Source organism: Gymnoscopelus braueri (genome assembly GCF_963280865.1).
Source record: "Gymnoscopelus braueri genome assembly, chromosome: 23".
In the NCBI taxonomy this organism is placed as follows: domain Eukaryota; kingdom Metazoa; phylum Chordata; class Actinopteri; order Myctophiformes; family Myctophidae; genus Gymnoscopelus; species Gymnoscopelus braueri.
In genome coordinates this window covers 5459619-5531707 of record NC_137625.1, presented here as the reverse complement: position 1 = coordinate 5531707, position 72089 = coordinate 5459619, and the positions used below count along the sequence as shown (strand labels likewise).

The 72089-nt window shown below is 41.7% G+C and overlaps 1 protein-coding gene across 1 annotated transcript; it reads right to left on the bottom strand.

Annotated features, from left to right (window-relative positions):
- Nucleotides 1-18379: 18379 nt before the first annotated feature.
- On the bottom strand, nt 18380-47806 carry fgl2a (fibrinogen-like 2a). The gene is made up of 6 exons (XM_080420738.1): nt 46873-47806; nt 42100-42301; nt 27320-27420; nt 25697-25815; nt 24260-24430; nt 18380-22624 (listed from the first exon to the last, which is right to left on the bottom strand). Exons 1-6 carry the CDS (start codon nt 47533-47535, stop codon nt 22309-22311), a joined length of 1572 nt encoding a protein of 523 aa, XP_080276864.1. The 5' UTR covers nt 47536-47806; the 3' UTR covers nt 18380-22308.
- Between the last annotated feature and the right edge of the window lie 24283 nt (nt 47807-72089).

The following is a 72089-nucleotide window of genomic DNA, read 5'->3' as shown; positions in this document are numbered from 1 at the left end:
TCGAACTGGGAACCTCGCAGTTGCCACCCGGCCGCTGCCACCCCCTGTAGGCCTACTCACACTTTCCAAAAACTGTAGAGGTTTTCCCAAAATAGCAGATCTACAAGCTCACAACGCGTCACATTGTAGATCGGCTATGTGTGGTTACTGTAGGTTTTGTATTAATAATCAAAACTGTAATGTAACTAAAGCTGTCATATGCTGTAATTGTAGTGGAGTAGAGGTAACAAAAATAGAAAGTAAAGTAAAAGTACCTCAAAATTGTGCATTGTAAGCACTTGCATAGTACTTGAGTAAATGTACTTAGTTACTTTGCTGCACCACTGAGCAGCCAATGAATGACAGGCTAGCTTTCACCAGGTGTAATGATTGCTAGAGTGTGAAGAGACATGGGTTGATATTAATGGTCTTATATAAATATATATACATCACACAGCTTAGATCTTTGGATTAAATCAGAGAGCAGACCTGTGTGAACTTGGTGATGTAAAATAAATATTTGTAGTGTAAAATATGTGGCCACAATGACACAGTGAAAACACGGGGCATTTCTCCTCTGTCCTTCTCTCTCCCCACTAGCAAAACCCATTGGAAATGCATTGGGTGCTTAAAGTTAAATATTTCAAAAACTACAAATTATTTCAAAAAGAAAAGTACAAGCACACATGTCCACAGTAAGCTGGATTTTTAAAAGTTTGAATGGAGTTTCTAAGTGAAAGTATGTGGGAGTAGTTAGGTGCCATACTTTTGGGGGAGAATAAATAAATAGTGAAGATATCTATAGTGTGCTCGCTGCTGCTGCAGCGAGCCCACAATAATGTTGGGGGGTAAAAGGTTAAAGGTTAACCCTTATGCCTTGCTAGGGAAATGTGTGTATGTTCTAGGTGAATTTCTGAGGTAATTTTGGCTGCACAGGAAAGTAGTTTGGCACATAGGCTATAAGTTTCATCCATATCCACTGTATTTTGACTGTGTGAGAAGTTATTTTTACTTTGGGAGTGTTAACTACAATATTTGTACCATAGACTTCCATTATAACCACATGTTTTGACCTGCCCCTTTAAATTAAAGTGAAACATTATTTTGTCTGTAATTGTCTGTAAAAAACAAAAGTCAATCACAAAATTGCTCCATTTTAAGGACCATTCACACTGAGCACTATAACTATAACTATAACTGTTGCACTATAACTATAACTGTTGCAGTTATAGTTATAGCTGTTGCAGTTATAGTTATAGTTGCAGTGGCCCTTTAGCCACTGCAACGGCCTCTAAACCGGTTTTGTTGCAAGGAGTTGCGTTGGTGTAGCCTGGCTCCACCCCCTGAATCGTTTGCCTCGCATTCAGGGTCTGGTGACGCTGTCGAAGGCGGGTGTTTCTCGGTTGAAAATCTGTACGACGAATCGGGATCGGGATAATCCAGTATGAACCAATCGCCAAAGAGTCTTTGAAAAAAAAACTTTGGCCACGCCCCCATCTCAGAAATTGGCTGCATTGAGAGGGCTTTCAGACTGTATAATGGAGTGAAACGAAATGAAAATTCAGGCTGAGTGTCAGGCTAGCGTTGGTGTGGACTGGCCTTTAAGAGTAGGATGTGTTCCATTTGGACTCAGGCGAGCAGAGGTGACCTGCCATGCAGAACAGAGCTGACCTGCCATGCACATAATCACACACTTGTGTCTAGATGGCGCCAGGAAGCTGACTGGAAGGAAGGAGACTGATTGGCTGAAATGGGAGAACATGGACGACAGCTTCACCCTGCAGAAACCAATGGACAATTAGGTATTCAGTCACATGACCGTGTTAATTAATTAATGCATAGTGATAATGCATTAACATTAATCTGCTAATGCAGGGGTCTTCGACAGGGGGTCCGGGACCCCTAGGGGGTCCTCAAAGTTACTACAGGGGGGCCGCCAAATCTTTGTGTGATAGGAACTTTTTATTTTATTTTTTACATTAAAGGAGAAATCCGGACATTTTAAGTGTTATCTTTGATGTGTAGTTACTCACTCACCGAGTTAGGAAGTGGCGTTGAGTTTTTCCAGCGATTCCCCTGTCTGTGAGTCTGGTCGACCCCCACCATTGGCATAGTGGGAGGCGCGTGTCTTAGTGAAAATCGTGAATGTTTTCCTCTCGCGTGAAATCTCGCGTCTCGCGAGATTTCACGTCCTCGGCTCACTGCGCTCCTCGGGAAATCTCGCGAGACGCGAGATTTCACGCGAGAGGAAAACATTCACGTCGCTGACCATGAACGCCAGCTCGTGAGTGATAAACAGTGCATGTGAAAGTATCAGGAGACACCATGAGGAGGATTTGTGGGAAAAAAAAGAAGTTTGGAGCTGTGGAATTAGGCGATTTTCACTAAGACACGCGCCTCCCACTATGCCTATGGTGGGGGTCGACCAGACTCACAGACAGGGGGATCGCTGGAAAAACTCAACGCCACTTCATAACTCGGTGAGTGAGTAACTACACATCAAAGATAACACTTAAAATGTCCGGATTTCTCCTTTAAACACTTAATCCTAGGGCGCAGCGTTAAAGTAGCTGCCCACCACAGAGGATGTGGGTTCGAATCCACCGTGGTGCATCTGGCTTAGTCGAGCGTCTACACGAACACAGTTGGGAAGCCGGGCGGGGAGGGTGATAAGTGTCGTCGCATGTAATCCTACGGGCTGGGGCGGCACCTGTCAGCAGGGTGTGTTGGGCGGGAGGAGTACGACGAAGGCTCTACGTCCTCCCGTTGGGGGCTCCTCACTGGTAGGTGAGTCAGTAGGATATGACAGCAGTGACAACACAGAAATGTGTGTGGGGAGGAATCAATTGGCAGAACGACTAAATTGGGGAGAAAAGGGGGTGAAAAGCACAAAAAAGCCCACTTCAACGCTATAGCATCCCTATTCTGAGGGAAACAATGAGACCAAAATGCATTTGCTTTGCTATAGATTCTGTCTAATGTAAAACAACAAGATATTCCAAAGAGATGTTAAATGGGCAAACATGTACTAAGTATAGTTAATAAATGAACTATACAAGATGACTTGTAAGATCTTAAGATGACAGCTCTGTGACTAGTGCCCACCCTGTCTTGCCAAGGCCCGCCCCCTATTCCATTTCTGGCCTCGCCACTGCTGCACGTGCTCCTACAGGCTGGGGCGGAGCCTTTCGGCGGGGAATATCAAGCGGGAAGAGTAGGACGGAATCGCTACGTCCTCCCGCTGGTGACTCCTAACTGGCAGGTGAGCCAGTAGGGCACAACAGCAGTTGCCCAACCCAAACTCAGAAATGAGCGCTTTAGATACCACAATACATGTGTGATATGTCTTCTTCTATTTTCCTGAATGGATTATTTGACAATCAATGGTCACAGTAGTTCATAGACATTGTTAATTCATTCACTCTTATTGACTTAATTCCAAACTTCTCCGGTTTGTGTCCCAGATGTTGAACTATCCACAGCCCTCCTCTGAGACACCATTTTTTACCATATTATAATGAGCTTAGTGAGGACCATTGTAAAGATAGGTTGAAAATGGGTGAAGTCGTCCTTTAACTGTTACACATTTGATCATGTCTTCTTTACAAAGCTGTGCCACAAACCAGGAAGTAAACATATCGTTGTTCTATGATCACGGTTAACAAAAGCCAAACAAGCAGTTACTAACTTTGATAAACTGCTTAACAATTACCACAAGTTTTAAGCAAAGCACCTTGGGTAACAGGGCAACAGCAGAATTAGCTATTTGGCCGAGAAGATTTGTCAAATTATTTTCTTTCCGGTGATAAAATAGCAACGAAAGTAAACAAGAAAGTCAACCAAAGAATATATTTTTTGGGCAGGATCTCCTCGTTGGTCAGTAGGAATGCACTGAGGACACTAGCACTCATCCAATATCATTTTGACTATGCATGCACCTTATACAGTAGCACCTCAAAGGCACTAAAATCAAAACTCCAGACCTTTCAAAACAAACTAGTCAGACTACTAGACCTGACACCTAGGACTCACCTAACCCCTGCTCATTATGCTAGGCTGGGATGGCTCAAGATAGAGGACAGAGTACAGCAACTCGCAATGGGCCTGATTTAGACGTATCCAGCTCCATTGGGATCCCCACTTCTGGGACGAAGAAAACAGAAAAAGAGAAAACCTCCGACGAGCCGGAGGTTTTTCACAGGTGGAAACGGAAAGCTCGTCCTAAAACACACATCAGCCACCACACTACTCCAGTGGCTGATGACTGCTGGTGTAGAGGGAAATGATTGGTAAAACAAAATGTATTTATTGTTTTGTTATGTAAACACAGGGCAAAGTTACATACTATGCCTTTAACCATTATAACCGAGGCCAAGGCCGCCGGATTAGACCCAGGGCGAGGGTGTTTTAGGACGACGGTTCTTGTTATCCATTTCTGAATGGAGAGGTGCGCGATGAGAGACGTTTCCTTTTTGCCACACATCTACACTTCATGGAGTACATTTTTTGTACCGAATTAACCGAATGAAAGTAAGAAAAACCCAAAATAAAAGGGAAAAAAACCCCGCAAAAAACGCACACACGCATGGAACGCATGCACGTGCACGCGTCCCCTTCGGTTGCAAAATGCTCTCTGCGTCCCTGCTTTTACTGCTCCTAGTATTGATGATTTCTTATGTAGTATTGAATGTCGTCATATTTCTTGATTAATTGAATACACAGGACCACACTGGAAACAAGCCCTCAGGGCTTTTTGTGTCATCCTTTTAGCATTATTGTATAACTGTGCCTCTGTGTTTTTTGCAAACTGTCGATAATGGTATGCTATATGTTTGTACGAATGTACAAATCAATCTAACGCAAATCTGTGTTCCTTTCACAGCTGGACAGCGTTAGAGTCAATGAAATAGACAATGAGCGCCTCCTGGTGGTGAATAATGCTCTGAAAGAGAACAGTGAAGAGCTGAATGAAGAGCTGACCTTGGTGCGGCAGACTGCGGCTCAGAAGAACCAGTATATTCTGATGAACAACATGGAAGGAAACAAACAAGATGCGACCCCACATCTGGGGCCAATAAAAAGCCTGCTGCGGCCTGCTGCGGCCAATAAGGAGCCAGAGCAGCAGCCTGCGGCCAATAAGAACAACAACAACATGGAGGAAAACAAACAGGACAAACAGGAGACCATTGCAGAGAAGAATACACTCCAAGGTTACTTTAATTTATTATCATTATTATTATCATTAAGAAGACCCTTCAAGGTTACTTTAACGTGGCAATATGTAACTCTTTTTTTATGAATAACATGTAATTTTGTCCAATCTGTTTTGTAGAGTTTGGGATGGTTGTATTTTGTGTCCCTACTCTTCTGTTGAGACATTTAGATTGTGTCAAAGGTCATGTCTCACATAGACACAGGATCTGACACAAATTTTGGTCAAGCTTCATCCCCTTAGCAGGCAGGCTCTATTAGCTCAATGGTAAAAAATGTCAGCACTTGCGCAGGAAACCGGGTTCAAATCCGGGGTAGAAGTGGAGAGTTGCATAGTGCAGCTTTAATTTTTCAATTTCATTTCATTAAAAAAATAATAATAATTTTCACTTTTTGTTTTCAATTTCAGTTTAGTTTTGATTACTTTTAAAGGCGGGGTTTCTAGTTCAGTTTTAGTATTAGTTGTATTTATTTATTTTTGTTAGGGATTGTGTGCTTGTAGATCTACAATTTTGCTGGTAGACGGGGACGTTTTTGGGGCGTCTGCCAAAACAAAGAGTAAAAACACCAAAATACATAAGTGTGTTTCTGCAGGTAGACACCACCACACTACTCCAGTGGCTGATGACTGCTGGTGTAGAGGGAAATGATTGGTAAAACTAAATGTATTTATTGTTTTTGTTATGTAAACACAGGGCAAAGTCACATACTATGCCTTTAACTATAATAACTCTATTGCAGAGAAGAAGTCTTTGGGTCAGACGTCTAGCTGATTGATTGATTGATTGATGTACTTTTATTTAGTAAGACATGAGAACATCAGCACATGGAAGTACAACATTCACAATACAAGGTCTACTAAACTGGAAGACTCAGTTAAGCACTGAGCTTGTTTAAGATGAGAACCCCATGCACACAAATCATGATGACATATAAGAGACAGACAGATATACACACTACTATACATAATGTCATACAATCAGCTTACAGGTTACTGGTATGAAGAGAGAAATAATATATACAAAAGAGGAAAATGAAAGAGGGGGGGGGTAGGGGGGGGTAGGTTAAGACTTAGACAGGGGCCATTTTCGAATTGCAGCCTCCTGAAGGTGTATCTTTAGGGCAGTTTTGAAAGTGAGTAGGGTTTTACACTCCTTTTACTCCTTTTGGTAGGGCATTCCACATTTTTGATGAATAGCATGAGAACGAGTTCATTCCCTTAGTTGAGCCAAATCTGGGTTGAACATGATTTGTGGAGCTGCCTCTGGTGTTATGATCATGGACTTCATTAACATTTTGGAAGTATTTTGACAAATACAGGGGGATCCCAATGTTGTGGTGTATCTTGAAGACCAGGCCCATAGCAAGTTGCTGTACTCTGTCCTCAACCCTAAGCCATCCACTCCTAGCAAAATGAGCAGGGGTTAGATGGGTTCTGTGATTGAGGCCAAGAAGTAGCCTTACAAGTTTGTTTTGGGATGTTTGGAGCCTTGTTTTTAAGGCCTTGGAGGTGTTATGATACCATGAAGTGCATGCATAATCATAATGACCTTGAATGAGGGCCCCTGCAAGAATCTTCAGAGTATTCTTACGGACTAGACGATCAATCCTCCACAAATAGCGTGTTGTTTGGTTGACATTTTTGATAACTTTTTCGGCGTTTTTGTTACCAGAGAGGTTTGCCTCCAAGATGGAGCCCAGGTAGTAATTTCATCCTTTCTTTTGATGACATCATCACCCACTTTGAATGATCGTGAAACTCTCTGCCTTGCTAAGGTTAGGACTGGACCCAAAGAGGATGGATTCAGTTTTACCCAGGTGTAATGAAAGTTTGTTGTCAGAGAGCCAGATGCAGATCTTGTTGAGTTCAGAGCTGAGAGTTTTCTCAACCTGCAGCCTGTCCCTGTCCGAGACTAGCAGGGCCGAGTCATCTGCGAACAGGAACAGTTTGCAGTCGCAGGCTGATGACATATCATTCACATATATCAGGAACAGTAAAGGTCCTAGTATACTTCCTTGAGGAACACCACAAGTCACAGGGAGGGGGGGACTGGGTGCCGTTTACTTCCACCACTTGCTCCCTCCCTTCCAGGTAGGATCTCATCCAGTTCACTGACGTATCATCAAAACCTATTGCTTTGAGCTTATTGATCATAATTGGGTGATTAACGGTGTCAAAGGCCTTCTGGAGGTCCAGCATGACCATGCCGCAATATTTGCCCTTGTCGACATCTTGTTTGATAGAGTCGTTCAAATAGAGAAGGCATGTGTCAGTGGAGTGGTTTGTTCTGAAACCAGATTGGAATTTGTAGATTAGATTTTTCTCGGCAAGATACTTATCGACCTGTTCATAGACTATTTTTTCCATGACTTTCGAGATGGAGCTAAGAATAGAAATAGGGCGGTAGTTGCCAGGGTCTAATTTGTTTCCTTTTTTGTACAGAGGGGTCACCCTTGCTTTTTTTAAATCGTTAGGGACCCGTCCCTGTATGATGGAGAGGTTTATTATGTGGGTAATGATTGGAGCAATGGAGGCGGCTGAGTCTTTTAGAAATTTGGCGGGGATATTGTCGAGGCCTGTGGCTCCGTGTTGATGAAGAGCACTCAATTTTTTAAACACCTCTTCTGTTTTCACAGGGGAGAGTTTAAAATCATCTTTGCGTACAGTACACCCTGTTTTTCGTAAAATGAGTCAACATACTCTTCACCAGCTCCTCAGGATCCAGAGCAGATGAAGGAGGCCATGTTGAAGATGGAGCAGGAGAACAAGGACCTGGTGGAGCAGAAGGAGACTTTGATGGAGGAGCTGATGTTGGTGCGTCGGGTATGTTAAAGATATCTGAACAGGTTATTTTATCATTTAGAGTACTCTTGTTTAATGTGTCAGACAGGATGTTCTAGATTGCATTTAAATGAAAGTCAGCTCCTATTCGAGACCTAAAAATATCTCATACTTTAAAATCTGAACTGTTGTCTTTGCCTTATTATGTCTTTGTGTTTGCTAAGTACCCAAATACAGAATCTCTTTGACAGGTAGCAGCTCAGATGAACCAGATGATCCTACAGAACATCAAGCTGGAAGAGGAGAAGGCCAAGCTGATGACAGAGAAGAAGTCTTCGAGTGAGAAGGTCAAAGACCCTCCTGAAAAACAACAACCTGCCATGGATGTGAAAAGCTCTATCAGCACCACGTTCCAGGAAGTGAGAGACAGCGTCCTCTTGAAGCAAAAGTTCCTAGAGGAAAAATGCGTAGAAACTGCGAGGAGCGAAGCCCAGGAGGCTCAGGAGAAGCTCCGCCTTCACATAGATGAACTGGAGAAAATGGTCAAGTCCTTGGCAGATGCATAAAGTGGTGAAATGGCTTTTTTTGCTAGCTGGCCGGCTAATTTGCTAAAGGAAAATGGTCCATCAACCATTCACCGATGCAACCAGTAGCAACCGACCGCCCGTCCACTTGGGCTATGGGAACAATAGACACATGTTGAGCACACATGCAGGCAGTGCTGGCTGAGAATTGTTTATTGTCTGTTTTAGGACCCCAGGAAGACTAGAGGCTCATTCATGTGTCTCTAATGGGGATCCTTTAATAAACGTAAACATTCACATCAAATGTTTTCAGATACATATTTGAATGTACTGTTTAAGTTCAAAACAAGTCTGGCCGTCATCTTGAGTTGGATAAAGAGAACATACTGTAGCAGCCCAAGAGTGTCTCCCTAATTACAATTTTAGGTTTGAGCTATGGGAATCACACAACACAAGTGCATGAAATCAAGATACATTTATATTCATAATAAGGGTCTATCTACGCAGTAAGTTTGTGTTGTTTGTGTTTGACAGGAAGTAGTTAAAATTCAACTTTTAGGGACTTTTGGCATACAAATACACAAATATGATTTTTTTTCATTTATTTTGACTTGCTAGGGTTAGGTATTATTAAAAGCTGCAAGACACTTGTTTGTTTGTTTGTTTGATTGAATACTTTATTAACAGTTTGCAAAAAGTACAGAGGTACAGTTATAGCCTACAATAATGCAAAATGGATAACGCAAAAAGCCCTGAGGGCTTGTTTCCATTGTGGTCCTATGTATTCAATTCATCAAGGAATATATATACTGTAGACATACAATAGTAAGAAGAAATCATCAATACTAGGAGCAGCAAAAGTATTTACAGAAGAGCAGTGGAGGGGAATTTCTTTTGGCAAGCAAGAAGACTTGTCTCGGTCCAGTTGCAAATTGCAGGCAGGTGATGTTTTATGGCAGTTTTGGAGGAGGGTAGGGGGCACCACTTTTTCCCCATTTTTTAAAAAGATATTCTTTTTGGGCTTTTCTGACTTAATAGTGGAAAGTGGATATGGACAAGAAACAGGGAGAGAGAGATGTAGTCAGGGGATATTTTCCAATCTTGGAATAAATTCCTTACCAAAAAAAATCTTCGCCAATGTGTTTGTAAAGGTGTCTAGTAACACATCTCACAAAGACTGAAATGCAGTCCCCCTAGGAGAATGTTTGACAGCTCCTTAAAGTTGGGGTACCCACCATAACCTTGGTTTAAAAAAAAAAAAAAAAAAAAATGTAATTCTGTTTTAAGTAGCATGTGAGGTGTCAAACTAGGGTGTTTTTATGATTCTGAATCCATTGCAAGCATTTGTTTTGCACCAAAACGGCCATAGCCATCCTTTTCCAGGTATACTTTTTGTGTAAAAAGCCCATTGAGATTGGGCCGTTTTTAGCCCAAGGAGTGGTTTTGGTGCAAAACAAATGCTTGCAATGGATTCAGAATCATAAAAACACCCTAGTTTGACACCTCACATGCTACTTAAAACAGAATTAAATTTAGATTTTTTTTTAACCAAGGTTATGGTGGGTACCCCAACTTTAAGGAGCTGTAAAAAATTATCCTAGGGGGACTGCATTTCAGTCTTTGTGAGATGTGTTACTAGACACCTTTACAAACACATTGGTGAAGGTTTTTTTTGGTAAGGAATTTATTCCAAGATTTTTTTAATATCCCCTGACTAATGGGGAGAGACATGCAGTAAAGATTGTCAGGAACGGGGCTCAAACCCGCAATGCACTGTCAGGCTACTTTAGAGCCTAGGTCTGAAGTAGCCAAAGGCCACGATCCGGGCCGGAATCGCACCTTTTTGATGGCTGCTGGTGTGGTATTCCACATTTTGGTGGCATAATAGTAGGATGAATTCATCCCCATGATTGTGCCGAAACTAGGGGGAATAAGATCAGTAGAACTCCCTCTGTTGCGACCATGTGCATTTTTCACTCTTTTGAAGTGGTTTGACAGCTACGGGCACTGGTCCCTTGACTTGTTGAACTGTTTTTCTCACTTGTGGTTGCTCACATTGTCTGATTTTAAACCATGTATCATCTGTCCTAGTTAGGTTAGGCATTGGAGGAAATATCAACAATTAATACAGAATGCACATTACTGCTGAGCAATATATCCAATCACTTCTTATTTTCAATGTACTTTTCAACAGTCAGGGGAGACCAATCTGAATTTGATTGTATTGTTCTGAAAGGAGATTGATGACAGAGAATATTACATGTACAAAGACATTAATCGTGGAGGTACATACTGTCGTTGAATGTGTAAATAAAGACATTTCAGAACACCTCCATGTTATCATACATCATATGAATACAGCAATGAATGATATGAATACAAAATTGTGTGATTGATTGATTGATTGATGTACTTTTATTTAGTAAGACATGAGAATCACAGTACATGGAAGTACAAAATTCACAATACAAGGTCTACTAAACACCTTTGAATACTTGCGTATTTTTTTTCAAGTACGTCCTCTAGTATAAATTGTACTTGTAGTAATTTGAACAGAAGTTCAAATATTCGCTTTGACCTCCTCTGTGGGTTTCCCTTCATACGCAGTTCTTTGGCGCCATCTTCTGGAGGTCAACGGCAAGCCTAGATTATCATTCCTTTCCCTCAGTTTTGCATTTCTATTTTTGTTTGAGACATTTCGACGTGCTGCTTATTGGAATTTGAATGGGAAGTTAAATAAGCGAAAACCATTTTTATTTATTTTCACCTTGGTTTTTACTCCACGATGAGGTATCTTCGTTGAATCGTTGCTATGCCAACCAACCAACAACCAGTGAATCAACACAACTGCAGTGATTTGTGTTTGTAGGTCTGTAGCGAAACGAGACCAAAACGCTACGACCACGTTCATTTGACGAAGTAACTGCTTGGAAATAGCTTCACATGCGAATAATTGAAAAGAAAGGGCGATTGTGAGTGTGGGGAGTCTTAGGTAAGAATGAATTAACCACCATTAAGAGACTATCATAGATGTATTGTATCAAGTCTGACTTTTACTTAGCCTTGGCCTGCACCTCCCAGTGCGTCCTGCACTTTCACCAGTAAAGCCCGTACTTCTCAAGTTCTCCGTACTCCGTACATGTACAAAAAGTGCTAAAGTGCTGACCCTGTAGCTACGGGTGTTAACTCGACATTAGCGACCAGTGTTCACTGTATTAACCCGTATTTTTCAATAGATATGTGTTTTAATCCCATCTGTCGGATTCTGTCGGAAGTTCCCTGTATTCTTCATTGGGCGGTAGTGACCGGGCGCATCTGGTGAAAGCCGGTATTACACTCATGTAAACAGTAAGTAAGCGAGGTGAAACAAATGGCGTTCGACCACAGACGGGTTTAAAACACGTCTTTATTGAAAAATACGGACTAATACATTGCACAAAGACTCCGGACCGCTAGGTAACATTTAGAGCAACCGGGTAAGCACCTTATATATTTGTATTGTACATGTATAGAGAAATACGGGCTTTAATGGTGAAAGCGCAGGATGCACTGGGGGGTGCTGGCCATGACTATGGAACACAGCCTTAATTAATTAATATAGCCTATCATTGGTCACACATGTGTTTAATTACTATTTGTTGTCAAAATGGCTGCTGTGAAAAGGGTCTACTTCAGTGATTCTCAAACTTTTTGTCGCAGTCAGAAAATTTTAAATATTTGAAAAATGTAATATATTTTGTGTCAGGGACAGGATTTATGTTGTTAAAATGTTTTTTTGGGGGTTGTTTTTATAGGCTATTCAAAATTATTCAAGAAGTTTCCAATATTTTTTCTAAAATAGCTGCTCTACAAGCTCACAACGCACCACAATGTGACTTGTTGTGAGCTTGTAGATCTGCTATTTTCAAATAGCATGTATAGGTGTTAAAGTGGTTAAACTGATTTTGATGGTATATTAACACATTTCTGGGGACCCCCTCAGCGACCCCTGGGGGTCCCCGGACCCCACTTTGAGCTGGACTATACATAAGTCCTGATGTCACTCTGTTATCCCCTGGGTCAAGTATTTTTTCCATTGAAAATACCATGGCATAGGGTCATCTTAGCATCACGTCATGTAAGAACTGTGTTCCAAAAATAAGTGACTGTGTCATTTATGACATTGAGTTACATTTGATAACGTCTGTGTTTGTAGAAAATGTATTTAATTTCTTATTCTTTGGATACATTTTATTTATTTTCTTATTCTTTGGATAAATGAGTTACTTTTTCACTGTCACTGATGCTTCATATCCTATGAGTAAAATCGCTGGGCTCATTTATTACATTTTTGGAACACAGTTCTTATATGCCACGATGCTATTGAGACCCTATGGTATTTCCAATGGGAAAATTTTTTTAGCCTCTAGTGGCTGATGTCAGACTTCGGTTCTCTTGGAAACAACCTAGGTGGCATTTTTATTGTTTCTCAGTAGAGAGCACAAACACAAACGAACAAAAAACATTGCAACAGTGAATATATATTGTTTTCTTTTTCTTTGTTGTCCCAGGCTAAATATTCTCTAATCATTTAGTCCCCACTGTCTCCTTTTTAGTCCCCACTGTCTCCATTAAAGAAAAAGGTTATTCCAAAATGTACACAAATAAAAAAATGAATTGAATTTTTAAAATGGTCTGAACTGATTTGAACATGCACGGTTAATTATCAGACCTAAATGTACCCCTCAACAATGGGTTTTGTAGAAATTGTGGAAATATTAGGCTTTACATCAAATGTCATATGTTCGAGCATGTTCAAATCATGTATACTTTGCATTACTTCAGACCATTTTCCAAATTATTTCTTTATGATTTGTTTTACATCTTGGAAATAAATAGCCAATGTAACATTGAGGTTCCCACAATAGTTAGGTGCCCACCCTTCCGGTTACCATTTGAACACTCTTGTTTGCATGTGTGCATGGGTGTTAATTTTGACACCAAATTTCAATTTAGTTTTAGTTTTTAGTCATAGTCTTTTGAATAAAATTCCATTTAGCATCTGAAATGTTTTAGTCTATTTTTTGGTGACTTAACATTATAGGATTTTAGTCGACTAAATCTTCAGTTGATTTAGTCGACTAAAATTATATTTTGGCAGGCCTTGATGGCGAACATTTTTCATCAAAGCTTTAGTCGACAAAATTAAAACTGATTTGAACACTCTTTGCATGCGTGTGCGTGCACTTTGTTTCAGTATGAGCCGGTCTGAAGAACAAAGGAGTGGACCTCTGAGAGGAGCAGAGGAGGAGGTGAGGGTGGAACCAGAGGAGGAGCAGGAGGAGGAGGAGGAAGGAATGATGGAGGTATCCTATTGTTTCAATGTACAGATTATTCACTGTCTCTCTGCATTTGATGTGTGTGTTTACCTCACATTGATTGCCAAGAACGAGTTAACTCGTTTTGACTGGTTTTTAAAATCCATCACTTGTTTGCCAAGATCGAGTTAACTCGTTTTTAAGAAAAAAAATAATTAAAAAAATAAGTGTAATAATAATAATAATAATAATAATATATATATTTATTTATTTATTTTTGACCCAAAGACCAAGGAGATATGATTTTTCGAAGATCTAGACTCCTATCCACTTCCTTGTTAACGTAAAACTTAAAAATTCTGTATCTCAGCTCCTGAGTACTTTTTTTTTTTCAATGTAAAAACCCTGGCATGAAACTGCAAAAAATCTGAAATAATTCTGGCAGTCAATGTGTTAAAGCAGCACTATGTAACCTTTTTTTTCAATGAATAAAATGTAATTTTGTCCAATCTGTATGGTAGAGTATGTTCATACGATATGACTTCTGGGGTGGTTGTATTTTGTCTCCCTGCTCTTCTATTGAGACATTTAGATCATGTCAAAGGTCATGTCTCAACCCAGACACAGGATCTGACACAAATTTTGACTTGATGGTCAAGATTCAATTTCTCCCCTGAGCAAGCAGACAGGCTCTAGTAGCTCAATGGTAAAACATTCAGCGCTTGCACAGGAAACCGGGTTCAAATCCGGGGTAGAAGAGGAAAGTTACTGTACATGCAGCTTTAAGAATAATAATAGTAAAATGTGTATAGCACTTTAAAAAAAACTGGTTTACAAAGTGCTTCACAGACATAACCCCCCCCCCCCCCCCCATAAATACAACATGAATGGTCTCAGAATATTTCATAAAAAAAACTAAGGTTAATGCCTCAATCTGTGATATTCCGTGAAATTGTAGGAGGAGGAGGAGGAGGAGGAGGAGGAGGATGCAGCACCACTAACTGCTTTGGCCCCCGATGCGTCCCTGCCAGAGGAGAGACCCTCCTGCAGCAGTACAGCCACCTCTGCCAGCCCTGACATCCAGTGTGTGGATGAGGTAGGATCCAGGATCCTTTTATTATCACATCGGTCGTATTTCCAGCCTTTTCTGGATCAGGGCCCGTCTTGGAAAATCTCAAAAAAAGCGTTTGCCAGCCCAGGTACATTTTCAGAGCCTGTTTTGTTTTAATGAGCAGTCAAACGGCTTGGTTTAGTGGAACTGATGTAGTGTATTTACATTTTGTATTTATCTGTATCACAATGAGAAGACATTTTTGTCAAGGGTTTATAGAACATTTTACATCTTTCATTATCGTCAAAATCCGCTGGCGTAGAGGTCCGGGCACCTAGGCTGTAATGTAGCCTGACAAGCGAATCGCTGGTTCGAGTCCCGTTCCCGACGATCTATGCTGCATGTCTCTCCCCATCATTCTCTCCCTGTTTCCTGTCAATCTCTACTTTCCACTATAAAAAAGAAAGGAAAATAAGCCCGACTTTCCCCGGCCCACATACAGTTTGGGAATCGCTGTATGTTGTAAGTTTGCTATATATCGTTGCTGTCGGGCAGAAACATCTTGGGGGCCCTAACTTGCGCACTGCCTTACCCCTTATCCCTAAACGTTTTTGCCATTTTTCACTATTTCAAAATCACATTTGAAAATAGTTTAAATAGCCGATCTACAAGCTCACAACGTGTCGATGTAGATCGGTTACTTGAACTATTTTAAAATGTTTTTCAAAATAGTAAAACATGGCTAATAAGTTTAGGCATGAGGGGTAAGGTGCTGTGCAAGGTGTAGGGCCCATTATATCCATATTTTGTAAAGTAATGCCTTACTTGATCATACCACAGCGTCACACAAAAGCATCAACAGCTTGCAGATCTGCTACTGTTGCTACTTTTGAATTTGAATCCTGAAAAGTAACAGTTTTGGGGCATATGATTTTTCCACCCCGACAGAGACAATATAATATAGCTGAAATCTATAATGACGCAGTTGGCACGATAACTAGATTACAAGATAAAATATTAAAGAAAAAAAAGAGCAGAGCATGCAGCAGTCTGGATATTACACAAAATAATACCAAAATAAAACTGTTAAAAAAGTTAAGATAAGCAATTCTTTGTCTAAATCCTAGAAGTACTAGAGGTTTGTGTTCACTGTATGAATCAAAAAAATGGGTCCCTACCCACTGTAAACAGTGGTATATAGAGCGTATACATCGGTATACTTTGATATTTATTGACGGCGCCTCTTGCTCTGTCTGTCTGTCTGTCTGTCTGTCTGTCTGTCTGTCTGTCTGTCTGTCTGTCTGTCTGTCTGTCTGTCTAGGCCTACCTACCTACCTACCTAGTACCTACCTAGGCCTACCTACAGTGCCTACCTACCTACACCTATCTATCTGTCTATCTAGGGTAAGGGGGGTTCAGAGCCTGTTTGCGGGTCCTCCTGGTGGCTCCATTGTAACAGGCTCCCTGTCCATGAGCCGAGCCACACCGCTTGTCTACAGCAGGCTGACCACTGCCTGATGAAGGCATGCCGCGGCGACATGCCACTCGTCGAAATCGGCTGGCGGCACGATATTCCGTTTCACTTGCTGTAGCCTCGTGAGCCAGTCTCTGTCTCACTATGCTCCTTATTGGTCAGAATATTTCACAGAATGTTGATGGGAATTTGTATTCGTAGCATTAGATGTATAATTTTATAGCATAAAGACAAGCTTGACCCCTTCCCCCAGGGCCACACTGTGACACAAATTCCCACCCTGGCTCATAATTCAGTGTAGCATTACGTGACTTTATCTATTTTTGGGCGGTGAAACCGCCCCTATAAGTGAGATTTGGAAACATTTACAAATATCTTGGGCAGTGAAACCGCCCCTAAAAGTGAGGTTTGGAAATTTGTACAATTATCCTGCGCTGTGATTGGCCAATCACAGCCTATTCAGGACTGTGATTGGCCAGTGTCACATGACACATGTGCATAGCCCTATATAAGCAACCATAACTTGAAAAAAACCATAAATTGGTTTTTTTCAAGTTATGGTTTTGTCCATCATAAAGAGTGTTTCAATAAATGTATTTATCCTTTGTACATGATTGATCGACTCCATTCAGTATTGTGATTAGCTAGCAAGACACCGCCCACTTCACACAGGGTGTGATTTTTTTTATATATTCAAGATTTGCTATCCCCGCTATTCACCACCTCATGAACCGTTTTATGGGCGTACATCTCCTGCCCCCCATTATTAACAAGCCACCACATAGTTAAACCTTCCAAGCGGATCAGAGGAGCCCTGGCTGTCTTATGCCATATTAGGCCACGTTATCTCTATGGAAAAAAATCATATAATCAGGGAGGAATTTATTGCAGTGGTTAAATGTTTGTTTGTTTCTTTATTTACTATGAGGGATTCAGGACTGGAAGAGCTCTGTTTTTACGAGGATACTCACCCCTGTGTGGACAGTCTCTAAACACTTTGCTCAGTAGAAACTGACCGACACAGACCCGAGCTGCCGAGTCCGGATGGATATTGTCGCTGTTGGGCAGAAACCGCTTAACCCCATATTCTGACTTTGTGTTTTTTTGTGAAATTAACGCCCTACTTGATCATACTACAGCGTCACACAAAAGTATCAAAAGTAGCATATCCACAAGCTCAAAGCGTGGCGCGAAGCGACGCGTTTTGAGCTTGTAGATATGCTACTTTTGCTATTTATTCATTTGGATCCTGAAACATAATAGTTTTGGACATAATGAGGTTTCCAACAGAGACGATATACAGTAGCCGTATCAGGGCCCCCGGCCCTCCTAGAGGGCCCTTTTAGACTGTCTCTACAGGTGCTTTCTTGACCCACAAATGCCTTAGAATCCGAATACTGTTTTTTTGTGCCCACTTGACTGCCCGTTTTGGGTATCATGGTGGTGGTGGGGGGGGGGGGCCTGTGAGTCTTACAGTAATCATTCCCTGAGTGCCAACCGGGGCAGGAATTTCAAAGCCATAGCTGCCATTGCCCCTCAGTTTGGCCTTCCTGCCCCTCACAAATTATATGCCATGAGACCACAGAGGTCTTGATGCCTTGGCTGCCCCTGATTGTACCGTTTTCTCCTCTGTCTATATCTCCCTGTCAATATGTTTTTTTTTTAAACACCATTGTCTTTTGTTGACATTGTGAATTCTTAACTCCTCCCACCACATCCCCATCTTCAAGAGTCCAGTAACTGATGAGGTGATTAGTCCAGGGCTGTGCGTGCATGAACTTTTGTTAGTATACTATTTTGTGCATCTATCACCTATATCTATTTCACTGTTAGTTATACTATCTATTGAAAAATGTATGAACATATTTAAATTAATTATTTATGTGGTTTCCGTGATCATTTTATTTGTATTTGATGGCCTTCCTACCCTGGCATTTGGCCTTTGTGCCCACAAAAAACGTACACCACCAAAAAGGCCAAGTGGCCTTGTCCCTTAAATGATGAAATTCCAGGTCTGGTGCTGACCTACCACTTAGTAAATAACAAAACATGCTCAAGCACAACCATGTAGTTAAGCTTTATTTATGTTTTTGATATAAAAAAGTAAATGCATCTCTCATTTTTGCATGGCAATTGAAGATGAAATGCTAGAAAAGCTTGTAGCTATGTACACACACATATAGCTTCTAGATGTACACACATTGTCCGTATCATCAAAGCATCCCATTTCTATGCATTCTTCATAAGCACTCAATAAATCAATATTAATTAAAGGCTTAGTACTGTATGTAAACTTGCCCTTGTGTTTACATAACAAACCAATACATTCATTTTTACCCATCATTTCCCTCAATACCAGCAGTCATCAGACACTGGAGTAGTGTGGTGTTTACCTGCAGAAACACATTGTCCTCTGGCTGTATTTGGGTGTTTTCACTGTTTGTTTTGGTGGACGGGGATGTTTTTGGTAGCCCAAAAAAAATCCCCCAGAACATCCCAGTCTACCAAAACAAACAGTGAAAACACCAAAATACAGCAAGAGGGCTGCAGGTAAACACACACACTGCTTCAGTCGCTGATAACGGCTGGTATAGAGGGAAATAATTGGTAAAAGAAAAAAGTTTTTTGTTTAACTATAGGCAAAGTTTCATACTATGCCTTTAAAGTTCACTGTATGAATCCAATATATTAATGATATAAAAAGCGATCATAACCTCACAGCAAAAATAAATACTGTACATTATCCGTCTTCAGCTTAAACCCCCAGCCTCGATAACGTGTTGTTCTAACTTATGGAGATAATTACACCCCCCCATACTCCATTAACAACCACTTAAAACCCTATTGTACTTCATTGACTGGAGTCCCCCAGGGGTCTGCACTAGGCACCCTCCTTTTGTCCTTATAGAGATGAGGTGTGGACCAGTGGTTCTCAAAGTGGGGTCCCAGGAACACCCTCAAGGTTCCTTGAGGGGGGGTTTCCAAATGTACCCTTACAGGTCTGTGTAAACTCTGAGAGTGTGCACATGGAACCAAATGGACCCTTTTATGGGTCCATTTGGTTCCATTTGTACACTCTCAGAGTTACGGGGGTCCTTGAAATAAAAGAAAATAAAGTTTGAGAAACAACCAGTGTAGACTACATCAAATCTCTTCACAGAAAATAGCCAATCTACAGGTTCACAATGTTGAGCTTTAGTCAGCGTTGAGCTTGTATTTTTTGGGGAGGCTATATTTTTTTCCCGCAGAATGTTCGGCCCCAGAACAGGGATGCTAGGGTTCATGTGGTTAACTTTTTTGTTATGTTACATTGCTCATCAGAGATACTCGGGTATAAGGACAAGAACAAGGTAGCGTAGGTGATATATATTGTTTAAAAACATTCAAATGATTCCAAAATTGTCTCACGATGTTGACACGTTGTGAGCTTGTAGATTGGCTATTTTCGAAGAGACAAACTGTACAAAATAGGGTTAAAGCGTCTCCTCGTTTTGCTGGGGACCCCCTGAAACCCCCCTCAAGGACCCCTGGGGCTCCCCGGAGCCCACTTTGAAAACCAGTGGCTTACAGTATGTAACCCACCAAGCACCAAAAAAAGGGGAAACATAAAAATCTACTTTTGTATCTAATCGATTATTGCAGCTTGATAGATGTCGGTCGACGTAGACAAAGGGCTTACTGGTCGCAAAATGTCCTATTTCTTTTCCTGAAATAATTGATACTTCTAAACAGATTTCTCTGTGGAGTTTGAGCCCTTATACCTTTTTGTGATGCTATACCATTAAATAACACTGGGTGGCAGTGTTGCACAAGTGATGTGATACACCTGGAAACTGGCGAGTAGCAAGATGTGCAGTTGTTCGTATACCCAGTACACACACACACACACACACACACACACACACACACACACACACACACACACACACACACACACACACACACACACACACACACACACACACACACACACACACAATAGACAGAAAGCGTTTGAGCCGTGCAGTTAGATTGTGTAAGGTCACATAGTCATCCTCTGAGCTTGCTGCTTTTTGGAATGTAGGGCAGCTCAAACAAGCCTAATTCATACTTTGTCGCATGGCGTTTGTTGCTCTTCATAAACAACACAAATTAGGCGTCAATAACCATGGCCCACGTTTTGACAGGTATTGTTGCATAGATGTTCACAAACAATACTTCTTGGATCTAGAGTACTGGTTCTCAAAGTGGGGTCTGGGGACCCCCAGAGGTCATCCTTGAGTGGGTTCCGGGGGGGGGGGTCCCCAGCGAAAATTAGTTAATCAAGTTCACATTGTGAGCTTGTAGATCTACATTCGATGTATAGAGGGTTAAAGAAGTTGTTAAACTGATTGTGATGCTAAATTAACACATTTTTATGAGGACCCCCTGGAACCCCCTCAAGGACCCCCTGGAAACCAACCACGTATTGCGCATTGCATGCCGCCACGCCACCCGTCAGGGGGGTTGGGGGGGGGGGTTTGCCCGAAAAAAGTTTTCCATCTGTCTTCAGACTTCAGAGGTGAACTCCGTGAAGAAGGAAAAAAATCTTTTGAATCGCACCACTCGTCATGATGACTTTTTGTGACAGTTTGTTTTTTAGCTGCAGTTGAAATTGTCACATCAGCCTCTCATAAAACCCACACTTGAGTGGCTGCCATTAATTATGAAAGCGCTTAGAGCAGTGGAAAATGATAGCAGCTCATTAGATTTTAGTGGTACCATGTACTGGCATCGTTCGCTCGGCTGTCTCATGGGCGTGTGAGAGAGAGCGAGAGAGAGCGAGAGAGCGAGAGCGAGCTTATTGTCACTGTCGGACGGAAATCTTGTATGTCCAAAAACCCCGGAATGGGGAAAAAAAAGAACCATCAAGGAGTGTTGAGCGGGAGGAGTCGGACGAAGGCTCTACAACTTCCTCCCGGTGGGGCCTCCTCGCTGGCAGGCGAGTCAGTATGATACAACAGCAGTGACAACACACAGGAATGTGTGTGGGGAGGAATTGGCACAACGACTAAATTTGGGAGAAAAGGGGGTATAAAAAGCTAAAAAAATAAGTATGGAGATGCAAGGTTTCTGCCCGACAGAGACTTTATCTGGTAGCCAATGAGCCAGTGGGATAGCAAGTGCAGAAATAACAGAGAAACGGTAAAAAAAAGCTGTCCTGTGTTTATGTGAAGCCTTTTACATCAGGTTTAGTTCTTGTCCCTCCTGCTGTTCTCCATTCTCCATTGTCCATTATATCACATCACCTCCGCCTCCCACAAGCTTTACTGCTAGTCGGGCTGATGTCTTTTTTTATTCTTTTTTTCGTTACTTCCCGGTTTATTTTTATTACTGCATCAAAATGGTCCTAAAGGTTCATGATTTCTTTCTCTCTATGTGTGTGTGTGTGTGTGTGTGTGTGTGTGTGTGTGTGTGTGTGTGTATTACTACACTTGTGAGGGACAAATATCCCCCCAGAAGTATAGTAGAATTTCAGACCTAGACAGGTTATAAAAATGATAGATTTAGGATAGATTTATACTCTGTTGTGCGATGCTGCCGCACGCCCAAAATAACTGATCTACAATCTCACAATGCCACGCACTGAGACGCGCCGTGAGCTTGTAGATCAGCTATTTTGGGGCGCACGACACCGGCACGCAACTAAACTCCGGCATTGGGGCTATAGGGTTACAAATGGCAAAATGAGGTAAAAATGGCATTTATAAAATTTTGATGCCCTCACAAGTATAGTAATACAAACGTGTGTGTGTGTGTGTGTTTGTTTTGTTTTGTTTGTAGGAGCATTGTTAATACATGCGTGACTGCGTGCATGTGTGGGAGAGTCTTCGTCTGTATGACCATCTCGGCTGTCCATCTCAGTGCACCGTCCGTCCGTCTGTCCGTCCGTCTGTCTGTGTCCGTGATCGTTAGTCCGTCCACGTCATTGGGTTTTGTCGCGTCCTGTCTGTCCGTCCGTCCTACGGTCGCTACGGCGCGTAGTTCTTGGGCCGCATCATCATCTTGACGGTCTTGAAAGCCTGCCGGTAGTTGGTGGGGTAGTACTCCGTGGACATGTTGTGCCAGGTGCCCCAGAAGATGCCGTTCCGCACGCCCTTGTACCTCTTGTGGTAGTACTTGCCGTTGAGGTTGGCCGACATGCAGGCGTCGAACCACCAGCCGGAGCTGTAGTAGGCGCCACAGTTGCCGCTCGGGTACTTGTCGTTGTCGCGGTCCGGCGTGGTGAAGAACTTCTGGTCGTGGTTGAAGTGCTTGTTGAAGCTGATGGCGTTCCCCGCCGTGCCGCTATAGTGGTTTAAATTCAAACACAAATATTTGGTTATGTATATTTTTTAAAGGAATGACATTGATATACAGTAGATTGTTGTTTAATATTGCTGTCGTGGCGGAAAACATCGCATGTGCAAATCTGTTAGATTTCAGGTGTGTCCAGCGGATACAATGTGGTTATTACTTTGCCACTAGCTCTATACTTTTCATCTGTTCAATATTTACAAAACGCACGGACTGACTCAACCACTTTCACCTTCACTTTCAAAATGTTTCATAAATAGCAGATCTACAAGCAGATCTAAATCTACAAATGATATACAAATATAAATATATGTGTGTGTATATATATATATATATATATATATATATATATATATATATATATATATATATATATATATATATATATATATATATATATATATATATATATATATATATATATATATATATATATATATATATATGTACAGCCGTTATTAAGATCTTCATAGCCCCTTACACCAGTGGTACTCAAACCTTTTCGTGTCAAGGACCCCCAAAATGATATGTATTTGGCCGCGGACCCCCATCTGAAAATATTTTGTCCCAGGGACCCCCAGAAGAGAAGATTTGTGTTAAAATATAAAATAAAAAAATTATTCAACATTTTTCAATCATTTTTTAGATCTTTCCAAATTTGTTAAAACATTTCAAATGTACAAGCTCACAGCGTAGCACGAAGTGACCCGCTGTGAGCTTGTAGATCTTGAAGAGCTTGTAGAGCTTGTAGATCTGGATAAAGTGGTTAAAATGATTGTGATGCTATACTGCTTTGAGAAGCGCTGCCCTACACCTTAACAAAGAGCTTTTCAATTACACTAGACATTATCCCACAGTGGTCCCCATGGTGCAACCTTACCGTCTGTATATGATAATAGTTTTATTAAATAGTTGTCATACTCAGACATCCTTTCAAATCGCTCATTTGATTTAAATTGCATAGTTATGCAAATGGAACACTGGTGCTCTTTTAGAAAAGAACGGCTTTCTTATGAAATCGATAAGTCGAGAGCAGTCCAGGGACCTCTGTCACAGAAAACAAATTGCTACTTTAGTCTTGCTTTATTAAACACTCAAGTTACTGTCAGTCAGCGGGAAATGTCGAAGCGTGGAAATGTAGTTATACTTTTTTTTTAATATAATCTGCGGAGGTGCTGCTTGCCTGCAGTGAATGAAACGCCACTGAACCTTAATCTATTCTTTTTTTTTGGAAGGGAGCAGAGCAGCAGACTTGCACATTCCGTGCTGTATGGTTATTTGAAGGTTTTTTTTTTTTTTTGCATTTTCTCCCCTTTTTTTCCCCAATTTAGTTGTTATGCCAATTGATTCCTCCCCACACACATTTCCGTGTTGTCACTGCTGTTGTATCCTATTGGGGAGCCCCCAAACAGCTAAACTAAATGCTCAATACTTCTAAAGAAACGGCTGATAACGTGATGTAAAAATAAGACATTTATGTGTACATCTCCTGCACTCAACTGAACTTGATATTTTGCATGCTAAAGTTCAGTTGGCCTGCAATTTCAGTATGAGCTCCACATAATAGGCTTCACTTGATACAGTTGAGTCAATCAATCAATTGACGCCGAAAAGCTTTGTCTGTACCTGTATCCGCTGACGGACAGGCGGTAGCGGAGGAACTCGTTGGCCACGTAGAACTGGTCGTACTTGGCGTACTCGCGGACGCCCTCGAAGTCCTCCAGCTCGATGCGAAGGATCATGTCTTTGGACTTGGTCAGCAGGTGAATGTGGTCGTTACCCAGCCAAAACTCACCCCTGTGTGGGAGAGAGAGAGAGCGGAGAGAAGAGATGTGTAAACACACAACACAGTTTCAGTCAGTTATCGTTCATTTTTGTGTCGAGCCTAGTTTCTATTTTTATTTCTTTTAACTCGAATGTTTTTTTCAATCGTAGTTTTCGCTATTTCGTTAGTTTTACTTAACTATGATAACCTTGGAGAGAAGAGAGGAGCGAAGGGAAAGAAGAGATTATAAATAAAGGCTTGTATTCTTAGACCTGATCAGCAAGGGGATATCATCATCATTTTGTTAGAGAGCCATAATTCAGCCTAAGAGAGTCGGCGAGAGGGAGAAGGAGGTTATAAAAGAGGGAAGTTATAATCTAATATATCACTGCACTTCGTCGTTTCCCAGATGGAATTCACACCTAGCGTAGAGGAGAGGGTAATTTAAGGAGAGGTGAATGGAGGACAGTGACTTGTTAGCTGCCTCTGAGCTCAAATAAAGTGTGGAGGGAAAGACGTGCTTTTGGAATGCATACGTGCAACCCAACACTAGACTGGGATCAGTGTTCATTTTGACACAGTAGTCCATGCAGTTTTAGTCATGGTCTTTTGAATATAATTCCATTCAGTTTTAGTCATATTTTAGTCATCTGAAACGTTTTAGTTTAGTTTTAGTCGACTAGATCTACAGTTGATTTAGGCAACTAAAATGTATTTTGGCTGGCCTCGATGGTGTCGTAATGCCTGATTTAAACTTAGCACTCAACCGAAAATAGTCTATCTACAAGCTTGCGTGGCAGACGTGTTGTGAGCTTGTAGGTCGACTCTTTTCAGAGCGCAACCAAGCATAAAATGACTTGTGTTAGTGCTACTGGACTGGGCTGAAGGGGATTTCACATCATTCGGCATGGAAACCCTCTGGCCTGCGGCTCACTCGGGCGGTGCCTCTCGCGGCTCAAGTCCGCTTTATATGAATCGACGCGGAAAAAAAATATGAATTTCCTTTTTGTAATCGATTAGCGTGATTAACCAATTAAGCCCTATTTTCTGCTTCGTCGCACAATAACAGCTGATCTACAAGAACTTCTTTTTTTGCTATTTATTTAAATAGAACATTTTTATTTTCACTTTCTTTCACTTGCCCCCCCCCCAAAAAAAAATCATAAAATAATTATTATCGATCGTTTTAGTTTGATTTCCTGTTGTACCCCTATGTACGTAATGGCACCGTAAAAAAAAACACACGTAATGGCACCGTAATGGAACCGTAATGGAACCGTTAACCTTCTCACACAAACCTGAAGTCCCCGAAGCCCTTCTTGTACTCGGCCCAGGTGCGGTTGAAGCTGACCGATCCGTTGAGTCGCTGCTGGACGACGGTCCAGCCGCCGCCGAACGACTCCATGTCGCAGAACACCTGGAAGTATAGGGATAGGAAGATAATCGTTATTAGATAAAAAAAACAAAAAACCCTCTCATCGTGGAGATTTTAATTTATCCTGAAATTGTCCGTCATACACCTCATTGGACCGCTTTTTTTCCATCTACCTAAAATCTCTTTGCCAAAAAAAATGCCGATCTACAAGCTCACAACACGCCACAACGCGTTGTGAGCTTGTAGATCGGCTATTTTTGGCTAATGTTCCCCACAGATTATGGACGCTGTGGTGCAAGTGGGTTAACGGGTTATTTCACTTTCAAAAAAACTTTGGGTCATTTTATCGTCTACTGAGGCTTTTGTGAGCCCCCCAGACCGTTTTTAAGTTGCTTGATTCAGTATTTAGATATTTGATGTTAATTTTATCAGACACGCCCCCTTCCTATACAAACCCACTATAACTTCAAACTCCATTTTTTACATGTTAGATTCATCAAAAACACCCGTCCTTGGTTCTGGTGACTCACCCTGCCCTCCTAATACGTGAGGGGCCGTGTTTTTTCGATTACTTTTTTCATTTATTTTATAGAATTTTTTTATTGTATTCATTTTTGTTCATTTAAAAAAATATATTAACACATTGGGTGCCAAAACCGTATATATACGGTTTTGCGCATACTAACGTTGAGTGCCAAAACCATATATATACGGTTTTGCGCATACTAACGTTGAGTGCCAAAACCATATATATACGTTTTTTTTTTTTTTTTTTTTTTTTTAATTTTTTTTTCCTTCACAGCAACAGGAAATATCACTCCTACAAGATTTAGACTCCAATCCACCTCCTGGTTAACTTATGACTTCAAAAACCTGTATCTCGGCTCCTGTGCACTTTTTTTTTTTACAATGTTAATTTAACTATTTTCAACTGGCTGCAACTATGGAATGGATTTCCGAATGTTTTAAATTTTTTCCCCCCGATTGTACGAGACCTGTATGTGTGTAATGAGGGGATCACCGTGAGGACGGTGATCACTGAAAATATTTTGTGACTACTTGAAAAAGGTTCAAAATGTTTAAAAAGTCCTGGCACTCAAAGTATAATATTTTAATAAACCTCTGGCACCCAATGTGTTAAAAATAAATGAAAAAAGTTATTGAAAAAACACGGCCCCCTCGCGTATAAGGAGGGCAGGGTGGGTCACCAGAACCAAGGACGGTGTTTTCGATGAATCTAACATGTTAAAAATGGAGTTTGAAGTTACAATGGGTTTGTATAGGAAAGGGGCGTGTCTGATAAAATGAATATCAAATATCTAAATACTGAATCAAGCAACAAAAAAACTGTCTGGGGGGCTCACAAAAGCCTGAGCAGATGATAAAATGACCCAAAGTTTTTTTTAAAGTGAAATATCCCTTTAAGTGCAAGTGGAAGAGTTTTAAGCATAATTTTTATTATCGCGATAATAGCGTTTAATCGCAATTATTTTGGCATCAACGTGGTGACCTTGACATTTTCATATTATGGCCCCATCGTCTCTACCTGGAAGGTTCCGTTGCGGTGGTCCGGCGTCACGTTGTACACGCCGTTCTTCCGCTGGTCCAAAACGTTGTAGTCAGAGCAGTCCCTGGGTGCCAGGATGACTGCAGAGAGACAGAGGGAGAGAGAGAAGAATGTAGACTCCTCTCAGTAATTATACAAAAGTCAGTAACGTTCATGACCATCACGCTGCAAGGGGGAGATCCACTAACCTGGTTCTTATCAGATTTAAGACATTTATTGGACAATATACTGTACATTCATGCGCACAGCAACTGTAGCATTTAATGGGCGCCCGCTGGCCTAGCGGTCCACGCGCATACCACATATAGACTCTAATGCAGCCTGTAAAGTGCAGATAATCAAATGAAATAAAAATGCACTTTGTTAGGGGCTGTGTCCACAGAGAACGCCCTTTGAGTTGGCACCCACCGTTAACCCATTAAGACCTGGAACTGTGTCATTTTTAGATTTGAGCTAAAAAGCATTATTTTACACTTTGGGCTATTCAAAAATAGCAGATCTACAAGCTCGTAGCGCGGCACCGAGTGCCGCGCCACGAGCTTGTAGATCTGCTATTTTTGAAAAATCGTGAAAATGTGTGCAAATCTTTGAATATATATATTCTTAAAGCGAACATTTTTAACTCAAATCTTTGCTTCTGGGGGTCCCTGCGGAACAAAATATTTTGATGGGGGTCCGCGGCCAAATACATATAATTTTGGGGGTCCTTGACATGAAAAAGATTGAGCACCACTGATATATAGAAACATATGTTTTTCAGAATACTGTTGAGATTTAGGAGACATGTAGAATCGGCTTCAGGTCTCAATGGGTTAATACTTAGTTTGGTATTTCTATGGTAAAGACCCGCTGGTGCGCTCCTCTTCTCAGTGCTGACCATCGCACTTCAGCGCTCTCGACACCCGGCTTTTTTTTTGTTTCAGCGCCCTGGGCACTTCAGTTCAACTTTTGGAAAGGAGCGCTGATTCTCCTGATTGTATGTAAGTAAGCCTTGCCGAGCCATGAGGCCCATAGGGCAGGAGCCTATCTCCGGTTTCTGTTGAGTGTGTGAGTGCTATGGACATGATATTCACACTGTGTGTGAGTGCTATGGACAAGATATCCACACTGTGTGAACACTATGGACATGATATCTACACTGTGTGTGAGTGCTATGGACATGATATCCACACTGTGTGTGAGTGCTATGGACAAGATATCCACACTGTGTGTGAGTGAATGGACATGACAAGATATCCAAATGACTGTTGGTAGGGCATTCCACATTTTGGTGGCATAGCAGTAGAACAATTGTAACCCCTTGTTTGAACCAAATCTGTGTTGAACGTGATCTATGGAGCTCCCTCTGGTGTTTTGTTTGTGGACGTCTTTAACGTTTTTGAAGTAGTTTGACAGGTACATGGGTGTCTTTGTGTTTGAGGTGTAGTGTATCTTGTAGACCAGGCAACAGAGAGAGAGAGAGAGAGAGAGAGAGTCAATAGTTTGTATGGAATTATATCTCCGCTAGCACTCTGGCCTATTTCCTGTATGTGCCTCAGCAGCATGGCGGAGAGTACAGCGTCTTGAGACAAGAGGGAATCGTACAGTCAGTGTTGAAAGAAGATCACAGAAGAGCTAAAAATAAAATAAAAGTTGTTGTACACCGATGCTATATAAAGATAAACGAGAGGTGGGAAAAGGGGGAGAGGGTTTGAGAGAGGAAGACACTGGAGAATATAGGGGAGAGGTATAAGTATCAAAAAATACAGGAGAGAAAAGTCTTTGCTATACGGGTCCAGAAGTGGACAAAGTACTCACAACAGTACTTGAGTCAAAGTAGAGACCAGTGGTTCTCAAACTTTTTGTAAATGTAAATAACTTTTTCCATCCACGGCACCCCTGACATTTGTACATTTGTGCTACTGTGTGTTTTTTAATAGCACCTTACATTTAGGTCATATCACGGTATGCAATTATGTAAATCTTGCTCCCCAAGATACAGTATGTCACGAGAAAAACTTGGAGAGGATATCCATTTCCATTATAGGACAGATTTAAACTAACTTTATACTTGACGTTTAACCACTTGAACACCAGCATCCTTATTCTGGGGGGAACATTGGGCAAAAAACTGCAGATGTACAAGCTCCAAGCACGTCACTTCGTGCCATGCTGTGAGCTTGTACATCTCTGAAAAATCTGGGGGAAAGGTTTTGCATTTTCTTAACCTTTCATTTTCTTAATCTTCTGTTTTAGGGTTCCCTGGCAGGCTGGCACACAAAAAAAATCAGGTGGGGGTCCGGGGCCAAATACATATAATTTTGGGGGTCCTTGGCACGAACTACTGCCGTAGGGCCACTCACTGCACAACAGCCAGCGTTCCGCTGCCTGTCTTATTAGCTTGCAACCCGGGTCCAAAAGTCCACAACGCTCCCCGTCAGTTAGAGATTGGGAAATGAAAGGGACAGACGTGTCAAAACAGGAGGGGGGTTGAAATGGGATTAAAGAGACATGTAGCACCTCGCTGGGAGTCAGGGACCCCGCTCCGCACGTAAGACATCCTGACACCAGGCGAGAGGAGAGGAGAGTAGAGGAGAGCAGACTAGAATAGAATATTTCATAACACTTTACTTAAAGGTCGTGTCTATAGTGCATTATAAGCGTGTTTATAATACATTATAATGCGCTTCCTAACACTTGTTGTATATATTTATAATTATGCATAACTACTTATAACAAAGACTACTTTATAACTGACTAAGTTATGGTAGTTATGTGCTGGTATAATGCATTATGACCAGCACTTAATAATACTTCATAAACCTTGTTATAAGTTGCATTATAGACCCGACCTTTTAAGTAAAGTGTTACCAAACACTTTGACTGGCATCATTCAAAAGTACACGATAACCATTAAAAGGCGCCAACATGGATAAGATCACACAAAAAAAGCAGAAGCTTGTTTCCGTTGTGGTCCATTTAAAAAAAGATTTAATCTGAAAATTTGTTGTGCCAGGCACACCCATACAAGATGTGTGAATGTTGGAATGTTTAAAAAAGATTCCAAATTTGTAAAAACAAAAAAAAAGATTTATTTGAAAATATCAGATCTACAAGCTTACAAACTTGTTGATCGGCTATTTTTCTCAAAGAGATATGGTGTAGACTGGGAAAAAACTGTCCAAGTACAGAGACAACTCAGGTTTGGTCTAGAGGATTTAACTCTCTCAGTGCCAAGCCCCGAGTTATCCCGAGTTTTCTCTGAATACCCTCCCTGCCAGAACGAGAAGAGTTTTTACTTTTTACTGTGGTCGTGCTATTCTGTTTATTTTTCATGATCACTTTCACTTTCTGATTCCTTCAGACTCATTGGGTTCCGGTTTCATGACGCAGATTCCGTTTCCGGTTCTAATTTTTTTCCCGCGGTCATTTTCGGCCAGAATAGGGAAAGTCACGGTTTTTCACACGGTATAAAAAACGAACGCAGAGCTCCACTTCTATTTTCTATAGTCTGGGTGACGAACAGTCATCGTAGTCGTGTATCACATCGTTTTAAGGCCGATCAGGGATTGTCGAAAATGTCACATCCGGTTAATGACCGGATGTGACGTGAGCCTGTTTGGGAGGGGGCGAGCGAGTCAGCGAGGTGCTCAACGTGTCGATTTGCTGCTGGTACAACTGTCGTATGTGTTTAAAACCGCAATCAGAGAATTTATTTGAATGAAAAATTACAAAATAAAAAAATGTAAAAACACGCAAATCGCTGGCACTGGGGGAGTACTTTATGAAAATACTCTTGGCAGTGAAAGAGTTAAGTGGTCGTATACAGAGTCGAACGGGGTGAAAATACACAGCGATTGCACACTAGGCCAGTACCGATATACAGTAGCAAGGTCAGAGTTAGGTTTGCCTCCCCGGTGTCAAAGCGAGGCGAGAGGCGCTAATGACTATAGAAGACGGTAGTGAAGAAATCGAAACAATCACATTGGCCTGGACTTAAAGGTTTGGCTTGGATAAAAACATGTCTTCGGGGTCGGTCTCACCGATCAATACGGAGGCCATTTTGTGTTCTCAAACAATTAATCTTTAATATGAGGTGTGTGCCGTGCATTAAGGCAGGAGCTGTGGAGGAATGAAGTATGAGACATGTAGTCACTGTCGAGCAGAAACCTTCTTTCTCCATATTTTAATGTTTTTTTTGTAAACGAATCCCCAACTTCATCATTCAAGAATGTCAGACAAAAGTAGTGAAAATAGCAGATCTACAAGCCTGCAACGTGTCGTATCGCGGCATGTTGTGAGATTGTAGATCTGCTATTTTCACAATTTTTAAACGTAGAATAATAATAAAAAAGTAACCGTTTTGGACATACCAAGGTTTCCACCCGACAGCAACGATATTTAAAGGTAAACGATTGACCATGATGGTAGATAAAAAAATAAAAAAAAGGTTCCTCACAACAGATTGAATAAAACATTTCATGACCATTGCTCAAGGTAAGGTAGATTTTGCTTGTTCCAAGTGTTATGTTAATTGCTGTTACACCCCTCCTTAGGCCTGTCAATGCGGTTTGGTCTATGCCAGATGGAAGCAACATCATTAATCCAAGTTTTCCAAAAAGAGCCCTGAGTTTTTGACATAGTGCATAATGATTAATGACCACAGGCATGGATTAGAGTATTCAACATTCTCCCCCTGACGCCCGCCCAGTTCCTTCTGGGGACAAAAGGCTATATGCGCACGCCCCTGGATGATTGGATAAATAACTTATTTTGGATAAATGTTCTTGTCGTACTTTCTAGCTTTACAGCAGTTTTATAGCTTATACAGCAGGAGGATGTGTTTGAATTCTCAGGTGGAAGTCTTAGGAAGAAGTCCAACTGCAACTGCAGACATCCATCTCCATTTTTATTGAGATAAAGAATACTTCTGTTCTTTTTCTTCCCTGGGTGTATTAGAATTAGAATTCAATCCACAGACAGCCGTTGGTTTCAGGGTCTGCTTTGATAAATGAGAGATACGGCACTATGAGTACACTGTAAAAAAAAAATACATTGTTGGAAGCCGCGGGGCTGCTGAATTATATCTCTGTAACATTAACACTTCTGTCAGCACAAAGTGTTATATCTATAAATTCCTCTAACGCCTCTCCCTCATTTAAACTCTCGGAGGCTCTCTCTCCACATTAGTATAACTGTAACTTCTGTTATCACTCTCCCAGCCTGTCCTCATCACTCTCCACCGGGCAACAGTCCTATCATCGCGTTTTAGATAGCCAGGAGCCATCTCACAAGCACGGCTATGCTACATTGGCTGACCCAAATAACTATAAAAGAAGCCTCTTAGTGATTGGCTCGCTGGCCCGCCATGGCCGGCGGCATAACAAAATGTCTGCCTGGATGAGTTATCGACATGCCGGTGGTTGGATTGTTGCATTGTCTGAAGAGCGGGTCTGTCTGTCTGTGATCAATGGCTCTGATCTCTCGGACTGACTGCGGCGCTTTCAAAATGACTGAAATTCGGATCTGTTGTTGACGGAAAAAACTCACCGCCGGCCACGCCCGCCAGACCGAATGACCATCTGTTTGACTGACAGACTTGTACATCACAGTACATAAAACTAAAAATCGTTTCCGACTTGCGTCACTGACTGAACTGAACGGTGCGCTGCATGCCTTCTGCCCTGCATAGTACTTGAAAGAGTGAAGTAGTGAGTGATGAGGCTGCTAATATCTCAGTAGCTGGCTGAGTGACTTTCTGACAGCCACTCAGCCTGATAGGGCTGATTGGCAGGCAGGCAAGGCAGGCCGGTGGGAGCAACCTTCAGCGCTATCGGGGAAGCATGCCCAGTGACAACAAACACTCATCTAACAACCACCACCTGTCAGAGAGGCAAATGTGTTCCGCCGGCGATAGTACGTATGTCTCTTCCCTAAGTGGAATTTAAATGTCCCTTTTTGAAAGTCCACACTCGTCCACACACGCAATCCCTTTCCTGTAGGAAACGCATCACTTCCACATAATGTGTTGTCGTCGTCGCCCCCCCCTCCCCGAAACAGAGGATTACACAAGAGCAAAGGGAAGTACTCTATGGTGTATGGTTGAGATGGTGTTTGGTGTATTGTTGAGTATTGTTTTTGTATTATCTTGTATATTATTTCACATTTGCTGCTGCACGCCTTACTTTTCCTTAATTTGGTGGTTAATTAAAGTATCTCATCTCATCTCTCATCTGACTAAACTCTCAACTTTTTCATGTCAAGGACCCCCAAATTAATATGTATACTGTATGACGGCGGACCCCCATCTGATTATATTTTGTGCCAGAGACCCCCATTACAAGATTTGTGATTTTTTTTGAAAAAAGCAGATCTACAAGCTCACATCACATCGTGACGTACAGTATATAGGTTTTAAAGTGGTTTACAGTGTTTCTTTTTTTATGCTAGGCCCCCAGACCCCACTTTGAGAACAACTGCTCTAAGCAAGTAAATGCACTCTTGTCCATCACCGAGGCAATGCAGATAAACAGTAACACATATCGGTTGTACATCCATCTTAACCCATTAATACCTGGAACGCATCTGTGTCACTTTTAGATTTCTTTAGGCTATTCAAAAATAGCAGATATACAAGCTCATAGCGCGGCACCGAGTGCCGCGCTATGAGCTTGTAGATCTGCTATTTTTGAAAAATCGTGAAAATTATTTTTTTTAATTTTTTTCCGAAAAAACTGTTAGGATTTAGAAAATGTTTAGAAGCGGCCTCAGGTCTTTATGGGTTAAGGCCCAGTGAGACACGGGCAAAGTTTCTCAGCAGCACCCAAAATGGACAGTGATGCCTGCAGCAGTGAAAAGGAATTGGCAACTGGAGCAAAATCGATGGCAACAACAACAAAAGTGAGGTGTACAGAACAAGAGCAACGTGAATCAAATCCTCTTGGCTGTAAGTTTGTGGGCTTAATTGCCAAAGCTCCATCCCCTTCCGAGCGATCGCTCGCACGCACAGGCTCTTGAGTGAATTTAATTGAATGCAAATCGCTGTATTATTTAGCATGTGTAATTATTTGTGCACAAACGCTGGGTTTAAAACGGGAAGCCTGGCCGCAGCTGAGGGGCTAATAGGTAGAAAGAGCCGCGGATGTATTGTTTAGTGAAAGAGAATGTAGATATTATTATTTACCGTATATCCTGTATATATATATAGTTTTGTTGACCTGAAATGCCTTTTCAAAGTTCCGACGTTTAAACTTTAGAAAAATGGGGTGGGGGGGGGGGGGGGGGGGGTTCAGGCTGGTCCGGTGCATCTCAGGATCAGGACTTCTAACAAGGCGAACAGAAAGGAGGCACTGGAACAATCTACACTTTGACAGGGTGCAGGCAGAACTATATGTGACGTTTGTCTGAAGACGTTTGTTTGAACCGTCGACTAAATGTAATGACCCGTGACTGTAACTTCTAAGAGCCTGCACACGTGTGACTGCCTGTTGATGGGTTCCAATGCCAGTGATCCGTCTCTACAACAGCACACCGTTATCTGGATAGAAACCTGGCCAACAACCACAACACAACACAACACACTTTGGGGTTGCTGCTTTTTAACTGATGATTTAAGAGACGTGTCTTGTTTCCACAATATCCTAATTAGAAAAACAACAACTCCTCAACCGAACCGTTGATCTGGTCCCAAGATTTATAGCTTATGCTGAAATAGACACAGTAAAATCCTTCAGTGTTAATTTAACACTAAATTAACACCGGGAGATTTTTTTTTATTGTCTATCTCTCTATTATGTATCACTTTTTTCGTCCAGTAACCATTTAAAATGCAATTACACCGCAATTACAAAAAGCACTTAACACCCACAAAGGCGTTTATCACCTGACTCTGATCTTGGCCGTAGTTCCGTCCACGTCGTAACCGCAGCCCTCCGGCTGTTAACCCATTCAAACCGGGAACGCATCTGTGTAACCACTTTAACCATTTTCTTTAATACTTTGGCAATATTAAGAAATAGCAGATATACCACAGAGTGCCGCGCTATGACCTTGTAGATCTGCTATTTTTAGAAAAATCGCTAAAACTATATATTATATAGTTTTTTTTTTAAGCAATTTTTTTACTCAAATCTTTGCTTCTGGGGGGGTCCCTGGAACAACATATTTTGAGATGGGGGTCCGTGGCCAAATCCATTAGTTACATACATTAGAAAGATGACAGCAACATAAGTTTTTTCCAAAAACTGTTAGGATTTAGAAGACCTTTGTAGAAAGATTTGAGTTAAAAATTAAAAAATACATATTCAAATGATTTTTCATGATTTAGGAAAAAATAGCAGCTCTGCAATATATATATCTGCTATCTTTGAATAGCCAAAAGTATAAAATAACGGTTGTAGCTTAATCTAAAATGGCACAGACGCGTTTCAGGATTGAATGGGTTAATTGTTTATTTCTCTTGGCTTCATAACAGTCACTGCCAGGCACCATTTTTTTTTTGTTTTTTTTTCCTGCTAAACCCGCGCCAGAGTAATTTGCAGATCCGCGAGCTCCAACATGACAGATTGATCTACTGAGACAAGTGTTTTCTGACCCCGGCGTAGCCGGCCGTGACTAATGTTAGGGCGGGGTGGGGCTGCCCTCGTCCGCGGCCGGCGGCAGCGTCTTGGTGCCGAGCCCACAAGACGTAATGAGGGTTAGTCGTTTTCACGCCGGATTGAGCGCTGAGGGTCACGACCTCCAGAGGAAGCGAGAGAGGAGGAGAGGAGAGAGGGAGTGTGTCGGTGGATGGATGGAGAGAGACGGAGAGAATAGGAAACGAGGAGACAACGGATGGGGCGGGGGGGGGTACAGCAGCGGTTCTCAAACAGTGGATCAGGACCCCCTTTATGGGTCACGACTCGAGTAAATATCCCTTTGTTTTTTGTTTCCTACATTTTATTTAAATGTTAAATATTATGAATTCAAAAAATTTACATACGTTTTCAAAAATAAATTCACAATTTTTCAACTTTCTTTGAAGGAATTTCATAGATAACTAAATTGGAAAAAACTTAAGAAGTAGTGAAAATATTTTCACTACTTTGGGTTCTGGGGAGACATCAAATAATTTCTCTTTTGGGTCTCGAGCTAAAACGTTTGGGGAGCACTGCTGTAGAGGACAGTAAAGGCCGATTTATAATACTACGTATGATGGTGTTGCACCCCGTAAATAGCCATAAGCTTCAGAACACATCGAGGCGCATAGCTTGTAGATCTACTGTTTAAATTAAGCATGGCCAATTTCTTAGGTCCAACTTCAGAAATTGGCACATTTCTGGCAAATTTCTCCTGTCACTGCTGTTGTGTGCCCTATACTGGCTCACCTGCCAATGAGGAACCCCCACCGGGAGGACAGGTGCGCCCCAGAAGTACTTGGTAGTGACAAATATCACTCTCCCCACCCCGGCTTCCCTCCCCCAAACACGGGCCAATTGTGTTTTTGTATGGACGCTCGACAAGTCTGATGCCCCACCTTACTGCAACTTAACCCATTCAATGTGGGAACGCTGTCATTGTCATTTTAGATTTCTTTGGCTATTCAAAAATAGCAGATCTACAAGCTCATAACGCGGGACTCGAATGAGCTTGCAGATCTGCTATTTTCGAAAAATCGTGAAAAGTTGCGCATATCTTTGAATATATATATATATTTTTTTAAGCGAACATTTGTAACGCAAATCTTTGCTTCTGGGGGTCCCTGGAACAAAATATTTGACAAATGTTCGCTTTAAAAAATATATATATTCAAAGATTTGTACAAATGTTCACGATTTTTTTTTTTTTGCAGATCTACAAACTCATAGCACGGCACTCAGTGCTACGCTATGAGCTTGTATATCTGCTATTTTTGAATAGCCAAAGAAATCTGAAAATGACACATGAGTGAACGTGGCAGCTGAACGGCTGCCGCGTTAAGTGGTTGTTTGTTAAGTTGTTTTCAATATTATTCAAGTTGGGCCCTGATCCAAAAAAAAGGTTGGTAACCACTGGTATAGATTTGGAAGGCCTCTGCCTGCCCTCTCGTTTTCTCTCTAGCTCCCTCGCTCTCTTGCCCTCTCTTTCCATCAGCCAACTTCCCCAACAACTTCCTCTCTCTCTCTCTCTTCCTGACAATATCTTTGCCTCTATGCTCCACCTTTGAGAGTCACTCCACAGTGGAGTGTATTGGAATGTCAGGGAACCTGACTCCGTTATGTAACAGAATCTGCAATCATTATAATTCAACACCATGGAGCCAGCACATCACTCCACTCAGTAAATGGCGTAAAGGCGAGACAAGGCACGTCTAAGTGCTTAACGTCAGCATGACCTCAACGTGAAGCCATTTTGCTCCTGTAGCTGGACTGTACCTCGCTAGATGGCAGAAAATATCTCTGAGTCATTTTAAGATTTTTTTGGCGGTTCAAAAATTTGCAGATATACAAGATCATACCGCGGCACCAGGTGCCGCGCTACGAGCTTGTACTGTAGATCTACACATTTGTAAAATATTTGGTTCCACTTCCAGGGACCCCCCCCAGAAGCAAAGATTTGAGTTACAAATGCTTGCTTTAAATATATATATATTCAAAGATTTGCACACATTTTCACGATAAAAAAAAAAAAAATAGCAGATCTACGAGCTCATAGCGCAGCACATCGGTGCCACGCTATGAGCTTGTAGATCTGCTATTTTTAAATAGCCAAAATTGAATGGGTTAATCATCATTTTCAGTGAGAAGGAGGCAGTGTTGCATGTAGCTGCAGAGAGCTAGGTTTTTAGTGAGATATTTAAGATATTAAAAGGCTGCTATGTTTCAAACAGTTTTTTAAAGCAGTAGCAGCCAGGACCAGAATTTTCCCCTCATGCATCTTTGAAATAGTCGCTGTCCGGGTGGAAACCTTGCATGTCCGAATACAAGGTTTAACAAAATTGTGAAAATAGCTGATCTACAAGCTCACCACGCATCGCATCGTTGTCGTCCGTTGTTGTTCCGAACCCCCTCAAGACGAGTCCCCAGCTAAATGTGGTCATATATAGCATCAAAATCTGATTTACCACTTTAAACCTATATACATCCCATATTTGAAAATGGCATATCTACAAGCTTGGAGATGGGTCTTGTGGGCCCTCTCAAAGTGGGGTCCGGGGACCCCCTAGGGGTCCTTGGGGGGGAGGGGGGGTACCAGGGGGTCCCCAGCAAGATGTGTTAATAAAGCGTTAATAAAGCAATCATTTTAACCCCTTTATCCATATTTTATACTTTGGCTATTCAAAAATAGCAGATCTACAAGCTCATAGCGCGGCACCGAGTGCCGCGCTATGAGCTTGTAGATCTGCTATTTTTTTTTTTATCGTGAAAATGTGTGCATTGAATATATATATATTTTTTAAAGCGAACATTTGTGACTCAAATCTTTGCTTCTGGGGGTCCCTGGAACAAAATATTTTTAAATGGGGGTCCGGCGGCCAAATACATAACATTTTAGGGGTCCTTGACATGAAAAAGTTCTGAGAAGCACCGTCCTACTGGACTGACTCGGGGGCTAATAGACAGCGGGAACATACTGTAGCTGTAGGTTGAAGGTACAGTACGTGGTGCAGTCAGTCAGAATAAAGGAAAGGCCAATAGAAAGTGAAAGGCCTCCCTCAGGGATGTTGGCTCTATAATGGAGTGTGCTTTCCTGGAATGGCTTTGGCCAACTCGCCCCAGGTAAAGTTAAATAAAATATTGATTCAATTACATTTTATAGGGGGGGCTTCCTCTATTGGTGGTTGAAAGATGCCTTTTCACTTTCCCAACCTCCCGAAATCACTCAGTGTGCTTCCTGCGTTGTGCAATCTGCAGAGGCCTGTCGTACAGAAAAAATCGTGGGCCATATTGTTGCTTTCGGGCAGAAAGCTTGTATGTCCGTGTTTCAACTTTTTTATGTTTTAGTTTTTTATTGTAAATCAGTGGTTCTCAACCGGTGGTCCGGGGACCGCCAGTGGGCCTTGAGAGGGTTCCAGGGGGTCCCCAGCAAAAGGTGTTAGTACCTTTTCACCCCTTTATCCATATTGTATACGTTGGCTATTCAAAAATAGCAGATATACAAGCTCACAGCGCGTCGTCTCGTGCCGCGCTGCGAGCTTGTACATCTGCTATTTTTGAACATTTTCGAAAAATCTCGACAGTGTTTGAAGAACTTCGTAGAACACAAATCTTCTCTTAAGGGGCAAGACCACTTTGGTAGAGGTTTGGGTTGTGTAGTTACCTTCCCATGATGTAACTCCGAAGGTGTGCAAGAAATAAAAAATAATGGCTCCATTGATTAGAAATTGATAATTCAAAATATGCTCCTCATTGACTTACATTGTATGCTGAAACAGCTTTCAAAGTCACTCTTTTAGCCCGTAAACCAACACAAACAAAGTTGATTCAGACTATATAGAGCATCACCAAACCTAGTACTGTTTATTTTTTTTATAAAAATGTTAACTTCCTGCTGATTTTACTATTTGAAGATCCGGATCCGGATCCGCAAATCCAGTCCGGGTTTTCTTCTTAATAAAAATAGCAAAATCAACAGGAAGTTAACATTTTAATATAAAAAACAAACAGTACTGGGTTTGGTGATGTTCTATATTGTCTGAATCATCTTTGTTTGTTTGTTTATGTGCTAAAAGAGTACCTTTGAGAGCTGTTTTACCGTACAATGTAAGTCAATGAGGAGCATATTTTGAATTATCAATTTCTAATCAATGGAGCAATTATTTTTGATTTCTTGTCCACGTTTGGAGTTACACCATGGCAAGGTAACTACACAACCCAAACCTCTACTAAAGTGGTCTTGCCCTTTAAGGGGGTCCCTGGCACAAAACATTTTCAGATGGAACATAGGTTTCCTTTTCCCCCTCATTTCCTGAAAAGTAACAGTTTTGGACATACAAGGTATTCCGCCCCGACAGTGCCGGTGATATGTTGACGTGGATATTGTTATCCTGGAAGACAATGTTCCCATCAAGAAAAGAAGAATTGTATATTCTGGGGAGGTGAGATAGAAGCGTCTCAAGGTTTGTTTTGTGTTTACAGTTCAGCCCCCTAGCCCTCTTACGGATGATTGGATTGATTCCATGCCAGAATGCACCTCACACCAGTTAGGACGGCCAAAAACTCAACGCTGCTGCTGTAGTGGGACTGTGTGTGTGTGTGTGTGTGTGTGTGTGTGTGTGTGTGTGTGTGTGTGTGTGTGTGTGCTGCAGTGTCCTGTCCTCAGCCATGCCTGCCTAACTGTGTACCGTGCCGAACGAAACGGGGAGAGGAATAGAGACCAGAATAGAATGGAATAGGAGTGATATTACTCAGAGAGCCATGAAAACCAGGACTCTGCAACGCTCCACAGAGAATAGACGAGAATAGAAAACAATAGCAGGTAACCAGGGTTCCATTTCTGATTTATAAAAAGCGGGGGGGGGGGGGGGGGTGGCATTTTCGTTACCACTTAAGCTCTATACTTCGTTGATTGGCGTACAACAAATAGTAAAAATAGGGCCGTTCCAAAATGTCACATGTCGCATCGCCATGTGAGTTTGTAGATATGTTTGAACATTTGTAAACATTTGCCCAAAATAGGGATGCCATGGTTAATGATGTTAACATACGATTTTTTAAATTAAATTGTTATTTTGTGATATTCAAACATAAATATCAAACATGTCAGACATCTCCAAAAGGAAATGCATGCATATTATATTCATTCTGACCAGGAGCAGAGACGAAAACATATCCCCCACCGGTGTTAAAATATGAATGACCAGAGAGGAGGATATCAAATTCAGAGGAAAATGGAATCATGTAGGTCACTGGTTCTCAACCTCGGGCCGAGGACCACAAGGGGGTCGGAGTTTAAATGAACACCAGTGGTGGAAAAAGTACTTTTTTGCTCAAGCAAAAGTTTCAATAATGCAATAAAGTCTGGAATTAAAAATGTACTTAAAGTACCAAAAGTAGAAAGTACTCATTATGCAGAATTTTCAAATGTAACATCTTTTGGAAATAGCAGATCCACAAGCTCACAATGCTTCGCATCGCGACGCATTGTGAGCATGTAGATCGGCTATTTTCAAATGGCCGAAATATATATAGGGCTGAAGTGGGTAATGTATGTTTTGTATTAATAATCAAAATCTACAAAATAACTAGTAACCAAAGTTTTCAAATAATTGTAGTGGAGTAAAAGCATAATATTTTCCTCTGAGATGTAGTGGAGTAGAAGCAAAAGTACAGAAAATTGGAAATACTCCAGTAAAGTAAAAATCACACCCTGTGTGAAGTGGGCGGTGTCTTGCTAGCTAATCACAATACTGAATGGAGTCAACCAATCATGTACAAAAAATAAATACATTTATTGAAACACTCTTTATGATGGAAGAAACCATAACTTAAAAAAAACTAATTTATGGTTTTTTTTAAGTTATGGTTTCTTATATAGGGCTATGCACATGTGTCATGTGACACTGGCCAATCACAGCCCTGAATAGACTGTGATTGACCAATCACGGTGCAGGGTTAGGCGGGGTACATTTTTGGCCAATCACAGCGCAGGATTTCTTGTACAAATATCCAAACCTCACTTATAGGGGCGGTTTCACCGCCCAAAAATAGCTCAAAATTGTACTTAAATGTACTTAGTTACTTTACACCACTGATGGATTTGACAGTGTAGACCCCTCTTTGAGAAGCACTGGTGTACTGCATAGTAACTAAGTGTGAACTCACATTGCGGGCCTTGCTGCTGGGGACACTGCTTGTGGCAGGTGGAGCTGAGCTTGTTGACCACGCCGGTGATGTTCTCCACCTTGGTGTCCACCATGGCCTGGACCTTCTCCATGTTGACCAGCTTACCGTCCAGGCTGCTCTGCAGCGTGGAGATCTGGGTGCGGGCGTTGCGCAAGCTGGCCGACATGCGGTTCATCTTCACCTGGGGGGGGGGGGGGTTGTGTTGTGGGGTGGGAAGCACACAGAAATTCGTTTGTCATTTTGCTCACATGCAGGGATGGATGGCGTCATCAGCTGGCCTCTTTCAGAGCCAAGCTGTCTAAAACAGCGTTGCCAAGTGTGCCTATTATAAGCGACTTTTCGCTTGTTTTTCTGTAAAGTCGCTTGTAAATATTGGTGGTTGCGTTTTTTTGGGCTTCCTGCCTAATGTTCTTTTAACCAGTGGTTCTCAAAAAAAATATATTTAAGGACCCCCAAATTAATATGTACTGTATGTATTTGTCCACGAACCCTCATCTGAAAATATTTTGTGCCAGGGACCCCAATACAAGACTTGTGTAAAATGTTCCCAAAACATTCCACCTTTTTCACTGTGTGTGTGTGTGTGTGTGTGTGTGTGTGTGTGTGTGTGTGTGTGTGTGCGCGTGCGCGTGCGTCACCCTGGTCTAACAAGGACGTGAATGGTGGTCGAACGGGCTGAAAGCATACCCAAATATGGATTCATACAATACTGTACTGTCTGTAATACTGTACATCATAGACTAGCCACATATGAGTCCCAGATCCACATGAAACCATGCTGTTATTGGACCCAGTCTGGTGTGTTAATAATTCCACAGATGCTGGTGAATATGTGTATAAATCAGCAGCCCACCGTTCCACCGTTTAATTAGTTTAATTTGGAATTTGGAGCAGAAAAGTGCCTTCTGGCAGAGCAGTCGCTTATACGCACCAACGTGACACACTGTGCAGCCACTGGCCAAATTATACCCACATTTGGCAGATGGAGGCTTGTTTTAACGTCCCAGGGCTACAAATACAACCCAGTGTGTAATTGTGTTTTTTTCGTTTAATGTGCTAGGAATCAGGTAGAGGTCAGTGTGGTGTAGGAATGGACAGGAGAGAGGATGCCTTGCATTCTAAATAAGATTGTCATTTCAAATTTCCATTTACATTCCAGTTGAGTACACTTGAAGGGAGGCAAGGAAATCCTATCTGAGTCGGCACTTTGCATTCATTGTGTTCATTAGGTGTTAGTTGGCTTTTTTGAAGTTTATGTTCCTGTTTTAAACACTTGACCACAAACATTTTCTAAATTATTAAAGGACGACTTCACCGATTCTCTTCATATAAATGGTCCTCACTTATGCTCATTATAATATGGTACCATTTTCGTCTACCCACTCTAGTTCAGAATCACGCCTACCAATGACATCATTGGTAGGCGCCGGGTTTGGTCTTTTCAAATATATATTTTTTATTAACACATCGGGTGCCAAAAACGGTCCGGACCGTTTTTGAGAATCCAAACGAGGAGTGCCCAAAACGGTCCGGACCGTTTTTGACCCAATTTTATTTGTATACGTTGGGCCCACGTGGGGCGCTCTAACGAAACTTTGGGATCATCTAAGGAGTTTTTTAGAAGGAGAGGCCGGATGTGGATCCATGTCAAAAATCCTTCCGGTCGGCCTTTCCAATGTTATCTCCTTGACTAAAAGCTTAAAGGCATACTAGGTAACGTTTTCAACAAAACTAAAGTTAAATTGTATATCTTTTGTGAGTGGCAAAAGTTTCACAACACCCACTCCATGAATTTCACCCCCGGAAGCCTTTTATTTATATATTTTATATTGAACGTGGACTGGGGGGACTTTCCCGGGGAAATGACGTCATCTGGCCGGAAAACGGAGGTGGAAATGCACTGGTTTCCTGTTTGGCCAGGAACTACCGCAACGGTTTCCTGTTTGGCCAGGAACTATCGCGCTAGTAACAAAAAGGAACCTCACGCTGATTTTAAGAGAATGTAGGATTAGAAGATCGAAAAAGAACAGAAAAAGAAAGCACAGCTCATGGTAACTAATGCTCCACTGGCTAAGAGAAACGATCCGTAGATAGTATAAAACAATTAAAAGATCGCTTTTTGAAACGCTTCCGGCTTCCGGTGAAAACGAATGGAATTCTGGGTAATCGAGGACCACGGAAATTGTATGCAGTGACGGTAGTGACCAGCAGAGGTTGCTAAAAATCGTTAGTTGTGAATTTGCATTGTACGACTTTAATATCTCCATTTCTTTTTAACATGGTGGAAGCGAGCCGTTTTCGATCGGCGATCACTCTGCAATGGAGGATCGCGTTAGACATATTATTGTTCCAGGTGTTAGTCGGGACCCTCCGCCGTCTCGCACGCACGCTTTGTTTACATGCACTTCCGCGTCGGGGCTTCTACAGCACGAAACGTATCAACGTAAGTGGATGGAAGAATAGCCGGCACTGAACGTATAATATTTGAATAAACCTGCGAGAAAAATGTCTTCCATTATAGCATGCTAACTTTCCAGGAATAGGAAGCCTGTAGTTTCTATTAGCTTCAATTCCCCATCGATGATGTCACTGGTAGGCGGGTTTTGAACTGTCCACAGCCCTCCTCTGAGACACAGACCGAGTAGACAAAAACGGTGCTACAGTATGTTATCATGAGCATTAGTGAGGACCAATTATATGAAGATAGGTTGAACATGGGTGAAGTGGTCCTTTAACTAAATGAGGCTATTTTCAAATAGCCTATAACAGTTCTCAACCTTTTCTGGACCAGGGCCCGCACTTGAAAATCTCAAAAACGTTCGCGGCCCACCCATCTGACCACTTGTTAAAGGACCACTTCACCCATTTTCAACCTATCTTCATATAATTGGTCCTCACTATTGTTCGTTATAATATGGTATCATTTTTGTCTACTCGGTCTGTGTCTCAGAGGAGGGCTGTGGACAGTTCAGAAACCTGTCTACCAGTGACATCATTGATCGGGAATCCAAGCTAAAAGAAACTGCAGGCTTTCTATTCCTGGAAAGTTAGCATGCTATAATGGAAGCCATTGTTCTCGCGTAAAAAAATAAACATTTATCTGCTTAACGATGATGTCACTGGTAGGCGGGTTTCTGAAGTGTCCACAGCCCTCCTACGAGACAGAATTCTTCCCCCCCCCATTTTATCATGAACATTAGTGAGGACCAATTATATGAAGATGGGTTGAAAATGGGTGAAGTCGTCCTTTAAGTGGTCAGACGCTTTGTGCGTTTTCCAGAGCATGTTTATGTTAATGATCAATCAATCGATTGTATTCCGGCTTGGATCGATGGAACGTAGTTTAGTTCATATTTATCGGTATCACGATGAAAACAATTTCCCACCAATGTTTTAAAGAAAAATTACTGTGACATTTGTTTTACACAATTCTTCTAAATATTAATGTTATATTATTATTAAAATATTAGTGTTTCGGCCAATTATTTGGGCGTTCCACTTGCACTATCCTCACAGCCCACCAGGTTGAGAACCACTGGCCTATAATGACACGGCCAAAATGTAGATGCCAGGGTTAAAGTGGTTAAACTACCTGGTAGGTTTTGTTGTTGTTGTTTTTTTATTTTATTTTGTCATTGCTCAGGGATCCAAGCAGGTGATGATCTGGAACCACTAACCCACTGAAACAACCCTTTAGTCATCATTTATTACAGAAGTGTTTATCTGGGATTTTGTTGCAGTTCTACTTTTTTGTACTTCTCGGTTCTCTGTTTTGCAGTTTCCCACGGCTGCAAAACCGTTGAGTTTGTAACTCTCTCATCTGATGACACATCAGGCGTCTCAAGTCAAAGAAAGAAAACATCGTTTCTGAATACTGAACAGGACTTTCTATTTTGGGGAATTGAACCAAATTGAGGACGCTCTTAGAAACCAAAGGAAATGATACCTTAGTACTTAACCTATTGAGACCTGGAACTGTGTCATTTTTAAATTTGAGCTAAAAATCATTATTTTTGCACTTTGGGCTATTCAAAAATAGCAGATATACAAGCTCGTAGCGCGGCACCGAGTGCCGCGCTACGAGCTTGTAGATCTGCTATTTTTTTTTTATCGTGAAAATGTGCGCAAATCTTTGAATATATATATTTTTAAAGCGAACATTTTTAACTCAAATCTTTGCTTCTGGGGGGTCCCTGGAACATAATATTTTGATGGGGGTCCGCGGCCAAATACATATAATTTTGGGGGTCCTTGACATGAAAAAGATTGAGCACCACTGATATAGAAACATACGTTTTTCAGAATACTGTTGAGATTTAGGAGACATGTAGAATCGGCTTCAGGTCTCAATGGGTTAAATTATTCCTGAAGTATAATAGTACTTCACATTTATGACTGCTGGTCCGGGTGCCACAAACGCAGAATTAAATACTTTTTTATTCATCATACCACGGGGTCATATTTAATCACCAACAGCATTTTAACCCATTAATACCTACAGTAGAACGCATCTGTGTCACTTTAGATTTCTTTGGCTATTCAAAAATAGCAGATATACAAGCTCATAGCGCGGCACTCGGTGCCGCGCTATGAGCTTGTAGATCTGCTATTTTTGAAAAATCGTGAAAAAATATTTTTCTGATTTTTTTTCAAAAAACTGTTAGGATTTAGAAAACATTTTTTAAGAATCGCCTCAGGTCTTAAAGGGTTAAAGGGAAACATTTCTAATGTAACCACAGCGTGCCTCTTTACCTGCATCTCCTGCATGCTGTTGGGGTGCAGCAGCGGCGTCCTGGAAGAGCCTTGCCCCGCTCCGAGTCCGTTCCCCGCGCTTCCAGTAACCATCCCGTCTCCCCGCACCACCACCACCACCACCTCCTCTCTGCCGGCCCCGGTAGCCTGCTGCTCCACCTGCCTCTCCCCTGCTCCCCCTACGCCACCGTCCCCCTCTGGGAACGACACCTGTCCCTCATCTGCCTGCGGCACAAAGCCCCCTGCCTCAGCTCCGGTGCCACCGCGGCGGCTCCCGCCAGCGCCGCCCTGGCACTCCAGGCAGTCGCTCTTCAGCTGGTCGACGGTCTCTTTGAGGCTCTGCAGCTCCCTCAGCGTCTTCTCCAGCAGCCTGAACTGCTTGGGCAGCTGGATGGTGAGCGGAGGCAGGGTGAGCTGGTACGGGCACTCAGCGCCCGCCGCCTCTCCCCCCGCTCCAGAACCCTCGCCGCCGCAGTGTCCCGACGGCTTCAGCTTCAGGGCGCAGCCGGCTCCTGCCGTCGAGTCGCCTCCTCCGGAGGAGGAGGAGGAGTAGCGCGGTCCTTTAGCGTCCCATCTCTGGCGGCCGTCGGCAGAGGGGTCCGGCGGGACCGCGGCGGCAGCGAGCAGGAGAGTGGCACAGACGCACAACGAGACGGTCCTCATTCCGTGCCCCGTGACGGTGTCGATGGGGTGGCGAGTGATGGATGCGAGTTTGTAAAAGTGCGATTAAGTATGTGCGGCGCGTAAAGTGCGATTCGAGTGGTTTACGGGAGAGTGCAGGTTCTTAGTCCGTGCGTCCGTAGTTTTGAATCCAGGAGAAGCAGCGTGTGTGTGTGTGTATAGGAATGTGGAGCCGCGTGTTCCGATAACGCAGTTGTTTGGGAGTGTGTAGTGCGTGTGTGTGTGTGTGTGTGTGTGTGTGAGCGCAGTCTGCAGGAGGGAGAGAGAGCGCACAGGGAACTGCCTCTGCCTCAGATAGCTGTGTCATTAATATCAGGACAGAGAGCGAGAGAGGGAGGGAGGGCAGAATAAAGAGAGAGAGAGAGAGAGAGAGAGAGGGAGAGGAAGAGAGCTGAGTTACACAGGATGGGAGGGGCAGCGCTGTATTGCGTAATACCAATACAATATCAGCAGCAGCGCTGTAGAGAGAGAGAGAGAGAGATAGAGAGAAATGGAGAGAGAGAGGTTAAGGGAGACAGAGAGAAAATAGAGAAAAAGAGGAGGATGGGGATGGGGGGGGGGAGTGTACTGTAGGTATTCTGCATACCGTTGTCTGCATGGTTTAGTCCAGCATTACTCAGCCTATTTCCCTTAACCCTTTAAGACCTGAGGCGATTCTTAAAAAAAACAGTTTTTTTGAAAAAAAATCAAAAAAAGAACTTTTCAAGATTTTTCAAAAATAGCAGATCTACAAGTTCATAGCGCGGCACTCGGTGCCGCGCTATGAGCTTGTATATCTGCTATTTTTGAATAGCCAAAGACATCTAAAGTGACACAGATGCGTTCCAGGTATCAATGGGTTAAGAGAAAAATGACTCACAGGAGGAGTTCTTTCTTGTCCTTTTAGTTTTGTTTTTACACTCTGCTCTTTACCCTGTTTTGGTTTTGTTGTTTTGGCCGTGGTCCCATCACTAAGCCTCCGAGTCACATTCCAAGGCGGTTCCGATTCTGAATACGATACGTCCCACCTGCAAAAACAACCCCAAAAATACATAGTTTGTGTTTGTGCCATTTTGAGGTCTCTCTCTCGGGAGGAATTAGGCTCAGGTGTGTGTGTTGCCGCATAGAGCAGTAGTTTTCAAAGTGGGATCCGGGGCCGGGGGACTCCCAAGGGGTCCTTGAGGGGGTACCGGGGGGTCCCAGCATCATTAGTTAATATAGCATCAAAATCAGTGTAACCACTTTTGACCACACATCAACTATTTTTAAATAACCGATCTACAAGGTTGTAGATATGTAAAAATATTTTAACAACACAAATCTTGTGTGGGGGTCCCTGGCAATTTTTTAAAATAATTTTCAGATGGTGGTCCACATCTTAATTTGGGGGTCCTTGACATGAAAATGTTTGAGAACCACTGGCGTAGAGAGATCAGGGCGGGGAGGGGACTGCATGGGGACATACAGTACAGTACAACAAGAAATAAGATATTCTCTAATCTAATCTAATCTCAATTATGTTAAACATTTTTTTTAAGATTTGTGTATTTCAAAGTGCTCTTCTCAATTTAGCCCTATATATAATAATCAAAATATGTGATCCACAAGCTCACAATGTATTGCACTGCGACAATGTATAGTCAGTTTGTAGATCTGCTAGTTTTCATTAAAGGGCCTACACCATGAATTTTAGAAAATATATATATATTTAATATCATATTGTTTATGTCCCTCAAACGTTTTTCAAAAGGTTTGAGCCTAAATCAAGCCTCAGAAATACTCATTCCAACTAACTTCTCTCTGGCTTATAAAGCACTTTCACTTGCAATACCACATTGTCCTGTTTGGCACGGGGCGCTATTGAGCCAGTTTGTATGCATGTTATCTCCTGGTTCTGGAAAAAGAACTGAAACTGAAAAACGGGAGGTATTGTACCCTGACCACGTCAGGGACCAAATCAGTTTGGCCTGTTTTGAGACCAATTTCAGAAAACCACAGATTTGCTGTGAAAGCCTGAGTGTTCAAACTAGGGTATTTTTGGGGATAGAAGAGAGGTAGGGGAGACCAAAGACGCACAAAAAAGAAGAAAAAGTTCAAATTCATGGTGTAGTCCCTTTAAAAAATGAAAACTAGGACGTGTTGTGACGTTATTTCTTCTAAAAAGACTTGGTGTATATTGAAAACGAACGCTCCAAGTACAGCGCAACTCAGGTCCGTTTTACTAAGTCTATAGAGGGTCTAAGTGGTTAAACTGAAGTGATCTAGATGAATTCCAAAAATTATCAAATTCCGCTGCACCCCCTAGACTGGCGTCATGGCACCCTAGGGTGCCACGGCACCCACTTTGAGAAACGCTGCCTTAAAGTCATGCCAAGTTACCGCAACTTTAGCGTCATTTTTTAATATCATAACAAGCGCCACTGCGACGTGATGTCACCACAGTGGTGATTTAGGGGCACCGTTCTGTGTTTAGGCTCTTTGGACGACAACAGCAGATAGAAAAGTTAATGAAGTTCTTCTTAATGTGCACACTTGTTTACTTGCACACTTAATTGACTCAGATATTAATAACAGTTTGTGGCGGCGAGGGTCATTCTTTAAGTGTTTTTCAGATTTAAAATGATTGGAATCCCTCTCATCGTACTCCCACAGACATATTATTATTAATGCAAGGATCCATTTTCATGGAGTTGGTTTTGATAATAATTAAGCCATGAAAACTATTAAAGCTGTTTGTTTACTCTGCGGTGAGTGGGAACGCCTCTGGCTCTTGGCTTGGGTCCGAGCCAGAGATAGACAGAGCTGGGAACGCTATGGGGGCTTAGCAATGCAAATGCCGTAAGGAGGCTATGTATCAAAATATGCCAACTGCATGATATTTTTTCCCAAAGTGCCATGTCGACCTGAGGTGTACTGGGAGTGGATGGTACTTGATTTCTGAGCTTTTATTGGCGCCAAGCTTTATTCATTGAGCTACACTGTAACTTTAAATTAATTTAACACTGAGAGTGTACCAAGCGCTGATATGTTACCAGTCACTTTATTAAACAACTCTACTTTCTAAATCATATACCATTTGAAAATCAGATCACGTAGATTTCAGGAAGAATTTGGGTTTCTTCCCTGTCCTATTTGGAGTGTGCGTGCGCCGATCGGTCCAGTGGTGCCGGAGGTTATCTGACTATCTGATTAGCTGAAGTTTGACACGTGCCAGCTAGTGTAGCTGCTGTGACCAGCAGTTAGTTTTGTGCCCTCTGTTTGTGGTTACAGTAATCTCTTACAGCATCTCTATACTGGTTTCTGTGGAACGTGATCTTTGTGCAAACAGCCTGTCAACAGTAGGCCTAGTAAGTGATAGTGTATGACTCACACACTCACACACTCACAGACGTGTGTGTACCGTGGTGGTGGACCGTTGCTCTGTGTGCACTACAATCTGAATGACGTCAGTCAGCAGGCATTTTTCTACAGAAGAGCAAGTGAAACACATTTGTGGTTTTCTTAGAAAAGTGATTTAATCTGGAACTGTTGGAAGTGTTTAGTTTTAACGGAATAAAACTGAAACCAATAATGAATTATTAAATTTTTTTACTAAAACTAAAAAAAAAATAACAATACAATCTAAACTGAAACTAGCAAACCCACCCATTAATCTAACTGAAACCAGGCCGGGTTGCCTACCCAGGGCCCTCCAAATTTGGAAGGCAGTCATAGCCAATTGGAATGGAATCTTCTAAATCTGACCGATACATCTCGGATCACATTACACCCGAGATAATATGTACTGTGTCATTTCACAAACTGTTCAAACCCTTCTCCTTCTTCCCTTTCTTTTTTTCTATGGAAATAACAATACAATGGAACTATGCACGAAAACTAATTTCACCCACTTTTTGTCTCCGCCAGGCCGAAAGGCATGGCGAGAGAGTACGTTTTACCCCCTGTCCGTCCGTCCGTGTGTCCGTCCGTCCGTCCGTCCGTCCGTCCGTCCGTCCGTCCGTCCGTCCGTCCGTCCGTCCGTCCGTCCGTCCGTCCGTCCGTCCGTCCGTCCGTCCGTCCGTCCGTCCGTCCGTCCGTCCGTCCGTCCGTCCGTCCGTCCATCTGTCTGCGAGCGACTAATCTCCGGCACCGTTGGCCCGGCCGCTGCGAAACTGTGCACACATACTCCCTGGATGCCAATTCAGAACCTCTGGCCCAAATTTTTCAGATTGGCCTGTTATAGCGCCACCAGGAGGCCTATTTGTGCAAAATCCATTTTTTTATATTACTCCTACAGATTTTATCCAAACATCACGCAAATCATTACACAGTATCTCTGTAGTCATGTGATCAACACGGATCTGTCTAATTTTCCATATTCCATCCTGATTGGCTAAGGTTGGCTTCCAAAGTTTGCAGGATTGGTCCATTTTGAACTAAATGCCTCAAATCATGAACGCAGCTTGCGATTTCCGTGAAATTTCACACGCACATTCCCACTAGGCCGAGGAATAAATGCCACTTGAAAATTTTCAAATCAGCCTCATGGTGGCGCTATAAAAGGCCAAATTGCGTTTTTAACTGTAACTGCACCGATCTGCGTGAAACTTTGCACGCATACTCCCTAGAGGCCAAGGAAAAACATATGCCCTGCATTTTTCACATTAGCCTTTTATAGCGCCACCAGGAGGCCGACTTATGTAAAATACATATTTTGAGATTAAGCCTTCAGATTTTATCCAAATGTCACGCAAATCGGTACACATGATCTCTATAGTCATGTGATCAAGATGGATCTGTTTGATTTTTCATATTCCATCCTGATTGGCTAACATTGACATCTAAAGTTTGCAAGAGTGGCCCGTTTTGAACAAAATGCCGCAAATCATGAACGCAGCGTCCGATTGCGGTGGAACTTTGCACGTACATTTGCACTACGTTGAAGAACAAACGCCACCCTTTTAACATTGCCCTATTATAGCGCCACCAGGAGGCCGATTTTTCTTTTTTATATTACTCCTACAAATTTTGTCCAAACATCATGCAAATCAGTACACATTATCTCTTTAGGCAAGTGATCAAGATGGTTCCATACGATTTTTTATATTCCATCCTGACTGGCAAATTCTGAACATTGCTGGCCCACAATAACCTACCTGACCTGGCGGAGACCTGTGCTCCGAGGAGCACTTTTTCTAGTTTACTTCTGTAAACCTGTGATGTGAAAATTAAAGGGATATTTCACTTTCAAATAAACTTTTGGTCATTTTATCCTCTACTCAGGACTTAGTGAGCCCCCCAGACAGTTTTTAAGTTGCTCGATTCAGTATTTAGATATTTGATATTCATTTTATCAGTAACTTCAAACTCCATTTTAACCATGTTAGATTCATCGAAAACACCCGTCCTTGGTTCTGGTGACTCACCCTGCCCTCCTAATGCGTGAGGGGGCCGTGTTTTTTCGACAAATGTTTTCATTTATTTTATTTATTATTGTATTTTATTTTTTTAATTTTCCCCCAAAAAATATTAAAAATAAATGAAAAAAGTAATTGAAAAAACACGGCCCCCTCGCGTATTAGGGGGGCGGTATGAGTCACCAGAACCAAGGACGGGTGTTTTTGATGAATCTAACATGGTTAAAATGGAGTTTGAAGTTACAATGGGTTTGTATAGGAAGGGGGCGTGTCTGATAACATTTATATCAAATATCTATATACTGAATCGATCAACTTAAAAACTGTCTGGGGGGCTCACTAAGTCCTGAGTAGACTATAAAATGACCAAAAGTTTTTTTGAAAGTGAAATATCCCTTTAAGCTGATTCTGACTCTGATTTTTATACAGATTTGTGGGAGTCAGGACAACATTCGTATTAGCAAATGGCGTGTTTTGAAGAAAGTCTGGCCGGGGCTTATGTGGAGTGAGGCGGGCTGTTATAGCGCCACCTTGAGGCCGATTCAAAGCATTTTGGGCAGAGGTTCTTTCTTGCCCTAACGGGAGTGTAATCGGCCCAGCGGTGCCCAACATTAGCTGTTCACTGACGGACGTACAGACAGACAGACAGACAGACTCACGGGAATGAAAAAAAAATCTGTTTCAGCCTGGCGGGGGATATTTATGGAATAATACAATTTTATAATAACGTTGATTTGAACTAAGCCAAATTAAACTAGCTGCAGTAGAAAAGGTGAATGACTATTTGCAGCCTTCCGAGCCGGATCCCATTATGGTGTACAGTACAGTACAGTACATACATACTCACTGGCAACCTATAGCCTAATGTACCTTGGAGATTGATATCATTTAACCCATTAAGACCTGAGGCCATTCTTTAAAAAAATCAAAATCATAACAGTTTTTGGAAAAAAATCAAAAAAAAATGTTTTCAAGATTTTTCAAAAATAGCAGATCTACAAGCTCATAGCGCGGCACTCTGTGCCGCGCTATGAGCTTGTATATCTGCTATTTTTGAATAGCCAAAGACATCTAATGTGACACAGATGCGTTCCAGAATACCAAAAACAAAGTTGAGTAAACTGCACCCACAGAAAAACAGACACAGACACTTGTATACTTGTACTTGTAGACACCTGTATGCCGGCCGTGAATTGGACAAAATGTTAGTACAACACAGCTAAGCTGATGAAAACCCTTCTAATGGAGGCAATTCAAACACTAAATGGCCTCATTATTCTTGATGCAAAACGCAGTCGTAACTCAATTATATTACAGCCTCCCAATTACACCAGAGCCTATAGTGTAAAACATACTGTATAGGCTGACAGTGTTGGCCGCTTACACAGCTGTTTAGTGCAACAATAATCGCAATCTGCAGCTCTGTCGCCTGTCCTCGCAGTTGGATGTTTAACCCATTAAAACAGGGAAAGAATCTGTGTCATTTTAGATTTTTGCGTTGGCTATTAAAAACTTGCAAATCTACCTAGGTGGGGTTGGCGAAAGGGCCTAGTCTGTGTGGGGTTTGCATGTTCCCCCCGTGTCTCCTAGTTAATACCCTCACAAAAACATGTAGTAATCCTGGTCGCTATACCGCCTCCCCCATTCCCTTCCCCTCCTGATGGAGGGGAAGGGAACTGCTTGGAATAACGTGTTCCTTCCACACGCTACGTCTAACCAGGGAAACTCCCCCCTGTCAGGTGACAAGAATGTCAGTTGGCTCTCATGCATTGAGGGAGGCATGAGCTCGGCCCTGGGCTCCCTAGGCTGGTGGGGGGGAGTGTAGCGCCCAGGATCACTTAGAAAATTGGCACGGGGTGAAAAAAAAAAGGGTTAAAAAATCGTGGGATAAAAAACTTAAAAGGAAAAATTGCAGATATACAAGCTTGTACGTCTGCAATTTTTGAACATTTTTGAAAAAGTGTGAGAACTAGTCTTAAAAGGCATTTGTAGAATCGGGCCTCGGGTCTGAATGGGTTGATTGTGATGAGTCACAACCTTGAAAGGTTCCATATCATAATGATTTGGTAACCCTGCATAAAAAAAAGTAATGGTGGACTTCGTGACTAAAATGGTGGCACTACAAATCAAAAAGAGGTGAAATATGTTAGCCGGTTTTGGAGATTACATAATACTTTGCTTGGGATAGGTGGGGAGAAGTCTTGTGGGCTCGAGTTTATTTCGATCGATGGTATACTGCTCTAGTGCTCTAAGTCAAGTTTATCAGTGCATTTGGCAAAGAATATGTCACATAACATATTTTACTATGACGGAATGCATTTCATCCACAGAAATAACTCAAAAGAGAAAAGGGAAAGTATTTACAGTTTCAAGATTGCAAACAGGCCACAGAAGGGCATCTTGTTCACTCATTACTTCTTTCTGGCTGTTTTGGCACTAGTAGCGTATTAGGATAAACCTAAAGGTTGTTCCATTTCACGTGTTATCATTAACAATACCCTGCCTGCATGCATGCATGGCAGGGTATTGTAATCGTGTGTGTGCATGAGTGCATGTGTCTGTCTGTCGAGCAAAATGACTCAATAATTGATTGGTGGGATCTTCATGAAAGCTGGCGTGAATGATTAGTCGACTGCCTCGAAGAGACGTCAGGAAGGTCAATGGTCAAGGTCACAATCAAGGTCATGGTGAAAATCAAGAATGGACATGCTGGTCTTCATGAAACTTGGTTCGGGGCTCCAAAAAGGTCAAGGGTCAAGGTCACAACCATTGTTCATGGTCAACACCACATAATGGATCTTATCTCGGGAGCAGACAGACTTGAAACAAGAGACGGTGCAGAGTTTTTTTTCATTTGTGAAAGATTCAGTCACAGGCTGATCTGTTTACAAATCACTAGCAAAATGCCAGTATTGTGGAATCATTGTGGGAACTCAATTGGGGTACAGTTAGCTTTATGGTTTCATTGAGCAGCCCATAAGAGCATTCTTTCATTTTATGGATTTGAATCCAAAGCCTTTGATTTTCTGCACCACAAAGGACAGCCTGTGTGTGTGTGTGTGTGTGTGTGTGTGTGTGTGTGTGTGTGTGTGTGTGTGTGTGTGTGTGTGTGAGTGTGAGTGTGAGAGAGTGAGGTTTATGAAGCCCAGCTCCTTCATAATGCTCACACTGCATTGAGAACATACAACACACTGGGACATTTTACAAAGCACTTCTCGTATGGTTTTATCACCTAATTGCCCAATTCAGGACATTTGTGGATGTTTAAATAGAGCATTTGGACAGCACTACACCACTGTACATACTATAATAAAGTGTTTTTTGTGGGAGAATTACAGGTGTTTATTAAACCAAAGCATTGTTGTTTTTAAGGTCTGTAGTGAAATTGCCTAAACTTGAGAGACCTTTGTGTAGTAGATGTCAACAAGCAATTAAAAGTAGAACATGCACAATCAATTATTTGGGTGTTTCTGTTGTTTTTACCTTCCAGTTTATACAGTATAATACAAAATATAACCTGTTACTGCTTTAGGAAGCTGCAATAGGGCATAGCAGTGGCGGACATTTTCTGGTTCCACCTAAGAATAGTCCATTCATTTTTCCCATAGAGATTTCCAAAAATATTTATATCAATTATTTTAAGCCTAGAATGAAGCCATCCGGGGTCCTGGTGAATCATGACCATGAAACATTTGATTCTGTGAAGAAAAAAATGGAATATGTAATTATATGATATACTATTTGTTTTATAAATACCCTTTGTTTTGCAGTTTTCAAATATTATTTTTCACAGAATCAAATGTGTTATGGTCATGATTCACCAGGACCCTGGATGGCTTGATTCTAGGCTTAAAATAATTGATATCAATATTTTTGGAAATCTCTATGGGGGAAATGCATTGGCTTTTTGGAGTGGAACCAGAATGGCCGCCACTGCTATGCCCTTTATGATGTTAAACTATTTAAACTGACTTTGGACTATAAAATAGGCTTGTAGTCGTCTGCACAGCGAATGCATGCATGACATTCATACCACAAAAAAAACATAAGACATAATGCTGAATGGCCACACCACTACTGTGTGCTTAAACTTATTCCTGTGTGTGTGTGTGTGTGTGTGTGTGTGTGTGTGTGTGTGTGTGTGTGTGTGTGTGTGTGTGTGTGTGTGTGTGTGTGTGTGTGTGTGTGTGTGTGTGTGTGTGTGTGTGTGTGTGTGTGTGTGTGTGTGTGAGAGTATAGACACACATACTCTTGTAAATGTGTGTGTGTGTGTGTGTGCGCACACCGTGTTTGCAATTGAGGGGTTTGAGGGGATGTGCAGCCGCATGTATTTACAGTTACACATGCGTGTGTGTGTTTGAGAGAGAGAGAGAGGGAAACATCTTTGAATGATTGTCTCTATCTCGGTTCAAAGACAGTACAGTCCACCGCATGTGAGCGTCATGCCTGTCACCCTGTAACATTGCCTGCTATACTGTCAACTAACTGATAAGTCATGACTGCAGGAAATGGTCATAAAAATAAATTTTATCTGAGAGATGCAGCTTGACGCGGTTTGGACTTCTGTTTAACATTGGTGTCTGCTGGCATATCATTGATGATGTCCATGAAAATAGGATGTCTGGCATATCAGCATACAGTACATGTTTTTTTCCAGTTCTCTGAAACCGTAGGTCCCACTCAATTGTATGAGAGACACACCCCAAATTTGAGACCGTTTTGTCATTCGCCCTCCGAGTTATGCCCCGGAAACTATTATATGATATTAAAGTTAACCATTTGTAACTGTTGTAGCAGTGTACAAATTGACAAAATGAACACATTGAAAATGTTTTTTTTCACAAGGCAACATAGCACTTGGACTGTATTTTTCAGCTTGTATTTAAAGAATGAGCCAAAAGTTCCATTTCTGTTACGGAGAGTCGGTAGACAATCAGCTGCACACAACACAAAGGCGTTAATCCATTACATTAATGGGAGGTCTAACCTACATCTTTTTGGCGCTGTCGGCCAGAAACCTCTTATCTCCATATTTCAACATACTACTTAGGTAGTATGCTTTTTTGTGAATGAACGCCCTACTTTGTCATACTACAGCGTCACACAAAAGCAGCAAAAATAGCCGATCTACAAGCTCACAACTATGAGCTTGCATAAATTATTGAACCAATGAAAAGTATTAACAACAGTTTGTGACTATAAATAATTACCCTGGATCCACATTTTCAATTATTTGGAAAGTAACGGTTTTGGACATCCAAGGTTTCCACCCGACAGTGACCATTTACAACAGAGATATCTCTCTGTCCTGTGGGCTGTTTAGCGCAGGCAGCCAGGGCCTTGTACCTTCCAGCACATTTGGAGCAGTCAGATTAAAGGTAATGGAATTAATCTGAAAACATAATCAGGCCAGCTATATTTTCTCCTCGGAGATGAAACGAGTCAAGAAAAATGTGTCCCTGCGTGTGCTGAACCTGCTTTTGTGTGTGCGTGTGCGTGTGCGTGTGCGTGCGTGCGCGCGTGCGTTGTGGTTAATTTAGAGTCCAGAGCAGTGGTGGAAAAAGTACTCAAATTCTTTACTTAAGTAAAAGTACCAATACTGCAATATAAAAATACTCTGTTACAAGTAAAAGTCCAGAATTAAAAATGTACTTGAGTAAAAGTACAAAAGTATTGGCATCAAAATGTACTTAAAGTACCAAAAGTAAGAGTACTAAATATTTGAAAATAGCAGATCTACAAACTCACAACGCGTCGCGATGCGACGCGTTGTGAGCTTGTAGATCGGCTATTTTCAAATAGCCTAGGTATAAAATAGGTTTAAAGTGGTTAATGTATATTTCATCATATCATAATTTATATCTGAAAAGTAACTAAAGTTTTCAAGTAAATGTAGTGGAGTAAAAGTACAATATTTGCCTCTGAGATGTAGTGGAGTAGAAGTAAAAGTATTGGAAATTGGAAATACTCAAGTAAAGTACAAATACCTCAAAATTGTACTTAAGTACAGTACTTAAGTAAATGTACTTAGTTACTTTCCACCACTGGTCCAGAGAAGTGTATGTATTAGAGATAGCCTGCACCTTTGACTCTAGCTTATGACCACGGTCATTAAATACCTACCACTCCATCTCAGAGCTGGGCTATAGGCGCAAGCTATTTGTTTTCATATTCGGCAGCCCAGGACATATACCCACTACTTGGTTGTTAGGGTTTCAACAACTTGGGATGCCCCCAAAAGTATTGTGCTGTCTCTGCTATCATTGGCAGCTGCTAGAGACACTGCTACTTAGCCATACTAGCGTTATGCTTCTTGTATCATGAAGACATTACCGCATGATTTTGTGAATGTAACCTTAATGGTACCTTACATATTTGTGTCCTTGTCCCTTTATATGGACATGAATAAAGTGTTAATGTGTGTGTGTGTGTGTGTGTGTGTGTGTGTGTGTGTGTGTGTGTGTGTGTGTGTGTGTGTGTGTGTGTGTGTGTGTGTGTGTGTGTGTGTGTGTGTGTGTGTGTGTGTGTGTGTGTGTGTGTGTGTGTGTGTGTGAGAGAGAGAGCTTGAGAGCTTGAGCTGAGAGTAAGTGTTGATCATGTATGTGTCTTCTCGCCTGTGCAAGTGTTTTTTGTGCTTTTGTGTATATCAGCGATTCCCCCAACCTGTGGGCCTTGAGGATAATTGCAAGCGTCCCTCAAAGAATTGGCAAGACTGTATTGATAATTGAACATTAATATAAAATAAATGTGTACAACACATGATGTCATGGCATTTTTTTCTCCCTCTTTAAAACCTTGAAAAATTAGTTTTCATTGTGATATTGATGAATAGGAACTTAAAAGCACAACACGTTCCATTGAGCCAAGACGCAACCCAACCGATCGGTTGATCGCTAACATAAACCATGGTCTGAAGATTTTCAAGATCCAGAATAGTCTAGAGAGCTCACCGGTTTATAATCTTTGCCTCTTGTCTGTGCACGTGCCAGACGATGCATGTGTCTCGTCTGCTCTCTCTCTCACACACACACACACACACACACACACACACACACACACACACACACACACACACACACACACACACACACATTACACATTACTCTCCCTGATACAGCGTCTGACCTCAGATACGCGGCCCACGTCCACAGAACTCTTTGATAAAAGCGGCTCTATCGCTCATCAGTCCATCTCTCCCCCACCTGCACGCAAAGATAACACAGCCAACAGCACCTGTCCCCATGCTCTATCACTGTTACACAATGCACGACATTACCTCGCACATCAAGGCAACGCAAAGGCGGGGAAAGTTTTTTTTTTTATGGCACAGGGTCTTTTTCAGGGTTTTTTCAGGCCAATGTCACTTTAACCCATTAAGACCTGGAACTGTGTCATTTTTAGATTTGAGCTAAAAAGCATTCTTTTACACTTTGGGCTATTCAAAAATAGCAGATATACAAGCTCATAGCGCGGCACCGAGTGCCGCGCTACAAGCTTGTAGATCTGCTATTTTTGAAAAATCGTGAAAATGTGTGCAAATCTTTGAATATATATATTTTTAAAGCGAACCGTTTTTAACTAAAATCTTTGCTTCTGGGGGTCCCTGGAACAAAATATTTTGATGGGGGTCGGCGGCCAAATACATATAATTTTGGGGGTCCATGACATGAAAAAGATTGAGCACCACTGATAAAGAAACATACGTTTTTCAGAATACTGTTGAGATTTAGGAGACATGTAGAATCGGCTTCAGGTCTCAATGAGAGAGAGCGAGAGACGAAGCACTATATTGCATAAAATGATGTTGCGTATTCATTTCATTTTATTTTATTAGATGCAACTTCAAGAGGCTTTAAAAGCTATAGCTTACCACCAACCACCGTGGAGGCTGGGGGTTTGAATCCACCTCGGTGCATCCGGCTCAGTCGAGCGTCTATGCAAACACAACTGGCCCGTGTTCGGCGGGGAGGAAGCCGGGTGCGGAGGTTGATATTTGTCACTGCACGTACTCCTACGGGAATGGGGGGCGGCACCTATCAGCAGGGAGTGTTGGGCGGGAAGAGTAGGCTCTACGTCCTCCCAGTGGGGGCACCTCACTGGCTATAGGATACAACAGCAAGGTGACAACACACATAATGCGTGTGGGGGGGGGGGACTTAATTGGCTTAATGACTAAATTGGGGGGTAGAAAAAATATACTATATTTAGCTGATCAATGTCTGTTAACTGAGAGATTTGAGACTAGCTTAGAAGTGTTCCACAGGTTTTTATTTTTAAGTGACTATGGGTTGTCTCCAAATGATGCTAAATCCATTTGACAGCACTATCACAAGTAAGACGCGCGAATGCTGGAAGCGAACGCAGCTGGAAAATATTGTGTATTTACGGACTTGTAATCCGTGTTATTTCACTGTGATGGGGAGAGAACAGTGTGTGTGTGTGTGTGTGTGTGTGTGTGTGTGTGTGTGTGTGTGTGTGTGTGTGTGTGTGTGTGTGTGTGTGTGTGTGTGTGTGTGTGTGTGTGTGTGTGTGTGTGTGTGTGTGTGTGTGTGTGTGTGTGTGTGTGTGTGTGTGTGTGTGTGTGTGTGCGTGCGTGCGTGCGTGCGTGCGTGCGTGCGTGCGTGCGTGCGTGCGTGCGTGCGGTGTTGCATTTAAATCAGAGCATTGTCTAAATTCCTGCACTCTGGCGCCCTCTACATAGGTAGTGCATGCACACAGACACACAGACAGACAGACAGACCCACAACCTGAGCAGGGTTACATAGTAAGCTCCACTTGGTCGGAGGCGCGGCGCGTTCGCAATCAGTGTTGTGTAACTTAAAGGGATATTTCACTTTCAAAAAAACTTTGGGTCATTTTATCGTCTACTCAGGCTATTGTGAGCCCCCCAGACCGTTTTTAAGTTGCTTGATTTAGTATTTAGATATTTGATAATCATTTTATTAGACACGCCCCCTTCCTATACAAACCCATTATAACTTCAAACTCCATTTTTAACCTGTTAGATTCATCAAAAACACCCGTCCTTGGTTCTGCTGACTCACCCTGCCCTCCTAATACGTGAGGGGGCCGTGTTTTTTTGATTACTTTTTTCATTTATTTAATTATTATTTTTTATTGTATTTCATTTTTTTTCATTTTCCAAAAAGAAATATTTAAAATAAATGAAAAAAGTTATTGAAAAAACACGGCCAACTTAAAAACTGTCTGGGGGGCTCACAAAAGCCTGAGTAGACGATAAAATGACCAAAAGTTTTTTAGAAAGTGAAATATCCCTTTAAATGTTTGTTTGTTTACACATTATCTTAAATATCATTACACGACCAGGAGTGACACGAATAAACAATGAGAAAATGTGTCAATTAGGTGAGACATGACCTTTGACATGATCCTGTTTCTGGCTTGACACACATTTTGACCTGAAGGCAGACTCTATTAGCTCAATGGTAAAAATGTCAGCACTAAGCAGGAGACCCGTGTTCAAATCCGGGGTAGAAGAGGAAAGATGCATAGTGCAGCTTCAATAGAAAACACCTATTCAGAAAACATGTATATAATATAACTATATTGAACACAGAAAATAAAACTAAAGAAGAATAATTTTAAGAAAATCTCAATAAAAGGCAGCGGCAAACAGAACGGTGAGAGTTGCAGCACATGCAGCACCTGCAGTTTTCTGGGAGTTTGTTCCAGATTATGTGGAGCATAAACGCATGAACGCTTCTTCTCCATGTTTTAGTTCTGATTCTATAGGTACAGAAAGCCCAGATGAACCTATGAGAGGTCTGGATGGTTCATGATATCACACAAGATCAGAAATGTGTTTTGGCCCTAAACCATTCAGTGCTTTATGAACCTACAGTATCTATCGACCTTCTCTAGGCCAGTGGTTCTCAAGTGATCCTTTTAAAGGGCCTACACCATGAATTTAAAAAAATATATATATATTTAATATCATATTGTTAATGTCCCTCAAATGTTTTTCAAAAGGTTTGAGCCTAAATCAAGCCTCAGATATACTCATTCCAACTAACTTCTCTCTGGCTTATAAAGCACTTTCACCTGCAATACCACATTGTCCTGTTTGGCACGGGGCGCTATTGAGCCAGTTTGTATGCATGTTATCTCCTGGTTCTGTGTGGAAAAAGTAAAAAAAGTTTTTTTTTTGTTGTTTTTTTGGAACTGAAAAACGGGAAGAATTGTTCCCTGACGTGACGTCACGTCAGGGACCAAATCAGTTTGGTCTGTTTTGAGACCAATTTACAGAAAACCCCAGATTTGCTGTGAAAGCCTGAGTGTTCAAACTAGGGTATTTTTGGGGATCGAAGAGAGGTAGGGGAGACCAAAAACACACAAAAAAGAAGAAAAAGTTAAAATTCATGGTGTAGACCCTTTAAAGTTCAATTAGGCCACAGAACCCCATTTGATATCGTTGCTGTCGGGCAGAAACCTCTTACCTCCAAAACTTTTCAGGATTCAAATTCAAAAATAGCAACGGTAGCAGATCTACAAGCGCAAAACGCGGCGCTTTTCGAGCGTGCAGATCTGCTACTTTTGATTAAAGTTAAAATATGGAGTTTATTTATAAATATGGTTTCTGCTCGACAGCAACTATATGCTTTTGAAAAGTCTTTCAGACCCCAAATTATCTACACTGTGAAATCCTCAGTGTTGATTTAACTCTGAGACCCCTAAGGGTCCACTTGGTTCAATTTGTACACTCTCGTAGTGACAGACCCGTAAGCAGTGGTGGAAAAAGTACTCAAGTGTTTTACTTAAGTAAAAGTATCAATACCGCAATGTAGAAGTACTCTGTTACAAGTAAAAGTCTGGAATTCAAAATGTACTTGAGTAAAAGTACAAAAGTATTGGTATCAAAATTTACTTAAAGTACCAAAAGTAAAAGTGCTAAAATGTTTGAAAATAGCCGATCTACGAGCTCACAACGCGTCGCGATGCGACGCGTTGTGAGCTTGTAGATCTGCTATTTTCAAATAGCCTAGGTATAAAATAGGGCTAAAGTGGTTAATGTATGTTTTATAATGTAATCATCTGCAAAGTAACTAGTAACTAAAGTTTTCAAATAATTGTAGTGGAGTAAAAGTACAATATTTGCCTCTGAGATGTAGTGGAGTAGAAGTAAAAGTATTGAATATTGGAAATACTCAAGTAAAGTACAAATACCTCAAAATTTTACTTAAGTACAGTACTTAAGTAAATGTACTTAGTTACTTTCCACCACTGCCCGTAAGGGTCAGTATGGTTCCCATACTATCAATAATTTAGCTGGAATATAAATTAAGAGCACACAGTTACTATTCTCCTTGGACAGTTTGAAGCAGTGGTGATGATGGTGCGGCAGACTACCTATTACCATACGGTTCTGCATTGTGGCCTCATTATACAAGAATTGTCCTATAATTGTTTGTTTGTTTGTTTTTTGTGGCAATTCATGAGTTGCTAGCAGCCAGGGACCATATTATCCTTCCATCTGTTTGGGGGGGCTGTGGATTCTGAAAGACTATCGGGGGGAAAGAACTGCATATTATGGTTTTATTTGTTGGTAACACTTGCTTAACACTCGCCAAAGTCTATTTCATACACAGGCACATTCAAAAACAGACAATGATTATTATTATAAATTTGAGTATTTGTGAGTGATTATAACTATAATTATACCGTCTTATAAGCAGATTATAATGCATTTTACGTGTGTTTAAAACGCATCATAGACAGGATTTTTTTTATTGCACAACAGGAATCATATATATACATAGTATACTAGTTCTTTCCTAGGAAAGATGACAGAATAGTTTTGTGCCGGTGAGATAAGAAACCCTATGAGGGCTTATATGAGAACCTCACTGTTTATATTACATACAATTAGAAATTATTACGGTCATGGGATGCATAGCAAGTGTTACCCTTTTGTTAAATGGCAAGCGAAGACGAGAGACTCCATTTCAATTCACACACAATGTATTGGCGAGTTGGTCACAGGTGACCATCTGGGCTCACCCTGGGAACATATAACTCATATTATTTATCCAAGGTAAGGTCAAATGTGTGTGGAACGCGGATTTTCATTGCTTCATCCTTTCAGTTACGCACACATTTCCCTGGTACCAGCCTGGTAACACAACCTGTTAACACAGTGCTGGACCCACCAAAGGTTCGATTCCTGACCTCAGCAATGTGTCAAGGTGTCCCTGAGCAAGACACTTAACCCCTAGCTGCTCCCAGAGATGCTGCCCCTGTAGCGCCCACTGCTCCTGTTACTTAGGATTGGGTTAAATGCAGAATCCTCATTTCACTGTGTGTACAAATATACAGTGACAAATATCACAAAGGAATGTGGACTATGCTATTATTATTAAATAGGGTTAAACTGGTTTTGAGGCTATATTAACTATTTTTAGCTGGGGATTTGAACCCACAAGTGGGCAGGCACTTTACCACTGCACCAACCGAGCAGCCCTGAAAGGTTTTCCTATAAGCACACTGTGGTTTGTTTGGCTTTTGATATAGATCATATCAGTGCGGTATGAAAATCTACTTGCAGACTTTGAAACCTGCTTGAGATAAGAATTAATTTAACACACTATATATCATCGCTGTGTTATTTATCTTTGTCAAAGTTCTTGCTATCTTAGCATTTTAATGCATTTTAAAGTGCAGAATGATTTGAAAATTCTGTTATCCCTGGAGAAAGGATTGATTTATAAACAAACGTCTAACATCATGAGTCATGACTTAGTAATAGTAACGCAAACTATGTTTAGACAACCTAACTTGATTATTCAGATACAGTCCATTTCAGTAGCATCTTAACGTCTTTTGGGGAAACGTAAACAAAACTGTAATCTAAAAATACAGTGAACATTGTGGGTTTATGTACAAAGTCCATGTCTGGGCGAAGAATAGACAAGGATTTTGTCACTGTCGGGTGGAAACCTTGTAAGTCCAAAACCGTTCCTTTTATAAAATTATTATTTAAAAAATATTTTGAAATAGTGAAAATAGCCGATCTACAAGCTGTGAGCTCGTAGATCTGCTATTTTCTCTACTTTAGCCCATTAATACCTGGAACGCATCTGTGTCACTTTTAGATTTCTTTAGGCTATTCAAAAATAGCAGATATACAAGCTCATAGCGCGGCACCGAGTGCCACGCTACGAGCTTGTAGATCTGCTATTTTTGAAAAATCGTGACAATTATTTTTTTACATTTTTTTCCGAAAAATTGTTAGGATTTAGAAAATGTTTAGAAGCGGCCTCAGGTCTTAATGGGTTAATGTGACATTTTTGTATGATGACGTAGGACATTCATTTACAAAAACTATACAAAGTTGAAATATGGAGATACAAGGTTTCTGCAAGGATATGTATTGACATGCTGAACCCTGACAGTAGTTGATACTCAGGACTGTCCAGGGGATTTGAGCCAGAGACTTTGCAGACACTCGTCTGCTTCTCCAACCTCTGAGCCAGTGTGGTTTCACAAACTTTTGGTGCCTACGTACGCATACTAATGAGCAAGGCATCACCTGCATTCATAGCAAAAATACGGCCTCAAACTTTCCGTGCGTCCCATATGGCCTGGTGGTGTGCAGAACCGGAAAAAAACAGCAATATCTGTCTGTCCACGGGTCTGCGGAGGACTCAACGAATCTCTGCGTGTTTGGGAGGGATGTGGTCATCGGCTTCCCTGATTGGCCAACCTTACCTGTCTGCTGCACTGATTGGCTGAGCTCTGCATCACTTCGTACTGCATTTCCAATATATAAGTGGCTGCGTGTAATACAAGTGGCTGCGTGTTGTCACACAGTTATATTGGAAAAGCAGTACGAACTGCGGCTCCAACATAATGTATTCCGGACTTGCATCGTTCCCAACTTGCGTGGCGCCAGGCCAGCGCCCTTGTCTAGTTGCAATAATATGTGGTTGTCACAAAATCCCAACGGCGAGGTCAGGTCAAGTGAGGTCAGTGAAGCTATAGGCTTGATTTGACTCAGGCCACACTGTTCTACAGTACAGAAGGACAACACAGAGCCGAGCCAGTCGGCAGCATGAAGAACAGCACCTGCGCTCCAATTTTCGGGGGGGAGGGAAATGATTTTCTCTCTCTCCTCCAAAAAAAACTGCAATCTGTCTGAGACACGTGTTTGTACTCGGATGATCAGGACTGATGATGAGGATGCGGTTTGATGATAGCACGATATCTGCTGTGTTTGTTCAGCTCAAGCCAGAGCCAATCCTCATTTGCTGCCATGCCCATTAGGGAGATGTGTTTGTGTTTCTTTCTGGATGCCTAGACTTCTGTGAGGGCAGTTCCTGTAGACGCCGGGGAAAACACAATCCACTCGCTCGGGGGAAAAAAGCAGCGTCCTAATAGAGGCTTATGGTGGAAAACACTAATTTATCAACGTGACAAATAAGGGAACAGAGATGGTTGGAGGCTCGACACTGTTATCTCTTTGTTCAGCACATATCTGGGATCTAGGCACTTACCAGCTAACCTTATGGGGATACTTACACCATGGCCACGGGTAAAAGAAAAGTATAGAGGCTCCTGGTCAAATATTACCCAACTTCTCAAGTGAAAGTGTGGAGTACTTGCTTTTAAAAACACTGTGTTCAAAAGTATTTGCTTTTTTTAAGCACTTAAAGGAAGGGTTCACCCAAAAAATTACTTATTTTCTATCAATTACACACCCCATGAAGCATTGAATTCAGGGAGTTTTTTTTGTTTTTGTTGCATTCCTGAGCCGATAATTTGATGACCAGGTGTATTTCCGGTAGGAGACTCAAATAGTCTCCTTTGAGTCTCCTACCGGATACATTATCATCTTTCCGCCGGTAATCTAATTATTAGTTTAGAAATGCAACAAAAACTAAAAAATCTCCATGAATTCAATGCTTCATGGGGTGTGTAATTAATAGAAAATAAGTCATTTTGTGGGTGAACTACTCCTTTAAGTATTCAAAAGTACAAATTACAAAGTACATTTTATTTTTAATATCAATGCAATGCTGTAATGAAATTTAGAACATTTTCAAAAAATAAACCCTAAAAAGATTTACAAGTCTACAAGTTCTTGTCGTCTTCACGCCATCCTCAGAAGATTCCTCCATCGGCGTCTCCATACATCTAGCCAGTTCATGTGTGCTTTCCGCACCAGCGTCTTTCTTTTGCACGTCCACGTAGGTGTGGGACGTAAATGGCAAACGGTGCATTTTTTATAGCAATCTGCATTTCATTCACCCATTCACACACAGGCACCAACCTGCTCATCGGGAGCAATTAGGGGTTCAGGGTCTCGCTCAAGGACACTTCGGCACTAACTCTGGGGGAGCCCGGGATTGAACTGCGAACTTTCTGGTTCCCAAGCGGCCACTCTACCACCTGAGCCACTGCCGCCCCTAAATAAAAGTCCTGCTGAACGACGCCTGTGTGTTGGTTCCCAGTGGTACAAGCTTTCTGACAGGGAGTTCTCGGTGTCGATGACAATGACCGACAATGTAGGTGTGTTATTTTCACTATTTGAAATAGGTCTTAGGTGGTTCATTCTTACTTTTTCACTTTCTAGAAGTGTAGGGGAGTCAATAGTACAATGTTTTCCTTTGGAATGCAGTGGTGTGAAAGTCATAATGATTCAAGTAAAGTGCACCTATACTCCAAATGTACTTAAGTAGAGTTTGTGAGATGCCTGGCTGAATCTCTTTATTCAAAATGGTGGGGGAGTGGGGAGCAAAAAACAAACAAAAGTTCTTCCCGGGTCTGGGGCAGAAAGGTCTTATTTGCGGTCTATTCAGCAGCTTCTCTGAAAGTAAGTCCTTATTTCCATATATCAGCTCTAAGGTATATAAATGAGTGTAATGTTGAAAGTGAGTGGTTTTTCCCTTGAATCACTAGGCACTCAATTGTGGCATAATTCCTTTCATGCTTCAGTAACTTACGACTGCCGGGTGTGTTACCACCATGCCTTGACCATAACCCTGCCCAGTCGGCTGCCATATGAGCCATAGCTTTGTGCAGCACTGGGCTGACCGTATATAGCCCCAATCATATATACATATACAATTCAATTTATAACCGTTTATGTAGATTTGTTCATGGTTGTCCATATATGACTCACTGCTAGCCTGGGATCCAGCCTGCTTCGCTACGTTCGGCGGACTTTTTTTTTCTCTCTTCGCTTCTCAGTCTGGAGAGCACCCTATTGACTCGTTTTGCAGAACTACACTGGAACTACATATGTTACGTTGGGCAACGTCATTGCTGATTGGATGTTGTTCAAACGAATGACGAATCACAACGATCACACTGTTTTTTTTGTCCCGCCCCGCACCACAGACCAATCAGAAGCCACGGTTCGATTCATACCTTATGCCATGTCCCGCCTCCCTTGGAGATAGGAGGCTTTCCAGACTGAGAAGCGAAGAGAGAAAAAAAAGTCCGCCGAACGTAGCGAAGCAGGCTGGATACCAGGCTACATCACTGCACCCTGTATAAAAATGTGCCATCTCCACCAGTAAGACGACAGCAGCACTGGTTACAGTTCATTTTCAAATGTATTCATTTTAACTATCCACAGTATCTAAAACAGTATATGGAACCTTTCACCTCTACACATCAACTGAGACACTGTGCACAGATTTATTTTGAAGTTCCAAAATGATCTAATTCAGTTGGCAAAAAAATCCTTGTAAGTTTAAAGCTCCGTCTGACTGGAACAATCTACCTGTTCACATTCGGTCAATAACATCTTTTCAATTGTTTAAAACTGTCCTCTCACCTTGAGATGACCTGTTCATGCTTTGACTAAATCATCATAACCAATGATCCATTTAAGTGATCTGTGTATCGCTGTTGTTGCAGTTGTAAGTGTTGTTGTATGTTTTTTTCTCTTTTTCTCTTGGGTCTGTGAAATTGTCTGTCTAAATGTATGAAAAATGTATGCATTTTGTAATCTGTGGACCCCCTTGAAAACGAGATGGTACATCTCAAGTGGTTATTCCCATAAAATAATTTCTCTATATATATATATAATATATGATCCATAGCTTTGTGCATTCTGCTTCGTCGTACGTTTTTAAACCATATGAAGTCCTTCAGCAGCACACTATCTGAATTAAGATCGTTGTATCCTTCAGCAGCAACGACTACTTCCATGTTCTAACAGAGGTTAGGTTTTCAACAGGGGTCTAACTCCTCCAGGCACAGCCGAAGACCAGGGCTACTAGTATTCTCCACCATGTGTGAGATCCCTGGCTCACAAGAGGCTTGCCTGGTTGTAAAAAATTAAGCACAAGGTTGCCGTTCAACAAAAAAGGTTTCCATTGTGGTCGGTCCTATGTACTCAATACAGGCTACATCTTAACCCGGCAGCCCATGGTCAGATGGGTGGGCCGCGAACAGTTTTGAGATTAAAAGGTTGAGAATAACCGAAGTAAACATATTACAGTGGGAAGTAGGGAACAAAGGCATATTTTTTTATACTATAACTCCCTCCCATCTATAAAAGTTGTGGTGTTGTTGGGACAAGTGGGGGTCTTTTCTCTAAAATCACAGCTGATTCACTTTTGGCTTTCTGGGAACTTAATTTAGATCTTAAAACCACATTATCCAGAAGTGCTTACCGCTCACAATCCTATCCGTTTCCCTAGCAACCACAGTAAGCCTTTTGAGTATTTGTGTGTGTGTGTGGAAGTGAAACAAAGACCTTATTTCCATGCACACGCTCGCTCTGCGTTTTCAATAAATGTCATTGCTCTGCCATAGATGGACAACTCTGAGTAAGCAAAGCAATAGCTTTGAGAAGAGCCATGCTCCTCTGAAAACTATTCAATAACTTTCTAAAATGATACTCAGCAAAATAATGTTTTTATTGATTTGATACAGAGGTGTGTGTGTGTGTGTGTGTGTGTGTGTGTGTGTGTGTGTGTGTGTGTGTGTGTGTGTGTGTGTGTGTGTGTGTGTGTGTGTGTGTGTGTGTGTGTGTGTGTGTGTGTGTGTGTGTGTGTGTGTGTGTGTGTGCGTGCGCTCGTGCACAATGTCCCCACAAACATAGTAAGATTTGAGAAATAGACATTTTGAGAAACATTTTTACAGATTTTTAAATTAGGCTTACAATTTGGAAGAGATTCAGGTTAGGATTAGACATTTAGACTAGAGGTTAGGTTTAGGTGTTGGGGTTAGTGGTGTGTGTGCCCGACTGGCACAGCTTTTCAGATTATTTACATAACAATGGATTGTTGGCCTCCAGACTAATTTCTCCATGTTTTGGAGTCGGAATTAGTTTCCTTTTATATCACATCACAGGTTTACAGGTGTAAAGAAGTGGGTGAAATTTGTTTTTTTTGTGCAAAAGCTCTATCAAAGCTTTAATGTAGTCCTGCAGTCACTATTTTGCTGAGGTTTGGCTGTGGCAGGTGGGTTTGAGGCTGTTTTTCCTGGTTGAAAGCACCAAGGCGCTCGCCAAAAAGAATTTGCACATGAAAATGCCTCCAGTGAACGCTCAATTCAAAACATACATCAAGGTGGACAGACTCGGTGGACACACTACCTAACTGTGTAGAAAAGATTAGCCTGCACATTTTAATGAGTTAACAACCCAATGGGCCGATACATCGCCTAGATTTAATCAGGATCAAATGACGATTATTTCAATCCTTTGCCTTGATCACAACAAAAAAAAAATCTGGGTGTGTGAAAATAGCTGATGAATAATCGATTTAGTCGTTCATTTTAAAAACGATTAGAGTTTTTTCGTGGCGATTTGTTGATATATAAGAAAAGATTACCGATATATATTTACTGTATATAAAAACCTGCTCGATTAATGGATTAACCTGCAAGATTCGGTTATTGGTTCCAAATATGGGTTTTGATAAATCTTGGGTTAATTGCCCAGACCTGGATCAATTAAATGCAGATGCCAGACTCTTGTCTTCCCTCAGCTCAGCACCTTCCAGGCAGCATGATGGCATGTGGTGATATTTATTCACTCCTGCACACTCTGGCAGGCTCCCAGGTATCATTTGGAAGCCGTTTCCTATTAAAAAAATCATAATGATGAACCAATTATTTTCCCGTCTGCTGGTGTGGCAGCTGAAATGTGCTCGTCTCTGTCCTCCCCTAGCCCCTGTTCCAGGACCA

What these genes read in the sequence shown, in the direction of transcription:
- fgl2a (XM_080420738.1), bottom strand. Translation starts at nt 47,535, where the DNA reads ATGAGGACCGTCTCGTTGTGCGTCTGTGCCACTCTCCTGCTCGCTGCC. An exon ending in ACCGCAACGGAACCTTCCAG is followed by an intron (nt 25,816 to 27,319) that starts GTAGAGACGATG and finishes CTATACTTCCAG; the next exon opens with GTGTTCTGCGACATGGAGTC. An exon ending in CTGTCCGTCAGCGGATACAG is followed by an intron (nt 22,625 to 24,259) that starts GTACAGACAAAG and finishes AAACCACTATAG; the next exon opens with CGGCACGGCGGGGAACGCCA.